We start from the raw sequence: 71,887 nt of genomic DNA, 5'->3' as shown, positions 1-71,887 counted from the left end.
CCTTCTTGTCCTCACTCTTGATAACAAGTTCATCTATCCTGTTGCTGAGAAATCCCATCACGGAGATTAGAACCTATGTCTTTTGGGTTTCAACTTAGACTGAAGATCAGCAGTCAGGAATCTGTGAGAGCCAAGCAGGAAATGATGGGGAACTACGACTCTCAAGACCAGCCTTTTAGCAACCCACCTCCTTCAGCTGGGTCCCAAATCCCAAAGGTTCCACAGCCTCCTTAAACAATGGGTGACCAGCTGTTAAAACACATGGCTGCCAGGAGTCATGCAGCCTAGTCTCAAATCAGTGTCTGTCCACTGGATTTTCTGGGGGCCAGGCACCTGTGGGAACAGACTCTCACTTGGCAAGGACCAGTAGAATATGGAGCAGTGGAGGAATTTAAAATGAATGCATCTTGCAGGGCCTTTTCTCTCTCATTATATTGTTGATTCTTTGGGCCGTTTTTAGTTGAATCTGTCAGTCACACACGCAGCAGCTGTAGTTTTCCTGGGAAATTCTGTTCTTTTTCAAATGTTCCCCTAAGATTCAGCAGGGGGTTAGTGCTTCTCAGATCCCGTGTCTGTAATTACTAACTATAGCTCCCAATCTGGGAACTCTTCTGACTCAATAGAGACAATATGAGAAGCAACACTTGGAACATCATTGAATGTCTCGAGAGGAGAGTAAGGCATGGATACACAGAATAGGGAAAAAGCCTCAGAAATACACATAGTGTCAACTGTTGAGAGTAAGTTCCCTAGTCACCAAGCATAGTAACATTGGTAGGTTATGGTTTGCTTCAAGAAGAAAAAAATACAATGCAAAATGTAGGTGGATAGATCCATCTTTTCCACACATAGGGGCTGATATTGGTGGAAGAAGCATAGTGTAGTGATGGAAAAGAGTGCTTGTCCAAGTCTGCCTTTTACAGAGAGAGTGAAAGGTGGGACCCTCTTGTAGGAAAGGGACCTGTATAAAAGCCTACCTTACAGCCATGAAAGAATGGTTCGGATCTATATTGTTGAACCTAAAGCATTACACCTATGTCTATTACGTTTTAACTTTGTAACTGCAAGTAGCCGCATAACTACTGCTGGAGCAGGATGTGTCTGGCTCAATCTTTAGTTAAGCCTGCAAAAATGCTGAACTCTATGTCTAGAAGAAGGTTATGTAGGAGTTATGTATTGGGGAAGCATAAAAGGACCATTGGGAGCTTTCATAACGATTATGGTGTATTCCTTCAAATATGATGTATTTCTTAAAAGTCAAAATTGGAGCCAATAGTAAAGCTGTTCATGTACCCCTGGTAAGAAAAACACCACAACTCTGTTTGAATAGAAATAAAGATGGCCTGGGCTATTTGGGGCCACACGAGTGCAATTCACCTGGTAGCCATAAGCTTCCCTTGTATGGATGCCCCTTCCCTGTCTCTGGACCTGAACCCGCAAGGCTAGACCCCAGGACACGATCCTGTGGGGACATTTCCTATTCAAACCCTGATATGAGGGTTATATGCCTTTAAGGACAGTGGAGTTGAATGATTTCCTGCAGAAGAGTAATGAGAATCTAGGTGCCTTTTAGCCATAAAGACCGTGTAGGAAGGGTCAGCTGTACTTTCGGTAGTTTGCAAATAGACACCTACCTTCTATAGGCAAAAGGAGAGCGGAGGAGAAAATACATTTAAAAGTTGTGAATCTTGAGACTCTTACAAGTGTGAACCACTGTGGTCTGTTACAGTGGGGTCAGTGTTCTGGTTGAAACATGAGGCAGGGGTATGAAAAGATACTTCAGTAGCAGTTCTGAACTCCCCATCCCAAACTCGACCCCCCCCCCTCTATTCAGGAAGACATGCAGAGTATCTTCCTGTAGGAAAACCCCCATCTCCCCTCCCCTGGCAACAGTTGCCCCATTGCCTCTCCTAGCCATCAGACAAAGAACTAAGATGAAATCACAGCAGCATGCTAGGACTGATGCTGGAGGTTATTGGGAGCAGACTCTCAAGAATTTCCCAGTTCCCATGTCTAGTGTAGAGGAATGCTGAGAAACTGAACTACAAGGATGTGGGACCAAGGCACTAAACAGGAAAAGTGAAAATGTAAAGACATACTTAGGGTCACTTTCTCTTAGCACTTTGGTATTACCTCCAAAAGTCAGGTAAAAGGCATTGTTATATGGCTTTCCAAATGTATTCGTTATCATAGCACATTGTAAAAGATAATGAAAACAGTTGGGAAATACAATGAGAAACAGCTTAAATTCCTTGGAGTGAACAACATTCATTTCTAGTTTTGTACCAGGGCTATGTGAGCTCGCCCACCCTCTGTCTTAATACAGTCAAAAGAGATCTGAGCCATCTGGACATCACACAGAATGTCACATCAGACCATTACATCAATAAAAAAAAGGCATGGCTGGAATGCTAGAAACCTTGATTGGAAACATTTGTCCCAGAGGACATGTGAAAACCCTACAGAGATTTCAAGACGGGCCACTTCAAAGACCTTGACTGAAAACATGTGTCCCATAGGGCATGCAGAAAACCCTACAAAGATTTCAAGATGGGCTACTTCAGTAACACTTCTAAGAATCGCATGGGAGTGGACATGAAGTAGAAACATGTTTGCTTTCCATGAAGAAAGAGGCACCAAACAATCACTTCAGTTGATATTAGTAGTCTTCAGCAGCGGGTTTGAGGGGTGTGGGAGTGGGTAACTATAGTGGCAGAAATGGGAACCAGATACAGGCCCACAAGCAGAAATATTCACCATAACCAATCTACTACTTCCAGCAACCAAAACCAGCATAGGGCACTTGATATGGCATTGTTTCCTAAGAAAACCGGTTGGCCACTTGGTGACAAGTTAATGACATTAGGCTCTACTCATTGTGTAGGGACCACAGGTTCCTTCTCACAGAAGCAAAGTCCTATTTCCATTATGCGTTTCCCTAGTTCCCATTCACAGAGCCTCTAACATCAATAACATCAGAATCTGTTGGCTTATGAAATACCTGGTCCTTGGGTAAAAAATTCTACATAATATAACCTGCACACAGGAGATTTGCATCAGAGCACAGCAGGGGCAGGGTGGGTCCATGCATTGACATCCACGGGCCATATCACACACTGTACCACCCAGAGACAGACAGCCTGACAGAGCACTATGGTGACCTATTGAATACACAGCTGAATCACTGGCTGAGAGGTAAAAGTCTGTAAAAATGAACTACCATTTTTCAGGATACAGAAAAAGTAGATAATAAATGTGTGTAGGAATCATGGGATAGCAGTATGAATGGAGCCAATTACCGTCATTTTCAGTGACCTGGTTTAAAAAAAATAATTTTGCTTCCTGTCTCAAACTATGAACTCTTCAAGGTAAAAAATCCATTTCCCCAGCCTGATAGGAAGACACATGCCAGGGGATAGCGGAAGAGTCCATTGAATTATGAATGCCACCTAGACATTTTAGACTGGTTGTATCCAGGATCAGCAGGTGAGAAGAGGGATCACTGTAATTGCCAGAACAATTAACTCTGATCAGTAGAAGTTAAGGCTGTGTTGGGCGATTTTTTATTGCACTCTGACATACCCAAGGCTGCCAATAAAGTTTACTTTGAATAAGAGGGCAGAGCTAGCTTCACAGAAGTCTGTCAGCTATTCTAGCGCTGTAGGTCAAAGATGGATACACGCATGTTGCAGAGAAACCTTGGGTGACTGTCCAGGCAGCCAAATGTCTCTGTCATTTCTATACTTTTAGAAGTTATCTGCTTCTTACTTACTGTTTACTCAGGTAATATTATATCCTTCTCAGGTCTCTGATGGGGTTAAAGACTAGATATAGTTACAGTTTTCCTTGTTACAAAATTCAGAAAAAACATACAAAAAGAGGTATAAAGTGTATAAGGTTGAGAGACATAAAAGCTTAAATTGTTTATCTAAGAAAATGTTTTGAGGTCTGAAAAGATAGTTTTGACAGCTTGATATTGGCATAAAAAACATGGATCAATGCAGTCGAATTGAAGACTGACATTAATCCACACACCTATGAACACCTGATTTTTTTTTTGACAAAGAAGTCAAAATGGAACAATGGGGAAAAGCATCTTCAACAAATGATGCTGGCACAACTGGATGTCAACATGTAGAAGAATGAAAATAGATCCATATATATCTCCATGCACAAAACTCAAGTCCAAATTGATAAAAGACCTCAACATAAACCCAGATACACTGAACCTGGTAGATGAGAAAGTGGAAAGTAGCTTTGAATTCATTGGCACAGGAGACCACTTCCTAAACATAACCCCAGTAGCACAGACACTGAGATCAATAATTAATAAATGGGACCTCCTGAAACTGAAAAGCTTCTATAAGGCAAAGGACACAGTCAATAAAACAAAGCAGCAGCCTACAGAATAGAAAAATATCTTAATCAACCCTACATCTGACAGAGGGCTGATCTCCAATATACATAAAGAACTCAAGAAACTACACATCAAAATACCAAATAATCCAATTTAAAATGGAGGTACACGATCTAAACAGAAAATTCACAACAGAAGAATCTCAAATGACCAAAAGACATTTAAGGAATTGCTCAACATCCTTAGACATCAGGGAATGCAAATCAAAATGACTCTGAGAACTGAAGAACAGTTAAAGACAATGTGGTACATTTACACAATGGAGTATTATTCAACTGTAAAAAACAATAACATCATGAAATTTGCAGGCAAATGGATGCGACTAGAAAAAAATTATACTGAGGTAACCCAAACTCAGAAAGACAAACATGATATGTACTCACTCATAAGTGGATATTAGATGTAAACCAAAGGATAACCAGACTACAGTCCATAGCTCCAGAGAAGCTAGATAACAAGGAGGACCCTAAGAGAGACACATGGATTGTCCTAGGAAGGGGAAATAGATGAGATCTACTGGATAAACTAGGAGTGGGGTGTGTAGGGAAGGGGATGGGAGATGAGAATATAAGGGAACAGGATGGGTGAATTGGGGGAGGAATGGAAGGAGAGAGTAATGAAAGAGATATCTTGATAGAGGGGGCCATTATGGGGTTAGAGAGAAACATGGTGATAGGGAAATTTCCAGGAATCCACAAAGATAACCAGAGCTAAGACTCCTAGCAATAATGGAGAGGGTGCTTGAACTGGTCTTCTCCTCTAATCAGATTGGTGACAACCCTAATTGTCATCATAGAACCTTCATCCGGTAACTGAGAGAAGCGGATGCAGAGATCCACAGCCTACCACTGGATCGGGCTCTGAGAGTCCAGTAGAAGAGAAGGAGGAGAGATTAGATGAGCAATGGGGGTCAAGATCATGACAGGGAAACTCACAGACAGCTGACCTGAGATTATTGGACATCACAGACTCTGAACCAACAATGGGGAGCCTGCATGGAATCAAACTAGGCCCTCTGCATGTGGGTGACAGTTGTGTGGCTTGGTCTATTTGTGGGGCCCCTGGCAGTGGGACAAGGATCTATCCCTGGTGCATGGGCTGACATTTTGGAGTCTATTCCTATGGTGGGATGCCTTGTTCAGTCTTGATACTGAGAGGAGGAGGTTGGTCCTGTTTCAACTTGATGTGCCAGGCTTCGTTGACTCCCCAAGGAAGGCCTCACCCTTTCTGGGGAGTGGATGAGGGTGGAGTGGGAGGAAGTTGAGGGCAGGAGAAGGGGAGGGTGGGGGAACTATGGTTGTATGTAGAATGAATAAAATATTTAAAAAAAAGATAGTTCGGAGTTAGTAATACAAGTTAGGATAGAAAGTGAATTAGGTAAAAACTTTGGACTCGCCAAGATAGGGTAGATAGTGAAGTATTTTCTCTGAATTTGCCAACTACAAATGGACTGGACATTATGAATGTAATTCTTACTTGATAATTGTTCTTACTGTGTATAACTTTACTGTATTAGAGTTAAAACCTTCCCTTTTATTTAGACAAAGAGAGGAAAATGTGGGCTATTTTGATTGCACTCTGACATATTTGACTCTGCCAATAAATCTTTACTTTGAATCAGAGGGAAGAGTTAGCTACTAGCTAATTCAAATTAGCCATTGAGGTTTTAGAGGACCAAGGACACATAGAAAGATACAGAAACTAGTAGTGTGGGACTTAGAAAGACTTTCTGCCTTGTTGGATTAAGGAAGGAGAGAGAGAGAGAGAGAGAAAGAGAGAGAGAGAGAGAGAGAGAGAGAGAGAGAGAGAGAGAGAGAGAGAGAGAGAGAGAGAGAGAGAATGAGAGAGGAGGCCACTGGTTACTTCTCTGCTGCTTCTCTGATCATTCAGTTTCTTACCCTGATACCTGACTCCAGAATTTTTATTGATAAATAATAATTAGATAAATGTCTTGAGGCTGTTTCTATGCAAGAGAGACAAGAAGGAGCAGATGAAGAGCCCAGGAGTTCCACTTATATGCCTTGCAGGGTTCTTTAGCATCCATTATAACTGTACACATGCCTCTTTATTGTACATAAAGCCTGAGAAAAGGGTGATTACAAACAACACTGATGACTACGCAAGGCTACCGTCAGCATCTTGTCAGTAGAGAGGCTGAGATGAGTGCCAATGGGAAGTGGGAAGCAAGTCCTTGAGCCCGTATTGCAGTCCCTAGGAGATGACAGTTTGTCCCACGGATCTTTTTCTTCTAACTTTTCTCAGAGAGGGCAGTTATAGGGACATTGGAAGATCTGCCTTCCCAGCCTACAGAGATAGATTACATGAAAGCTAAATTCACATCACCAAAGGAATGGACTGTTCTAAGATTTTCTCAAGGAAAAGCCTATGATGAGAGGTGCCATGACTTCAGAAGCCATCACAATATGGATGCTACAGCTAAGTTCTTCATGGCTCCTAACAGCAATAACTGAGTGCAGCACACTAGAGCCTGGATGTCCCTACCCTAAGGGCCTTCTTTCTCAGTAAACCTCTACTCTGGGCCTCCTTCCCTGTTGCCTAGCCAATGCTTTCCTTTCTTAGAGCTTCTTTTCTTTGAAGGCCACACCATCTCCTTCTGTCTCTCCCTGCATGGCTATTGGGTCTAAATATTTCCTCCACAGAGCCCATTCTACTACCGTTCCTATATCACAGGTTTTTCTCATAAATCTCTTGGCCCTTTAATACTAACTCAGCATCTGCAGAATAAGACAGAATGACTAATTTTTTTCTTCTATTATAAAAAGAAGTGGTAAGTGGAGTAAGCAGGGTTAGGTCATTGTTCTAAGGTCCAAATTAAATTTTCTATCATTTTAAAAGGTAAAAATTATGAAAATTGGAAAATTATTTGTTGGCGCTGGATAGATGTCTTGCCTTCAGAGTTAAGAGCACTTGCTTTTCTTCCAGAGGACCTGAGTTATTAAGTTGGGCAGCTCACAACTGCCTGTAACTCCAGCTCACAGTGACCAGGAGCCTTATTCTGGACTCCTAGACCTTCCACACATAGGTGGCCTGTAACTCTAGCTCCCAGGGATCAGGAGCCTTATTCTGGACTACTAGACCTTCCACACATAGGTGGCATCCACACACAGAATCACACATAGATAAACATCTTTAAAAAGGAAAAACAGTATTTGTTATTCTTTGAAACCACCCTTCTTCTTTGCTCACTTAATAAATACATACTTAGTCATCGTGTCTTTATTGCTTATAGATTAAGAAATCCTAAGATAAAACGAATCAGTGCTTTGTAAAAGAAATAGCTTTCACTGAACACAAAAGCAAAAGTTAAAAGTGTATGCTACAAACTTCTGCATTGTCTCCACTCAGGTCAAGAAGACCTCCACTCCAAGCATGTCACATACACACACACACACACACACACACACACACACACACACACACACACACACAAAATGACAAGATTAACTTCTTGTTTACTGGACGACAAGCAGAACATAATGAATAATTAGTGTTTAGACTGTAGTAGCTCATGTTTTAATAAATTTATGGTATGGAAAAACAAAGCTTTTTACTCAAAATAAGTTTTTTTAAGGAAAATACAACAATGATGGCTCCATTTCCATGACTTTACCATCCTAATAGATTCTGAAAATAAGACAATCTTTTCTAAATTTTCATTTATTTATGCTGTACACCAACATACCCTTTATCCCTGCTTTTACAACTGGGAAACAAAAAACCCAAATTAGTTTTTTTTTAAAAAAGCACGATAATTAGAATTCTAAAGAACTTAGGCGAAGGGAGGTATGTGGGAGGTCACACCTGCCACATCTTATTCTTATGGGGAGGAAAGGAGAGAAAATTGTACAAAGCCATGCTGGATTGGAAAAGAAAAAGAGAAGCATTTCCCAAGCAGGTTTTGGAGTATACAGTTCAAACTTAGATTTTTCAGTGTCTTGTGGCGTTTAACCATTATAGGAGACCTCAGTCAATGAAACACAGTGTGATGTGACCAAGATATTCTACTTAGAGAAACAAGTGTATTACACATTTAATTCTTATCTTTGTTGACTGCAATAAAAGAGAAGGCCTGGACATTGTGAGGTTTAATTAGAAAATCAAATCAACAATTTGAAGCTCATTCTTTAAACAAGGGGCTATTGATTAGCTTCACATTAGAGCAACCTGGGGAGCTTCCACAGTCTCTCCACCTAGGTCCACTCAAAATCAATTAAATGAGAATTATTTACATTTTTACCTCTACAGGTGATCCTGGTGTGCTTCCAACACTGATATAGATTTCTTTGGATATTAAAGTTATTTTAAGCTTCAAACTATATTCATGTAAGCTACAAATTAAATACCTGCAGCCCCACAGAAAACCAAATGATCATTAATTTTGTCAAAGAATTTCAAAAAATTACATTTAAAGAATTATAACTAATGTTATATCTAATGGTTAGCTTTCCAGTCCCAGAAGTGGCCATGGAGCCTATTTTAAGCCCTGATATAGAAGAGCATCCTTGTTAAGTCTTTTCCTTCTGGGATGAGAACTGAGCCTTATTGGGGTTGTGGGGGGAGGAGGGTATCCCTTCTCCTATTCCCCTGGCCCAGGATTCTGCTATACTTCCTGAACAGAAGAGGACATCTGGCCATTAGAGAGCAGCAGGCATTAAATAAATAAAGGCTAACTATGTTGTCCATCACCACACAGAAGTGGTCCCATATAGGCGGAATTTTTCTGTGTCCTGGCAGTCGCTCCCAATAACCACACAGAGACTTATTATTAATTATAAATTATTGGGTGATAGCTTAGGCTTGTCTCCAACCAGCTCTTACAACTTAAATTAACACATTACTATTAATCTACGTGCTGCCCTGAAGCTTGTTTAACTCATCTATGAATTCCCCATGATGCTTCTTTCACTTCTGGCTCAAGACTCCTCAGATTCTGCCCTTCTTCTTCCCAGCATTCTCTCTGCCCTGAAAATCCACAGCATCTCATTTCCTGTTGAATTAAAAGCAAAACCGCTTCTCCAAAGTAATGTATTTTTTATTTTTTTTTAAAGTTAAGATAGGGGCGCAGACGCAAGCGGTGGAGACCGGCGCGCCACGCCGAGAGCAGATCGCCCCACTACAATTAAATCAAGTAGGTTTTTTGGGGCCTGGCCTGGAGTGTGGTAGGCCTTTTATTGGCGAGGTCCACTGGTGAACGGGGAGCCTGGTCCTGTCCCTGAAAACCCTCCTGAGTGGGGAGAGTGCTCTTGGCCCATGGCGGGACACAGGAAATGGAGCGGGAGCATTCCTCAACCCCCTTGACACCCCCCCCCCCCCCCCCCCCCCCCCCCCCCCCCCCCCCCGCCCCCGGTCTGCGAGGGCTGGTCCCCTCTGCTGGGGCTGCTCCTCCTCTGCTGCGACCTCTCTCTCCCTGGCCCATCCCAGCTTGCGCCCAGGGGCCTCCTTCACTCTCCCTCCCTTCTGCAGGGCTGCGGGATTGCCCAGTTTAGCCTGTTCGGATGCTGGGTCGGGAGCTCAGAGCAGAGGGCAGCGGGAGCTTCTCTGTTTTGGTGGCTGGCCTGCAGAGAGGTAGGCCTTTTGTTGGCGAGGTCCCTGGCAAACAGGTAGCCTGGTCCTGTTCCTGAAGACCCTTCTGAGTGGTGAAAGGGATCTTGGCCCAAGGCAGGAGCCAGGAAACGGAGAGAGGGCATTTTGTAAGCAGAGCCCCTGGCCAGCAGGGAAACCTGATCCGGTTTTAAAAGACCCATTAAATAGCATTGATAGGAGGAGATGGGCAGGCACCAAGGCAAGAATTCACCCAACAATCTGAAAAACAACATGAAAACACCAGAACCCAATGATCTTACAACAGAAGGACTTGAACACCCTAACACAGAAGAAGTGGAAAAATTGACTTTATGAAAGCAATAGAGTCCCTTAAACAAGATGTAAAAAACGCCCTTATAGAAATGGATGAGAAGTATAACAAAAAGTTTGAAGAAATGAGTAAATATGTACACGATACCCTGGGAAACCAAGAAAAAACGATCAAACAGGTAATGGAAACAATTCAAGAATTGAAAACTGAAATGAAAGCAAGGAAGAAAACACAAACTGAGGACCAGCTGGATATGGTAAATCTAGGTCAACGAGCAGAGTCTACAGAAACAAGCATAATCAATAGAATACAAGAGATAGAAGAAAGTATCTCAGATTCTGAGGACACCATAGAGAAAATAAACACACTGATCAAAGAAAACAGCAAAGCCAACAAATTCTCATCACAAAACATTCAGGAAATATGGGACATAATAAAAAGACCAAACCTAAGAATAATAGGAATAGAAGAAGGAGAAGAGTCACAGCTCAAAGGCCCAGAAAATATTTTTAACAAAATTGTGGAAGAAAACTTTCCCAACATAAAGAAAGATATTCCTTTGAATGTTCAAGAAGCATACAGAACACTAAACAGACTGGATCAAAAAAAAATCCCCTCGCCATATAATAATCAAAACACAAAATATACAGGTTAAAGAAAGAATATTAAGAGCTGCAAAGGAAAAAGGCCAAGTAACTTATAAAGGTAAACCTAACAGACTTACACCTGACTTCTCTATGGAAATCATAAAAGCCAGAAGGTCCTGGAGAGAGGTACTGCAGAAACTAAGAGACCATGGATGCAAACCCAAACTACTATACCCAGCCAAGCTATTGTTCACAATCAATGGAGAAAACAAGACATTCCAGGATAAGAACAAATTTAAACAATACGTAGCCACAAATCCAGCCCTACAGAAAGTAAAAGAAGGAAAATCACAACCCAAAGAATCCAACATTGCCAACACTGCCTACAATAACTCAGGCAACTAGCGACCCTTCACCAGCACAACTCAAAGAAGGGAGACACACAAACTCTACTACCAAAAACAATAAGAATAACCGGAGTAAACAACCACTGGTCATTAATATCACTTAATATTAATGGTCTCAATTCACCTATAAAAGGGCACAGGCTAAGAGATTGGATATGAAAACATGATCCAACATTCTGCTGTTTGCAATAAACACATCTCAACCACAAAGACAGGCATCTACTCAGAGTAAAAGGTTGGGAAAAGGTGTTTCAAGCAAATGGTCCCAAGAGAAAAGCAGGTGTGGCCATACTAATTTCTAACAAAACTGACTTCAAACTAAAATAAATCAGAAGAGAACAAGATGGACACTTTATACACATAACAGGAACAATTCATCAGGATGAAGTCTAAATCCTGAATATCTATGCCCCTAATATAAAAGCACCCACTTATGTAAAAGAAATATTACTAGAACTCAAGACAAACCACACACACTAGTAGTAGGAGACTTCAACACACCTCTCTCTCCAATGGACAGGTCAATCAGACAGAAACCTAATAGAGAATTAAGAGAATTATTGGAGGTAATGAAGCAAATGGACTTAACAGACATCTATAGAACACTCTACCCAAATAGGAAAGAATATACCTTCTTCTCTGCAGCTTATGGAACCTTCTCGAAAATTGACCACATACTCGGAAACAAAGGAAACCTCCACAGATACAAAAAAATATCAGTGTCCACCTGTGTCTTATCTGATCACCACGGATTAAAGTTAGAAGGCAACAAAAATGCTACCCCCAGAAAGCCGACAAACTCATGGAAACTGAACAGTCAACTACTGAACCACACCTGGGTCAAGGAAGAAATTAAGAAAGAAATTAAAGTCTTCCTTGAATTTAATGAAAATAAAGAGACAACATACTCAAACCTATGGGACACGATGAAAGCAGTGCTAAGAGGAAAGTTCATAGCACTAAGTGCCCACTTAAAACAGAGAAAGCATACATCGGAGACTTAACAGCACACCTGAAAGCTCTAGAAAAAAAAAAGAAGCAGACGCACCCAGGAGGAGTAGAAGACTGGAAATAATCAAACTGAGGGCGGAAATCAACAAAATAGAAACACAGAAAACAATCCAAAGAATCAATGAAACAAAAAGTTGGTTCTTGGAGAATATCAACAAGATTGACAAACCCCTATCCAAACTAATTAAACGACAGAGAGAGAATACGCAAATAAATAAGATCAGAAATGAAAAGGGGGATATAACCACAGACACAGAGGAAATTCAGAGAATCATTAGATCTTACTATAAAAGCCTGTATGCCATAAAACGGGAAAATGCAAAAAAAAATGGACATTTTTTTAGATAAGTCCATATACCAAAGCTAAACCAAGACCAGGTGAATGATCTAAATAGACCTGTTAGTCGCGAAGAACTAGAAACTGTTATCAAAAATCTCCCTTACAAAAAAAGCCCAGGACCAGATGGTTTCAATGCAGAATTCTACCAGAATTTCCAAGAAGAGCTAATACCTATACTCCTTAATGTATTTCGCAATATAGAAACAGAAGAGTCATTGTCAAATTTCTTTTATGAAGCTAGTTACTCTGATACCAAAACCACACAAAGACCCAACCAAGAAAGAGAATTACAGGCCTATCTCACTCATGAACATCGGCACAAAAATTCTCAATAAAATACTGGCAAACCGAATCCAAGAACACACTAGAAAAATTATCCATTATGATCAAATAGGCTTCATCCCAGAGATGCAGGGCTGGTTCAACATACGCAAATCTATCAATGTAATCCACCATATAAATAAACTGAAAGAAAAAAAACCATATGATCATTTCATTAGATGCTGAAAAAGCATTCGACAAAATTCAACACCCCTTTATGATAAAGGTCTTGGAGAGATTAGGGATACAAGGGTCATACCTAAATATAATAAAAGCTATTTACAGCAAGCCGACAGCTAACATTAAATTAAACGGAGAAAAACTCAAAGCTATCCCACTAAAATCAGGAACGCGACAAGGATGTCCACTCTCTCCATACCTCTTCAATATAGTGCTTGAAGTTCTAGCAATAGCAATAAGACAACATAAGGGGATCAAGAGGATTAGTATTGGAAAGGAAGAAGTTAAGCTTTCGTTATTTGCCGATGATATGATAGTATACATAAGCTACCCCAAAAACTCTACCAAAGAACTCCTACAGCTGATAAACACCTTTAGTAATGTGGCAGGATACAAGATCAACTCCAAAAAATCAGTTGCCTTTCCTATACACTAAAGATAAGGAAGCAGAGAGGGAAATCAGAGAAGCATCACCTTTCACGATAGCCACAAATAGCATAAAATATCTTGGGGTGACTCTGACCAAGGAAGTGAAAAATCTATACGACAAGAACTTTAAGTCTTTGAAGAAAGAAATTGAAGAGGATACCAGAAAATGGAAGGATCTCCCTTGCTCTTGCATTGGGAGGATCAACATAGTAAAAATGGCAATTCTACCAAAGGCAATTTATAGATTCAATGCAATCCCCATCAAGGTCCCATCAAAATTCTTCACAGATCTTGAGAGGACAATAATCAACTTTATACGGAAAAACAAAAAACCCAGGATAGCCAAAACAATCTTATACAATAAAGGATTGTCTGGAGGCATTACCATCCCTAACTTCAAACTCTATTACAGAGCTACAGTATTGAAAACAGCTTGGTATTGGAATAAAAACAGAGAAGTCGACCAATGGAATCGAATAGAAGACCCTGACTTTAACCCACAAACCTATGAACACCTGATTTTCGATAAAGGAGCTAAAAGTATACAATGGATAAAAGAGAGCATCTTCAACAAATTGTGCTGGCAAAACTGGATGTCAATCTGTAGAAGAATGAAAATAGATCCATATCTATCCATGCACAAAACTCAAGTCCAAATGGATTAAAGACCTCAATATCAGTCCGAACACACTGAACCTGATCGAAGAGAAAGTGGGAAGTACTCTACAGCACATGGGCACAGGAGACCACTTCCTACGTATAATCCCAGCAGCACAGACACTAAGGGCATCATTGAATAAATGGGACCTCCTGAGACTGAGAAGCTTCTGTAAAGCAAAGGACACTGTCACCAAGACAAAAAGGCAATCCACTGACTGGGAGAAGATCTTCACCAACCCTGCAACTGACAAAGGTCTGATCTCCAAAATATATAAAGAAATCAAGAAACTAGACCGTAAAAGGCTAAACAACCCAATTATAAAATGGGGCACTGAGCTGAACAGAGAATTCTCAACAGAAGAACTTCAAATGGCCAAAAGACACTTAAGGTCATGCTCAACTTCCTTAGCGATCAGGGAAATGCAAATCAAGACAACTTTAAGATACCATCTTACACCTGTCAGAATGGCTAAAATAAAAAACACCAATGATAGCCTTTGCTGGAGAGGTTATGGAGAAAGGGGTACACTCATCCATTGCTGGTAGGAATGCAAACTTGTGCAATCACTTTGGAAATCAGTGTGGCAGTTTCTCAGGAAATTTGGGATCAATCTACCCCTGGACCCAGCAATACCACTCTTGGAAATATACCCAAGAGATGCCCTATCATACAACAAAAGTATATGCTCAACTATGTTCATATCAGCATTTTTTTGTAATAGCCAGAAATTGGAAACAACCTAGATGCCCTTCAATGGAAGAATGGATGAAGAAAGTATGGAATATATATATATTAGAGTACTACTCAGCAGTAAAAAAACAATGACTTCTTGAATTTTGCATGCAAATGGACAGAAATAGAAAACACTATCCTGAGTGAGGTAAGCCAGACCCAAAAAGAGGAACATGGGATGTATTCACTCATATTTGGTTTCTAGCCATAAATAAAGGACATTGAGTCTATAATTAGTGATCCTAGAGAAGCTAAATAAGAAGGTGAACCCAAAGAAAAACATATAGGCATCCTCCTGAATATTATCCTTCACCAGGCGATGAAAGAAGACAGAGACAGAGCACCGGACATAAATCTCAAGGTCCAAATCAGGAGCAGAAGGAGAGAGAGCACAAGCAAGGAACTCAGGACCGCGAGGGGTACACCCACACACTGAGACAATGGGGATGTTCTATTGGGAACTCACCAAGGCCAGCTGGTCTGGGTCTGAAAAAGCCTGGGATAAAACCGGACTCGCTGAACATTGCGGACAATGAGGACTACTGAGAACTCAAGAACAATGGCAATGGGTTTTTGATCCTACTGCACATACTGGCTTTGTGGGAGCCTAGGCAGTTTGGATGCTCACCTTACTAGACCTGGATGGAGGTGGGTGGTCCTTGGACTTCCCACAGGGCAGGGAACCCTGATTGCTCTTTGGGCTGTCAAGGGAGGGGGACTTGGTTGGGGGAGGGGGAGGGAAATGGGAGGCGGTGGCGGGGAGGAGGCAGAAATCTTTAATAAATAAATTAATTAATTATTTAAAAAAATAAAGTTAAGATAGCCCTAAAGGATCTAACTTGGTTTAATTTAGTGAACTAGTTCACAATCCCAAGTTTTTCAGACTTGTCATTTGCCCACCAGCATTCAAAACATTTCAAACCAACACAATAAGACAGGATCCAGGCTCTGTATTTCCCATCTTACATTTCTTTTAATATTACTTTTACTCTCTCTTTAAAGACTATTGTTATTTTTAAACTATTTAGTTCTTACTATGACGCCTATACCCATTTTCTTTTCTTTCTTACAACTACACCATTGTTAAATACATTGGTATCCTATTTAGAGCTTTTTCCTATCTGAATCTGACTTTACTGCATATCTTTATCCTTTTCTGACCACGTGAGCCTTTAAACTGCTAAAAAGTGTGGCTAGAGCCAGGCGGTAGTGGCGCACGCCTTTAATCCCAGCACTCGGAAGGCAGAAGCAGGTGGATCTCTATGAGTTCGAGGCCAGCCTGGTCTAAAAGAGCTAGTTCCAGGATAGGCTTCAAGGCTACAGAGAAACCCTGTCTGGAAAAAATAATCCACTACATGCCTTGGTCTGTGAGAGACGATGAGCTCTATGCCCTACAGGCCTCTTTGAGAGTTGCATTGATTAACCAGGAATTGCATTCAATCTCCAGGTTCTGGGATGCCAGTTTCCTTGCTAAGGAAAGCATTCTTACTTAGTTTTCTGGAGTTTTGTTGTTTTAGCTTTCTCATGCCCTATGTGGAAATTCAGGCCCCACATTGGAAGACCATTTGTAGGAATTTGTTTCTTTTTCTGTCCTGTCATACAATTCCCAGACTTAATATTAATTATAAATTAATAATTTATAATTATAATTTATAATTATAAATGCTCAGCCAATAGCTTAGACTTATCACCAGCCAGCTCTTACAACTTAAATTAACCTATTCATTAATCTATTAAACTATGTGATGCCCTGAGGCTCATTTACCTCATCTATGAACTTGCTACATTGTTTCTTCTGTCTGGTTTGTGACTCCCCATGACTCTGTCCTCCTCCCCACTGTTCTCTCTGTACCCCAACATAACAGAAGGATTATTCCATAGCAGACTAGGATACCAGTGCTCTGAACTCTAATGGCTATAGTAATGACCTACATTTGGGACAGAAACTCATCTAACCACATGTAACAGGAGGAGCAGGCTGCTTGTCATCCCGACCTCCCGGCTAGCTTACACCTGAAATAATCACAGGAAAACTGTATTCATTTAAACATTGCCTGGCCCATTAGTTCTAACTTCTTATTGGCTAATTCTTACATCTTAATTTAATCCATTTCTATAAATCTGTGTGTCACCATGTGACTGTGGCTTACCGGAAAGATTCTAACCAGCATCTGTCAGGCGGGAGGTCCATGGCATCTGCCACTCTGCCCTTCTTCCCAGCATTCAGTTCTGTCTATTCCGCCTACCTAAGTTCTGTCCTAGCAACCAGGCCAAGGGAGTTTCTTTATTCATTATCCAATGACAGCAACACACAAACAGAAGGAACTCCTACACCAACCACATATGAAACTTTTATAATCTTTTATAGCATCAAAGATGTCTATAAATATGAAGATCTACATTGAAATTGTTAGATGAAGAATAGATAGTTACTGGGTGAGAAACAAAATCAGAGAATGTAATTCTTTTGTATTATTCTGTAAAAATGAAAAACTTTCTTACTCCAAACAAACAAAACTCCTATATTAATCCACATTGGCAGCTTAAGAGAGTTGATTTAAAATGCATCACTACTCATAATTGGGCTTTGGTATATAACAAGTTTTTATTCTCCTTGAGGAACAGGCAAAGGAGTTAAGTGTGTACGTGTAAGCAGTTTCTTAGATGTGTCATCCAAAAGGTGGGGTGCTTGTCTCAGGAATTGAAGACAGATGTTCCCAGACTGTCTGGTGGAATGTGTCCTGTAACTCCTTTTCTGTCACAGCTTTCTGAGCATCCAGATCCTCACTGCAGTGTCTGCTCAGGAGACAGTGCCGACCAGGCTCCTGCAGGCCTTGAGTTCTTGTTTTTCTCCTTTATTCAACATTTATCAAAAAACTAATGGAAGCTGGTTGTGGTGGCATACACCTTTAAAACAGCATTCAGGAGGAAGCAGAGGCAGGTGTATCTCTGTGAGTTCTAGGCCATCCTGGTCTGCAAAGTGAGTTCTAGGATGGCAAGGGCTGTTACACTCTGTCTCACCCCCCCAAAAGAAAGTAATAATAAACAGAGTCTAGTTAATTAAAGCAGTTCAGAGGCAGCTACATTGGATTTGGAATTCAGCTATTGGAACCGAAACCAGTGTATTCCCTTTCTTCACTAAATGACAAAAGGTCACCTTCAAAATTACTTTTTCTTTTTAAAGTTAGCATAAAAAGCAATTGTTTTCATTGTGAAATTTTATACATAAGTTTGTGTATATATAGCTTTTATTTACCTTTCAATGTTTTCTGCATAGCACCTCTCCTCTTTCTTGTTGTGAAAAAATCTTTTTGTACACTGTGAATATGTATCACTTCGATTGGTTTAATAAAAAGGCGAATGGCCAACAGCTAGGCAGGATTTTCAGGGCAGAGGGAATGCTGGGAAGAAAAAGGTGGAGTCACAAGGAGATGCAGGGATGCAGAGCAAGCAGCATGGGCTTTACAAAATAAAGGTAGCGGAGCCATGTAAAAGAATGTAGATTAGCTGGGCGGTGGTGGCGCACGCCTTTAATCCCAGCACTTGGGAGGCAGAGGCAGGCGGATCTCTGTGAGTTCGAGACCAGCCTGGTCTACAGAGCTAGTTCCAGGACAGGCTCCAAAGCCACAGAGAAACCCTGTCTCGAAAAACCAAAAAAAAAAAAAAAAAAGAATGTAGATTAAAAGATACGGGTTAATTTAAGTTATAAGAACTAGTTAGAAACAAGCCTAAGATACTGACCAAGATTTCATAATTAATAAAACTCCACGTCATTTGGGAGCTAGCTGGTGGGACAGAAAAATCCGCCTTCTGGTTGCCTTCCTCTCAAATATTACTCTGCTTTCCTGTCACAAGTCTCCCATCATTTCCTTTCGTTCCCATCTCCCTTCAAAGCCCTGCACGCCCCAGTCTCCGTTCTACTCTCATGCCCTGCACACACTTGGAGGTGGATGAACTTGTCACAACAAAGGCAGACAAGTATTTGTGAAATCTGTGTGCTGAGCAGTGGGATGGGGACCTGAGATGTAAGTATGGATTCTAGCCCAGAGAACTGCCTTAGCTTATGTATTGTGCTTCTCAAGCTGAATGTCTCAAAGGGCAAGTTACTGAGTGAGTTGGAATGTCAGGAATTCTTAAGGTCAGTGTCTTAGTCACCATTGTATTGCTGTGAAAAGATACCATGACCATGATAACTTATAAAGGAAAGCATTTAATTGGGGGCTTGCTTACAAAATGAGTAACAAAAAAGGAGATGGAAAAGTTAGTTGTAATTCAGAAAGCAAGCAGGCTGAGTGAGGGTTGGTGAGCAACTGTCTTGGGGGAGAAACTTCTGGGATATTCATAAGTGCAAGTTTTTGCCTCCCATCTTAACATGCCTTTAGGTTGATCATATTTTGTGACATTTCCGGAACAGATAGCTTTCTGAGGTGCATTCCCTGCCCAGAAGTTTGACAGGCCCATTTGGATTAACTGTGGAGGGGCTAATACATTTTCCTAATTTTATCTTTGCATCAGTTTAGAATATGTCTCCACCCAGTACCAGAGTTATGCCTCAGGTCCCTGAGTCAGAAAATCTTCAACTCAACATTTTTGTTAATTAAAGTAAAAAAAATTAATAAATTAGCCACACTTTACCAGGACATTTATTGCCTTTCCTCGATGGGCCACAATAAAGCCCTGCTACTCCATCCCTTTCATGTAGCATTTAAGAAATTTTCATAAGCCTCTTTTAACAGTATAATACGGTATTTTAAATATTGAGGGGCCGTTGTGATTCATCCTTCCTCCTTTTTGCAGGTTAATTCTAAGAAGGATCAACTATGGTGTATTCCACCTTCTTAAAATAGCTGTGTTATTAGAGACACAGGAGGCAGGGTCCACAGGGGATTATGGTCTCCAAGCTTGTTTTTGAGCTATCAAACAAAAGGACAAGCGTTCTTACAACAAACAAAGATGCAGAAGAAAGGAAAGCAGAGGCCCGAACCAGGTAACTATAAGCCAAGGATAGCCCGGGCCACCAGATGCTGCAGATACATGGGACGTTCGTTCATTCCTTAGGGCTCCAAAGGGGGTCCCGCCCGACCAACGCCTGTATTTCAAAGCCGTTAGGCAATACGGTTCTCTTGTTCAGCATGATCAAATCTGTTCGGTTTTCTTTTAACGTGTATGAGTTTTTGCCTCCATGTCCAAGTATACCAAGTGCGTGCGGTGTCACAGGAGGCCAGAAGGGGTCGTGAGATCCCTTGGAACCGAATTTACAGAGACCCGCCATGCAGGTGCTGGGACTCGAACCCAGGTCCTCTCCAAGAGGAGAAAATACTGAGTCTCTCTTCAGCCTCACGATTTTTGCTTTCTCGGTAGAATTGAACAATAGCATAAATACATATCCTAAGGGGGAAAAAAAGAAAGTGTGGGAGAAAGGCTCGCCGTTTGAAACTCCAAACCCCTACGGAAAGCTTTGCACGATCACTTAGGTTGACTGCCGAGGGACTGACTAGTTTGCCCAGAGATTCAGAGAGTGGGGAATACGGGAAAGATGGGGGTTGTTAACAGGATCACACCAGAACCGACTCCGGGAGAGCTTTCATCCCTCAGGAGGAAAAAGAGACGCAGACCTACACACTCCAACACACGAGCTACGCCAACCTATCCCGGGCGGCAGAGTTAACGGGGCGACCCTCGCGAGAGCCTGAGGCTTTCCCAGAATCCGCAGGCTCAAACGTCACTTTCCCGCGCCAAGGACTTGTCTTCCCCCGGACGGATCCCTTCAAGGGCCAAACCTCGCGCAGTCCGGCACAGGAGGTGTGGCGAGGGTGGACCAATAGAAACTACGAATTTCGTGTTTTCTCTTACGTTCCGTCCATTGACCCCAAGCACCGAGGCGGAAGAACACAGTCAGAGGACCCGGGGCGGGGCAAAACGCGGAAGCGGAAGCAGCGGAAACTGGCTGACTGCGAGCTTCTGCCCCACGTGTACGGTGAGTGCTGCGGGATGAGTGTTGCAGGCGGTGCGGTGCAAGCTCCCGCCAGCCGCTCTGGAGCGGCGAGAGTTTGCGGGGTCGCGGGCGAGTTCAAATCCGCCACCACGGCGGCGTCCCCGCTGGTTTTTATGGCTCGGATTTGGGGTATTGGCGGGAGCCTGGCGAGGGCAGGGGTTAAACCCTCTCAGTTACGTTGTTTAGCGCAGAACTAGGAAAACGAGCTTCGCTTTCAAACCCCGGCCGCTGCGGGTCACGGTCACCCTGCCCGTCCTGTGACAGACATTGTCCATAGGAGTAGTGCAGGAAAAACCGAAGAAGTGATCCATAAACTGAGACCTAAAGCATGATGAGAGACAAGAGTGTTTTAAGCTAGGGCTATGGGGTAAGTCCCGGAGGTCCGAGTTAGAAGTCCCGCGGACAGGATAAAGGGAAGGGTAGAAGTTTGGAAGTCATGGTGTCGTTTCTGTATTCTCGTGTAATGGGAAGCATTGTTCTTTGTGTTCATAAGCATATACAGTGTTGAAAGGTTCTTAGAAAAAGGCGAGGGGGAGGCTCGTGACAGGCCTTGATTCTCTTAAAAACAAAAAGATACTTAATTTGCAAGTTCGGTAAGGAGATTTTTGTTGGTTTGTATTGAATATTGGTAGTGGAGATAAAGGTATTTAAGGGAATATCAAGATGATTAACACACAAAGAAGTAAATATCAGGGCAATGCTTGGGCTTTCTCTTTGAGCAGTAAAATATATGATGGCCCATTGGCTACGGTGAGAATGGGCAGGGAGAGAAAGAGATGCGCTGCCGTAGAGGTGGTTTGCAGTGGGAATGCAGAGAATTGTGTTTTAAGTGTAAGGTGCCAGTTATGTGCAAAATCAACCAGTGTCCGGGTACACAGGGCTGTAGGTCTAGGAAGGAAAAACCTAATCTGTTTGTCTTTGCATTTGGGTTAGCTAACAATTAATTTGATAGTGAAGAAACTTGGTAAATACTGTTCTGAGTGATCAAGATTGATTAACTTCAGGAGAAAATCGTGACTGCTACATTTCCTATGGTGCTGTGAGAACACAAACACTCCAAGCATAACCTCAGTCTAATGATGAAAATCTTTTTTTTTTGTTTGTTTTGTTTTGTTTTACAAGACAAGGTTTTTCTGTAGCTTTGGAGCTTGTCTTGGAACTTGCTCTGTAGACCAGGCTGGCCTTGAACATGGCCAGTTCCCATTGAGTGCTGGGATTGAAGGCATGCACCATCTCTGTCTGGCCTAATAATAAAAATCTTAAAGGGGACATAACCTGCAAAATACAGAGGAGGCATGATGGCTTGCTTAACTGTATGTTGGAATAGGAAGAGGACATGGATAGGAAAATTGATACCCAAATAAACCTTGTTATACTAGTGTTAATTTTTTTAGTTTCATTACAATGTCATATGTTAACAAGAGGAGATGCTGGATAAATGACCTAAAGGCTCCCTATCTTTTTAACTCTTCTGTAAGACACATTGTTTTAAAATAAAATATGCAGACTTAGTATGTAAATAAAGGTATAGTTAGACACCTACATGTAAGGGCCAGTGGCACAGTTGGTTAGAATGTGGTACCTGCATGAAACCTGCATGCAGAAATGCAAGTGTTTTATCTTGCAGAGTGATAAAGTGACTATGATTTAAAATGCCCATAGGATACTGAGTGGCTCCAGTACTGAATTTAGATATACATCACTATACCCTTTTATGGGGTTCTGGGCATTGAACCAAGGACAGTGTTCCAGTGGGTAGTTCATAGTAGCAAATTAAGAACTTGGAAGTTCCAGGACAGGCTCCAAAGCTACAGAGAAACCCTGTCTCGAAAAACCAAAAAAAAAAAAAAAAAAACAAACACAAAACTTGGAAAATCTTTTCTTACTTGCTGACTATTACTGTTTAATTTACTATTCCTCAAATATTTAACCTTGAACCCTGTTTTTTTTTTCTTCCCAGGACAGTCTAGTGTCCTGAGGAATTAATCATGTTTTGTTTTGATTTTTGAAACAGTATCTTACTGTGTATCCCAGATTGGCCTCCAGTTTATGTTGCCATGGTGGCATTGAACTCACAGTGATCCTTCTGCCTCAGTCTCTTCAAGCTAAAATCGTAGGTGTGTGTGTGTGTGTGTGTGTGTGTGTGTGTGAACATATCTAGCAGGAAATTAATTCGTGAATGGAAGTGTCTAATCTGGAAACACTGTCTAGGAATTCCTGCAGTTGACCCTTATGGTCATTTAGAAGTGGGCGAGCATGTAACTTTTCAGAATGTAGACATGAGCCTGGTGGCGTTTGCCTTTGTATCCACATATGCTCTGCTTGCACAGCTTGTCAGTTGGTGAGGGCTCTTATTTTACATATGCTCAATGAAGGCCACTGAACCCAACAGGTGACAACATTGGGCATGTCCCTCCCAATAAATACTAAATAGTTCCGTGACTTGGAGGTCAGCCAGTCATCCAGCTGCCTGTAAAACAGTTGTCCAGTAGCCTTTGTTTTAGCTTTATTGGATTTTCTCTCATTAAGTTTCAATATGTGCTAAATACACCTTCTTGCTGATTCTTGACCTTGTAAGGTAGATGCCCAAGAAATCAAATGATGATTCATCAGCAAGCCCTCCCATTAAAAGCTTCAGACAGTAGTGTTTATCCTTAAAGTGATCTATAGCCAGTGCTGATGCTTCGGTGTTGCCTCCATGTGTGTCACACACTAGCCAGGGTGTGTACATGTCCTGAGTTCTTGTGTTGGTGTCTTTTCTGCCCTCTCTTTTATTGTCGTAGAATACGTGTGTACTTGGTGGACTTGAGAACCCCCAGGCTATGCTGGATGGTTTATACTGTCTGACCTCAAGGACTATATGCTGCACTGACTGTTTCATGACTGTTGTTGGTTTTGGTTTTCCAGACTTGCTATGATGGAAGTCAAAGAGAAGAAAAAATTCACGGGACAGAGGCCAAAGACAGCACAGGGAAAGAATAGATTTCATAAAAACAGTGGTAAGAGAGCTTGCCTACGTGTGCTGATTACCTTGAAGATGTGATTTGGGGGGGGCAAGGTTTGTAGCTGGTGCCGTCCTCTTCATGGGCTGGGATTGCAGTAAACATGGAAGAAGGAAGTCACCGCTACCGTCCACAAGATAACCTATTTCTTGTGGAACTTCAGCTTTTAAGAAATTGTCGGAATGATTGAGGCATGTTCTATTTGTAAGAGATCCTCCGTGTCAGCAGTGTATGTGGCCTCTCATTTGCTGTGCATGCATTTTACTGCTTGAGGAGCTGGGGCTGGGAGTCCACTCAGCTTTTGCCTTCTGAATTCCAAACGGTAATGTCTCTGTTACTCCATCAGGGGTCAGTGTTGCAGAGTAGAAGAATCCAGGCACATAGAGATAACTGTGTGCTAGGCAGTCTTCCGCTTTCCCTTGTAATGGTCTTAAGGCATATCTATTGTTATTGTCATCCTATTTGTTAGATGTGTATAAGCTTTTAGACTAAAAATTTTAGCCAAATACTTTTATTATAGACTTTAATTTTTTTTTCAAAATTAGACATTTCCAGAAGTACATTTTAGTTCATTTCTATGATATGCTTTCTTAATTTCAGTAACTGTTCATTTTGTTCTTATCTGAACTCTTATTGATCATTGAGATTTTAATACAGATATTGATAATAGGGCTAATAAGACAAAATGGAAAGGTACATAATATTTTGTCTAGCATATGCTTAAAACTGCAGAAATATGCCATGCTAACCATAGTGTTTATTTCTAGAAGGTAAATTATAGCTTATTATTAATTCCTCTACTTTCCAGTGTTTATATGACTAACCTATATAGGTTGGTTTTGTTTTGTTTTGTTTTGGGTAGGGGTTTGAGACACGGTTTCTCTGTGTAGCCCTGGCTGTCCTGGAACTCACTCTGTAGACCAGACTGGCCTCGAACTAACAGAGATTTGCCTGCCTTTGCCTCCTGAGTGCTGGGATTAAAGGTGTGAGTTACCACTCCCCTGCTTAGCCTATTCAGTTTTCTGATCAGAAGAGTTTTCTCTTAATTTTGGTTTGACTATTTAAATACCAATTTATTCAAAAGGGTTGATGTATATTTGAGAGTAAGGCTGTGGAAAAGCCTGTGGTTCTCTGCAGCATACAGTTGAATGGAGCTTTAGGCTCATAATCAGTGAACTAATATGAACCTATTGTCATCACTAGATTCCAGTTCTTCAAAGACCATCCCGAGGAAAGCTGGTAAGGAAGGCGGGCCTAAAGTCACGTCTAAGAACTTTGAGAAAGGCGCCACCAAACCTGGCAAAAAGGGTGTGAAACAGTTCAAGAACAAGCCACAGGGGGGCAAAGGACCAAAGGACAAATTCCAGAAGCCAAATAAATTCAACAAGAAGAGGAAATTCCAGCCAGATGGTAAAAGTGATGGTAAGTCTAGCTCTTAGAGTCTTCGCAGAAGCCTTCCCGGGCCAGTGGGTAGCTGGACCTCGGTGCCCAGGTCCTCTGCTGTGTCAGAGGCTGCCTGTCCTTGTTCCTAGAAAGCAACGTTTTGGAGTGGAAGGAAGGAGGTATGGGGGGGGGCGCTGAAGTACACAACAGCATGTTTCCTGAAATCTCTCATTCTGATGCTGGTGAGCTGGCTCAGCAGTTAGGAGCACCTGTTCTTGCAGAGTACCCGAGTTCGATTCCTAGCACCTTTAGGCGCCTCACAACCCTCCGTAACTCCAGTTCAAGGTGTTGAGTGTCCTCTTCTGACCTCAGGCACCGAGCATACTTGTGGGACACGCACATGCATACAAGCAAAACACGAGTAAAATGAATCCAAAATGTTTTGAACTTTCTCGTGCTTAGAAATCTTTCTTTCTTTCGCCAGGTAATTGGGTAATTAACCTGAATTGTGTCTTTTTCAGGGAACTGAAAACATTCTTTTCTGAATGCCAAGCTGAGTTTCCTTGTTCGCTCATCAGACACTTACCTTTTTTTCTTTTTCTTTTTTTTTTTTTTTAAGACACTGCCTCACTGTGTAGCTCTGGGTGGCCTGGAACTCACCTTGTAGACCAGGCTGGCTTTGAACTCACAGATCCGCCTGCATGCACTGTCATGTCCAGCTAACTTTCATTCATTGTGTTGGGGGATAGATAGTTTTAAAGTCAGTGAGCTAGTCGTAGAAGCTGGCCTTGAGGCACAGTTCTCCAGCTCAGGTGTCACGCATGCTGAATTAAGAGCTCTGTAGACTCGGCTCTCACAGGGCCCAGACCAGGCTAATGATCGACTCGTCTGATGGTTCCCATGCAGTAGTTGTGGATGTGCGGTATCACCTGGTGGATTCCGCCATTTCATTCCTTCAGGACAAATTGCTCCCTGATGAGAATTGTTCCTGGGGTTTCTCTTTGTCATTGACATGAGCTGCCATTCTCTCTCTCACAATATCCACGGACTCACTCCTCACCAGCATATGTCTGTTTGTACATCATGGCCCTGTGGTGCCTTGTCCCTTATTGGTTTCCAGTGAATAGCTCCTTCATACTGACCTACACATCCCATCCTGTCCCGATGTGTTTTCTCCGTTTATTTCCCTACTACAGTGTGTATTCTTACAGTGCCCCCTGACTGTCCGCCGAGATTACTGCCTGGCACATTTTCTATCTAACCTTCCCGTCTGCTCCTTAGTCTTCAGTTTCCTTAAGGTTACTTGCTGTAGGAGGGACAGCATGCTTGAGGTCAGGAAAGGAATGGGAATTTTGTTGTTTCTCAGTGTCTCCAAGACCTTTCCCCATTGCAGTCCCTGCTCTGTTTTGTCTGGGTTTTTTTTCCCTCTTCGTGTTTTTAGTTTTTTCTTCCTTTCCCCAGGCCCAATATTTGTTCCAGGTTTCTCTTTTCCCTCCTTTTGTAGCTTGTCTGGTAGTTTTAATGGGGAATGAAGAGACTAATAATGTTAAATATAGATTCTTGCATTTTAAAGATTAAAACAGAAGGAAAGTGGCAAGAAGAAAATAGTTGGTATTTATACCTCTGTTTCTGTGTGACTCAGTTTACTTTCTTACTGTTTTTTTTTGCAATGAGTGAATTTTATAATCATAGATAGGGAAATATATAGAAATAACTAAATTCCAAAAAATTTGGGGGGAGATATTCATATAAATAATACTCTAGTGAAATATTCATTTCATCTATCTTGTTGGTTTTGTTACTGTTTAATTGATAACATAATTAAATATCAAAGATGCAGAAATAGGTAGATACTCAATGTTTCTGTCATCAATCTGTAGAAGCTTGCTATGTATTGTCATGAGTGAAAGGCACCTGTAGCTTGTCCCTGGATTTGTATCTTATTTCTAGCCCCAGGTGGTCTTGGGTGAATGATTTAATGTGTGGTCCCTAGCATGGAGGGGGTGATCAAAGACTTACCTACCTCACACTCTAAGAATTAAACAGTGCGAAACAGCTCTCAGAAGAGTGGCTTTTTACTTTCGATTCTATTTTATTTTTGATGTCTGTATTGAAGTGCTTGTGTAGAAGGAGCAGCGGGCTGCATTCCCGCCTGGCTCCCGGCCGCCTGGCTAGTTTATGCCTCGAAATAACAACACACAAACTGTATTCTTTTAAACACTGCTTGGCCCATTAGCTCTAGCCTCTTCTTGACTAACTCTCATATTTTGCTTAACCCATTTCTAATAATCTGTGTAGCACCACGAGGTGGTGTCTTACCGGGAAAGATTCAGCATGTCTGACCTGGCAGCTGGCTTCATCTCGCCTGACCTCACTTCCCTTCTTCCCAGCATTCTATTCCGCCTACTCCACCCACCTATGTTCTGACCTATCAGGCCAAGCAGTTTTTTTTATTAATTAACCAATGAAAGCAACAGATAGAATATGGCCTTCTTACATCATGCGTGTGCTCTACCACTGAGCCTCACTTCCAGCTTATATCTTCACCTTGTAGAACAGTGGTGACCGCTCTCTGTACTAAATTCATATTTGTATAGTATTCGGAATGTTAAATGCTTTGAATCTAATTCTAGAATCAGCAGCCAAGAAACCCAAATGGGATGACTTCAAAAAGAAGAAGAAGGAGCTGAAGCAGAGCAGGCAGCTCAGTGATAAGACCAACTATGACATCGTGGTTCGAGCGAAGCACATCTGGGAGAGCTTGAGAAGGTACTGGCGCCTGACAGTGCTGCTATTAGTCTGGCCAAGACTGGGGAAACACTAAGGTTTGCCCTGTAAGCAGGCAGGCGTCCTACACATCAGACAGCACCTGTTTTTTTTAATGCATGCTCAGCCCCTGTCCCGGCAGCAGTGTGGGTGTCTGCTGAGTACAGTAATGTGTGCAATCATTAGGATAGTGTCAGATAGCTTTATGGAAATGACGGGAGTCAAATGGATTTGATAGCTATCCTGAAAGATTTCTCAGAAAATGAAGGACAATCTCTTATCAGCTAGGTTTTGAGATGTTTGCTATCTTGGATTGTTTTATTATTTTTCTTTGCTTCTGAGGTTCTGGCTCTTAAGATTTAGATTGATGCATTAAATTATACCTTGTGAGATGAGTTTCTGCCTGTGAGAAAATTACTTTTGTTTGGCTGCTCCAGAATAATTTTAATGTCAGAGAAACCACCCTGAACTGGTGAACATGTATTGCATGCGATTTGGTTTTCGTGTTTCAAGTAGCTTCGGCTGCGCTTCCTCTGCAGGAAGGACTGTGACAAGGGAAAGAGAGTGAAGCTGATGAGTGACTTGCAGAAGCTGATCCAAGGGAAAATCAAAACTGTGAGTATGCCGTGCTTGCGGTTCCAACTCTTAAAGAAATCCCGGGTTCTCGGCTCTCGGGGAAGCATGTCCTGTGTATTTGGTTATGGGTACCAGCGCAACAGCACTTCAGGACTGGTCTGCCCCACATCTGTGCCTGGCAGCCTTAAAGGCCATGAAAGCACAGTCTGTGTAGTCCTTGTGAGTGGACTTTGAATTAGGACTGGAATTTCAAAGGCGATAGACTTTTCTGTCTCTTGCATTTGTTTCAGCTATGAAATGTGATAGGAAGTGAAGCCGGACAGTACTTCACTACAAAATTAACTTATCTCTGTCTCAAGCAGGCAAGTGCAGTTTAAGCTGAAAAAAGTGTATGTTGTAAGAAATAGTGTAACTAGTAGAAACAAGCTGGTTCAGACAGTCTGAGTCTAGAAAGTCCCAACTGTTTGCCTACAGATTGCCTTTGCACACGACTCAACACGTGTGATCCAGTGCTTCATCCAGTATGGGAATGAAGAGCAGAGGAAGCAGGCTTTTGAAGAATTGCAAGGTATTGTTATATTTTTATAGTTTTTGATAAAGTTGTAAGGCTGAAGGATATTCTGGAGAGTAGTTTCATATTTTCTGCAAGACTGTTTTCGTTGCTCTGTTTCTTTGCCTGGGCCAAGTAGAGTGAGCTGTATTCCAGAATCATGTGTGTGTTTATTTCTTTCCTTTTTTTTTTTTTTCTGGAGAACTGAAGTGAATAAGCCAGGTCATTGGGATGTTTTGTTTTCTCCACCAGGTGACTTGGTTGAACTAAGTAAAGCCAAATATTCCAGGAATATCGTCAAGAAATTTCTCATGTATGGGTAAGTTGGTATAAAGTGTAATTTTTCCCTTGGCTTTTGGTTTTGTGGATTCATTGTTACCCAAATGCTACCTTAAAATCTCTGGTCTTTGTGATCGCCTCCAGACACTTGTGGTCTTTCTAGAGCACCACACCTTAAAATAATAACTGAAACCAACTAAGATCATGGTGCTGCCTTCTCCCATTGTTGAGGTCCTGTTTCATATATTTAAGTTAAAGAACAAAGCATTGGGATAATTAACTTTGATTACTAGTATTCGGGGTAGGAAGTTGAGAGGGACAGGTGAGCAGACTCTGCGGTAGGTCATTGTGTCAGCACGTGTCAAGGATGATTATAATGACATGCTGTTGGTACCTAGCTAGACCAGCCTTTCTGGTGTGAGATGTACCAGATGTGATAGCAGCAAAAAAAATAAGTGACATACAATTGATAACATTTTTTTCCTAACCATTCCTGGCTATTATTAACTTTTCAAATGCTTTAGAATAATTTTTTTTTTTTTTTAAGAAAATAGTTTATTTCTGTTTCCTCCTTGACTGTCCTTTCCTAACTTTCCTTGTGGGCTAGTTTAAGGAACGACCAGGGCACCTACTGTGTGCTGGTCACCATTCTTGATGCATCTTAGTCCGTCCAGTTCTCACAGCAGCTGCGCTCCTATTTTGTGAATGAAGAAGCTGAAGCCCAGAGAAGTTGTAAGACCATAGGCTTGGGGCTGTAGCTTAGTGATAGAGCATTTATTTGCCTTGCATGCATGAAGTCCTCAGTTCAATCCTCAGTGCTGCCCATAATAAATTAAGAAAAAAATCTGCTTGGCTCGTTGAGCTGGTTAGCTGAGCCAGGCTTTCTCACCAAGGATTACAGCCTACTTGTCTTCTAAGCCTTAAAAATTTGCTCACTACCAGCCTCCCCACATAGGAGAACTCCCCTCTAACACCAATACTGATGAGTTGGCCTTTGGAGAAGTAAGCGTGGCTGTATTGTTACCCAGCCTTCTCCTCTCACTTTTTCTGTGTTCCTATTGACTTTAGGAGTAAACCTCAGATAGCAGAGATAATCAGAAGTTTTAAAGGTCACGTGAGGAAGATGCTGCGGCACTCGGAGGCATCGGCCATCGTGGAGTATGCGTACAATGACAAGGCCATTTTGGAACAGAGGAACATGCTGACAGAAGAGCTGTATGGGAACACGTTTCAGCTTTACAAGGTGCCCTTTCTACAAGTTCTTACCCTGTGTGTTTATTTTTCTGTGTGGTCATTAAGTTTCAATGTCCTGTATATAAGATGTGTTTTTACCAAGCTAGTCCTTCAGGAGTGTATTTGTACTTTTGTTCTCTTGGATTATGTCCTTGCAGTAGGGAACAAGTGGTCACTCGGTGCTTTCTCCCTCAGAACGCTGTCTTTAGATCGGTCTGTTTTTATTGCTTCCAGCTGTGTACGCGATGCTTCAGCGGTCTCTTCCTGCAGTCAGTGAGATCAAAGACTGCTGTAGTGAGCGAGTGGTACCGCTGCTCCATAGCCAGCTCTGGCCGAGGGGCACTGCGCCTCCTCTTGTGACTGTCTCGAGTTTCTTTCCGGTTTTGCCTTGCCTTTGTCTGGATTGGATCTGGAGAGGGAGGGTTCTAGGAACCTGAAATACAGAAGTTGTTTCTGGGACCAACCAGTGATGGGACTAGTACTGCTGGAGGACCTATTTCAAACCTTGGGACATGGCTGGGTGGTGGTGGCGTACGCCTTTAATCCCAGCGTTTTGGAGGCAGAGGCAGGTGGATCTCTGTGAGTTCGAGGCCAGCCTGTTTTACAAAGCAAGTTTTAGGACAGCCAGGGCTACACAGAGAAACCCTCTATTGAAAAACCAAAGGGGGAAGAAATGAAAAGTATATGTCTGTACTGGACATGTATAGATTATGTTCCTTATTGTTCTGTAAACAACATAGTATAATAACTATTTGTCGAGCATTTGTGTTTTGTTATGTCATGTAAGTAGCCTTGAGATGGTTTAAAAATATGCCGAAGGATCGTATGGATCATATATAAATACTTTGTTGTTTTATGGGGAGTCTTAAGTGTCAGCAGGTTTTATATCCATGGCTAGAGCTGACCCTCTGCAGGGATGCTCACACACTGGCAGATGTGCAGGCAGGGAATCAGATCACGAGGAGTTACTCTGTGGGCATTCGCTCTAGAAATGGAAAACATCACAAAATTACTTTAAACTTGTTTTAACATGGCTCGAGTTCTTGCTTGTCTGGAAGTGATGGCATCGGGAGACATTTGGTTATTGTTCTGTTTCAGTCGGCCGATCACCCAACCCTGGACAAGGTGCTGGAGGTGCAGCCGGGAAAGCTGGAGCTTATTATGGATGAGATGAAGCAGATTCTGACTCCTATGGCCCAAAAGTAAGACGGGTTTTTATTACAGATTGAAATAGGTCTTTGAAGGAGCCACATTTTACAGAATCCTTGCCAGAAAGGAGACATTTTCCTCCACACTGTTAGTAATCTAGCATAAATAAGAGTATAAAACATTTTGTTTGAAACTATTCTTGATGCAGGTGGATGTGGCTCTTCTTAATGTTGTATCTTATTGGCTAACTTTATGGTGGCTTATCAACATTTTTAAAGTGATAAAACCTTTGTTTTTTTCAAAATGTTGACTGAGCCTTTGTATGTTAAATAGTTTACACTGTTGGTTGTTTAAACTGCACTATAGACAAGTTTGTACTTGCTGTCACCACGTCTTTGGTACCTTACAAAATGGTTGGGAGCAAAGCAAAGCTTCTGGGACCAGGCAGGATGACTGTGACTCCTGATAACATGTCCCCTTACCCCCTAATCCTGCGTGTACGTGGACAACTTCACCTCTCTGGGCCTGGTTTCCAGACCTGTGGAACTGAAGTGATAATACCACATTATTTGTAAGGTTTTTATGAAGATGAAATAGGTTAAAATATTTGCAAAGCCCTTAGAGGAGTGCTTTGTTCATCAAGGCGTTCGTTTGCATGTTTTATGTGAACTTCCATGTTCTTGATCTTGACATCAGCCAGCACTGCACTCCTGAACTTACCACACATCGTATTGGGGTGTAGATGATTAGGGGTTGTCGCTGCTGCTGGCACTGCTGTCGTTCATTCAAATCGTACTGCTGCTGAAATTATTTATGATTCTGAGACATTTTGGAGAATGATTGACAGAAAATACCCACGAGTAATGGGTCTACCTGTGAATTTTTAATGAGGTATCCAGTACTGGGGGCGGGGCTACACTGCCGCTGTCCTTGTTCTGATGAGGTAGAACCTGCTGGGACCAGTGCATCATCTTGTTATAGAGCCTGGAAATTCATATGCTGCTCTCAGTTGTGATGACACTAAACCACACTAAACATCTTAGCATTGTTGAAAGATAAATGTGATTTATGGCAGATTATATTTAGTAAAATCATTTCACTTGTTTAGATGATCTTAAGTTACCTGTCTTTGTGTTGCTGTGTCGCTAGATCTGACTGTCTTCCCTTCCGTTTGCAGGGAAGCTGTGATTAAACACTCACTGGTTCATAAAGTATTCTTGGACTTTTTTACCTTTGCACCCCCAAAACTTCGATCGGTAAGTCCTGGTTTCTGTCTTTGAATCAGTGCAAAGCCGGCGTGGTGGCACACACTTGAGATTTGGCGCTTTTGTACACACAGTTCCTTTCTCCCTTAGAAACCCCCTAAATAATGCACTGAACAGATTTGCTAAATCTCTTTATTTCCAGCCTTCCCCTCCCCCAGGATAGGAATAGAATTGACCCTAGTTTTATTAATGGCCCTCAATTTTTACATTTTAGTTACAATCCAGGGAGTGTCCTCTAGCTAATCTAATCTAAAAGGCAGCCTACATTGGAGGATTCCTCAGTGTTCCAGTAATTTAAATTAAAAAAAAAAATGCCCGCTTTAAAAGGTTAAGGGAGGATACTTAGTGTGAAACTAAATGGCCCATGAAAGCCTGGACCTTACCTGATGGAAGGCAGTGGACCAGTGAAGGTAATTGCACTGCCCTTGGAGTCAGCAGTGGGAATACAGATGAGAACTCGTGCTTTACTTCCCGATTAGCTCTTCTCGTCTCATCTAGCTGTGCCCTGTTGTCCATTGGTTCTCATTTTCTAATCACGAGAGCTGACGAAGATAACACATCTTATATCTTTTAACATATATGCCTAGTGCACATTCTTGGGGATTTTGAAGCCCTCCGATTAGCATGTAGAATAATTTCTCTGCAGCCTACCCACCCTCCAGCCCCCCAACCTTGTGGCCAGAAGAGCGGCATTTGCTCTCCTAGGATCTTCATGCTTTCCTACGGAGCCCAGGATTTTGGAGTTTTTGTGCTAAGAGTGTTTTGATGACAGTGGAACACAGCATTCAGTCATAGCAAACATCTGGAGTGGACATAAAGTGACAAGACCTTCTCTGGAGATCTTGGAAACACGATTGGAACCTGTGTTACCTCCCACACCAGTTACCTTCCAGCCCAATAGCTTTTATTAATTCTTTGAGATTTTCATGTGTATATATCATGTGTTTTGATCTTATTAATCCTCATTCCTCCCAGATCCACGCCCCCAATTCCTTGCCATCTTTTTTTTTTTAATAACACACATACATTCACAGTTTGGGGGCCATCTCCTGACCATACTATCCTGACCATACTCTTAAACATTGTCTCCCTCCCCTATAAGCCATCAGCTGTCAATAGCTCTTCGGCTCAGGGTGCCTGGCTTGAATGTTGACTGGCAGTAGCTGCTGCTGTGGGTTCATGAATGTAGTGGTCTGTCCAGTCCAGTGCGGAGACTGTTTGCCTTGTGTCTCCTAGAATCTTCCTCCTCACCCTTCCACAATATCCCCTTAACCTTGAGGAAAGGAGCTATGGTTTACATACCCCGTTTACAGTAGAGCACTTTCGGAGAAATTCTGAAGTTCAGATATGTGCCCCAAAATCTGGTCTTGAGATTAATCCTGGGAGCGGGCGGTACCTTAGGGTGAAGTGCAGCCCTTTTTCTTTCCAGACTTTGGATAAGTTTTCCCAGTAGAAAATTTTAATTCAGAAGCCCTGTAGTGATTGGGTTCCAGAGCTCATTTATATCCTGGGTGCTCAGACTTTGGAAATAAGAAATGGTGTTTTTCCCCTTTACGTTTTACAAAAAAAAATCTTTGAGTAAAGGTTAAACGTTAGCACAGAGATTTCATTGAGAAATATTATTTAAGTGTTTGGTGCACAAGTCATCTGACTTGTAGAGGTGATCCGGTCCTGTGGTAACCTAAACCCCAGACACTTGGGTCAGAATGAGTTTTGATTGTGTTTGTTATGCTCACATGTGGGAGAGCATGTTCTTTTCCCAGCTGTTCTGTTAAACACTGCCTTAGAACCACAACTCTGGCTGCTGTTTCTGTATTCATTGAAATATATCGCACATCACCTGTGAGTACTTTACAACTAGATGTAAGAGGAAATTGGTTATGTTGTTTATTAGAAATTACTATGAGCTGCATTTGCTGCTTTTCTTGGAAAAGAATGTGTCTAGAAAGAGGCTGGCTGTAGGATTGAAACCTGAAGTGTTCACTGCCTGGGGTTCCTCTTCATTCTCTAGGAATTAATTGAAGCCATCCGGGAAGCAGTGGTATACCTGGCCCACACACACGATGGCGCCAGAGTGGCCATGTACTGCTTGTGGCACGGTACACCCAAGGTAAGTCAGAGCCAGGCCGTACCTGCACTCTGGACTTGATCTTCAAGCCTTGAGTCAGTCGGCTTTAGTCTTACTTTGTTCAACTTTGGTTCCCAGTTGTACAGAAGTGTCATCTTCTGGGAACTGTATCTTAGGGCCTCCCGGGGCTTCACTGAAAGCTAAGGAAGAAATCCTCCAGTTAGGTGACACATTTATACTCAACCTCGGCTTACACGGGTCTGGGGACCCATGTTCTCTTCTTTCACTTTTCATTTAATGGTCATATTGAGAATGGGAGGAAGGCAGAGATAATTAATAATTAACTGCACCATATGTGTGTCCTGTGTGGTTTAAATACTCTGAGGAAAAGGTGAACATCCATCTAGATCATAGAATTTTGCATATTTCATCTGTTAAATGTTAGTTGTGTTTTATCTACTTACATTTACTTACTGCAAATGTAAGTATTGCACAAACATATATTAATATAGCTGTATGTTAGATTCTTGAAGGCATATCAGACATTGGAAGAATTTCATGGTTCCATATTTGTGCCAAAATGGGTGGGCATAAACTGAAAATTATATAATTCTTTATAGGTGTTTTGGTTTAACCCGTACCATTTTCCATTCTGCTTTGTAAACTGGTTTTTTCACTAACAAAGAGATGATGCTGATGAAGATGTAAATAATAATAATATGTAAATATTAACTTTGCAGTCAGCTTAATCTACAATTAAAAGTTGATTGAGGCACTTTTTCCTTTTTAAGGACAGAAAAGTGATTGTGAAAACAATGAAGACCTACGTGGAAAAAGTGGCTAACGTAAGTACGACAGAATAACGTCCATGAAGTCTAGCAGTGCCTATTGGGGAAAGCGGAAAACTACAGGAAATTGTTTACATTTGTTTATCGCATCTTTTCTACCCATTTTTTAGGTTAATTTGAACAAAATGGAGTTCATCCTATAGTTCTCTCTCTACGTATGAATTGTTTGTATATATGTGTGTCTTGCTAGAGATCAAAGAGAGGAGTTCATATGTTCTAGGCGGTACCCTGCCTGTCTGTGCACTACACCCCAGGCCCTGTTTGGTGGTGGTCTATAAAGACTGATCGTTTGTACCTGTTTTATACCTGTCTCAGCCTTGTTCACTAAGTACAGGATTACTGCTGCCTGTTTAAGCCTTAGATATCTAATTAAATAATGTCAGGTTGTAGTTCAGAAACTTAAGACTAGTTTTTGCCACCACCAAAACCGTAATAAATTAAAAATGGTCCGTTTTCTTGGTATAAATTTATGGTGTGGTCATGAAAAAGTTGAGCTATTAAATATTTTAGCTTCTTGGAATCTGTTGAAGGATTAGCATTAGATACCAGAGGTTTTGTTGGTGGTGGTTGTTTTGTTTTGTTTCTTTTCTAAACTAGGATGTTTGTATCTGGGCAGCAGCGCAGTGGATAAAGCCTGGCTCTGCACACGCACACACAGGCAGTCTCACCCACATACGTGTGCATTGCCATCCACACCGAGATGCAAATAATAGAAATCTTTGTGTGTTGAAATGTCGAATGACTTTTCCATGCTAGCAATGCAAAGTAATGCTAAACCTAGGTTATATGTGGTAGTGAATGTGATTTTGATTATATAATTCAGTAAATTTATCAATTACTGGTGAGTTGAAACTACTCTCTGTTCAACCTTTTTCTTTAAAAAAAAAATCCAATGAGATCAACTAGATTTGTCAAATTCTTACTTCAGACCAAGGATAGATGCTGTGTGGACCAGGTGGTTTTCTGTGGCTGGGAATGATGGGAAGAGTTAGTATCTAACTGGTAGGCCACTGACTTCTGGGAAGGGAAATGTGGTTTTTTTCCAGCTTGTGATGTACAAGAATGTTTTATTCACAGTTAAGTTTGTGTGACATTTAATTGAAATACTTAAATTTGGAATTGAGTAAAAATGGGTTGTTAATAGAAAGTTCTATCTAAACTGTGTTAGTAAGGTATTTTCTAAATAATAAATTAGATTTTTTTATTTTAAATTTTGATTACATGAGGTAATTGGCCAATTCATTTTTTGAGATCCTTTCCGAGTTTGGCATTGTGGTGGTAACAGAACCTAGCAATCTGACATCTGTAATTTAAGAATTACCTCTGAGAGAGAAGGTAAACAAGCAGAACTTGATAGATTTGAACTGTCATTTAGAATTCCAGATGTTACTGTTCAGTTTTGAGGTTTTTATACTTCTATTTTACTATTCTAGTCTTTAAAATTTTATCTAGACTTCTTTCAGTCCTGGCATTAGGTCTGTCTCAGTGCCTTGAACAGAATTATTGTGGAGTGTTTATGGTAGTCTTAAATGTCAGTCAGATCAAGGTGGTGTATGCTGGTTTCTGGGTTTCGGCTCCAGAGAGAAGCATTGTTCAGTGTCTAGAATGATTGTGGGATTGCCTGTTGCTCCCCTGTGTAATTAATATGAGCTGATTGCCGACTTCTGTAGAGATGACCATTGCTCTTTGTTCAGTGTGACGGTGCCTTTAAAAGATGGTACCTCAGCGTCTGCATTTTAAATTGAGTTGTGGGCCAACTTCTGTATTCATACAGAAATGCCTTGCTGGCGGTTTGTTATGCTGTGCCTGCCTGACAGTGGAAACAAGGAGTTTTTGATGTGTTCTATCGCATCGCTGTACCATGATTCACTTAGCCAGTCCTTTCTGTTGGAATCTTGAATTGTTTTTAGAGTCCTTAAATTATGAATATATATATGTATATCTGTTACTATATGTATGTCTGTGCATGTATGTATGTGGAAGCATGTCTAGGGTAAATCCCTAGAGCTAAAATTGCTGAATGAGAACATACATGCATACATGCATGTTCCCAATTGCTTTCCAAAGAAGAAAACCACTTTACGTTCTAACCAGCGTGAAGATGCCTGCTTTCCCCCAAAAGTTCAACTCAAAGAGGTGATTGTAGACAGTGTGTTTGTGAGTGCCCCTTTCTACTCTTACAAGCAGTGATTTTTATCTACTTCTTGGGGCCATTATGGTGTATATAGTTGGTATACTTTTTATTGTGTGTGGATTTAGGGAAGTTTCTTTTTTTGTTTGTTTCTTTGTTTTGAAACTTGTGGATTTTTGCTGTTTGTTTAAGAAGAAACCAACCATGTAGCCTCTAGAACTCAAGTGTGTAGGTTGGGATGTTCTCGAACATACAGAAGTCTTCTGGTCTCCCTCTAATAAATACCTAAAGGTGTCATAAGTTATAGGGATGTACCACAGTACCTAGCTCTTATCTAATTTTTTTTTTTTTTTTTTTTTTTTTTTTTGGATTTTTCGAGACAGGGTTTCTCCTTAGCTTTTGGTTCCTGTCCTGGAACTAGCTCTTGTAGACCAGGCTGGCCTTGAACTCACAGAGATCCACCTGCCTCTGCCTCCCCAGTGCTGGGATTAAAGGTGTGTGCCACCACCTCCCGGCTTCCAATTTTTGTATATGGTTTGGGGTTTTGTTTTGTTTTCACTATTTGGTTTTAAATATCTATAGCTATTTTCTTTCTCTTTTTTCTTTTCTTTTTCTTTCTTTCTTGCTTTCTTTCTTTCTTTCTTTTTTTTTTTTTTTTTGAGACAGGGTTTCTCTGGTTTTGGAGCCTGTCCTGGAACTAGCTCTTGTAGACCAGGCTGGCCTCAAACTCACAGAGATCTGCCTGCCTCTGCCTCCCAAGTGCTGGGATTAAAGGCGTGTGCCACCACTGCCCGACTAATTTTTTTTTTTTTTTTTTGGTATTTTGTGACAAGGTTTCTCTGTAGCTTTGGTGCCTGCTCTATAGCTATTTTCAAAGAAATTCAACAATGTACAATAAAAGCAATTGAATAAAATAAAATAATTTTTAGTCCTTTGACCCAGGGGTGACTATGTTTTGCCTTCTAGAATTTTCTGTGTATGACAGAAAATTTATAAAAATGTATATATTCATAGTTTTATGAATGTATGTATATATTTTATGATGTATATTTATGTATGTGTATATAAATCTTCCTATGATTAGCCATTTCTTTTTTTCTTTTGGTTATTTGAATAGTTTCTGCATCTTCCTCCCCCAATTAACCTTTCATTTAATTGTCTCATTTAAAATTTTGAAGTGGCCATTCATTAATTGGATGTTTGCTTAGGTTTTGTCCTGTTTGACCAGTATGTTTTTCTGTTTCTTTTCTTTTTTGCTAAATCAACCTTATCTCAATAATTAGGTGGTTCTTTTGAGTGGTTTTGACTCACCTTGTTTGCATAAGGTTGGACAGACTATTGTGTAGGCTCTGTGGGTAGAGTATGTAAGAGGAAAATTTTGTTTTTTATCACTATGTCATGATAGCATAGACCAGGCTGCACACAAATTCAGAGATCTGTATGCCCCTGAGATGCTGGGATTAAAAGCATATGCTGTCATACCTGGCTTTCTAGGTTTGCTGTTACTTTATCTTGTTTTTGTTTTTGTATTTAGTTGTTTAGTTTCTGTGTTGGAGATGGGTGCTGGGCACATATGTGGAGGTCAGAGGACAACTTTGGAAAGTCTGATCTCTTCTTCCACCATTCAGGTTCTGGGGCTTGAACTCGGGTCATCAGGCTTGGCAGCAAGCGCCTTTACCTACAAGAGCCGGTTCCCCAGTCCACCATACAAATGTTTTTAACCCTTTCTGTCTCCCCATTCTTACAGGGCCAGTACTCGCATTTGGTTTTACTGGCAGCATTTGATTGTATCGATGATACTAAGCTTGTGAAGCAGATAATCATATCAGTAAGTAATTGGGATGGGCTGGGGTTGGTCACATCGGCCAGTGGCCAGTGCTGGAGTTTAATTTCACATGTTATGTAAACTCTTTGACTTGTGCTTTTTGTCCATGTTTACTGTGACTTTCGTAGCCTTAGTTGTGTCTTATTTTACAGACTTGCTCTGTTCCTGTATGAATCCCAACCTTGTAACTGGATAGTAATTGTTTTAAAGACCAAAATGGCCATGGTTAAAACATGACTTGACATTTCTACCTGACTTTGGATTAAGGTTGCCTTGAATTTTTTTTTTTTTAAGCAAAGCAGTGCTTGGATATGATTGGTAATTATTTGGTGATTGCCTTGTTTAGTGATTCTACAATTTAATACACTTGCTGTGGGCAAGCAGCCTCTGCACAGCTGTCCAGTTCATCTGTCCCTGTGTGCTTGGCTAAGCTGCTAGTGGAGAAGAGAACACCTAAAACCCATTCACCTGTGCTTGTGACACCCTTAACAAAAGCTTCTGTTAAAATTGGTGTCCTAACTGCCTTCTTACCTCTTAGCGATTGCTCAGGTCTAATACAGTGACCATAAGGTGGTAATGCTTGAGTAAACGTCTTCATCCCTGCCCCTGACTTCAGAACTCTAGGCAGAGCTGCCCCAAAGTAGACATGGTGGTGGCAACTGGGTGTCTCCTTCTCTCTCTGACTCTCCTGCTCTTGTTCTGATTCTCTGAGCCTGCCTTCTGTGTAGTATGCACAAGTTTTGGCTGGACAAGGGAGAGATTGCCAAACTAGGGACAAGAAATCGCAATATTGGTAGCAATGACCAAAATTGGAAATGTTTTTAAAACTGATTAGTTTTGCAAGCACATATTGTTCACCAGGAAGTCCCATGCACCCTTGTGTTTGCACGTGGAGTCTTGGAGAAATTGTCCTGACAAGTGAGACTCCTACAGGGTCCGTGGAGCAAAGCCTGTGGTCAGGTGGGGGTGCTGTGGCCTCTCTAGTCTGACAGGGTGAGGGTAGCTCATTGTTTACTGAGTTTATCCCTAATAGAAGGGGGGAGGGGGGAAGCTTCCTAGACGGCAGCTGGAAAGCCCAGTTGCGGGTTTCTCATGCCCTCGCTGCCACTTTCCAGCTCCATTCTTGACTCTTCTTGAAGTGGTGGTGACTTTTGGGGGAATGGGATTGTGGGAAGAAACAAGTTGGCAAGACTTTGTGTCACAGACTGAATATTTTGACATGTTCCTTGTGACTTTAGGACCCTTTTGACTCCAATCACTAGTGATTGTTTTTCATTCCTGTGACAGAGATGTGAGGCCGTAGAATCGGCTATGAATAAAGCTGTTCTGTGAAAATGGAAACTGGCTGGCCTGTTGAAAGTTTGCTTTGTGTAATATTTCACAAAAACGAAAATGTGCCTTGCTGCTCCAAATGCATTTCAAGGGAAACAAGTGCCCCTCAGGACTTGCCAGATTTATCTGCTGGGTTAGTCTTTTCCAACCATTTATCTCTCTTCAAGTTGCTGTTGAAGCCATTTTCGTTTCTTGCACTTATCTGTTTGAGGTCCACAGCTGTGGAACCCACATTCCTGAAGGCGAACTGGAGGCAGCTCTCATGGACGCGCCTCTCGCTGACAAATGCTCCACCTTTCTGTGTATCATTAAACCCCGGAGTTAGTGATAAAGTTGTGACATGTTCATTGCTCTTGTATTTTCCCACCCATCCACCACAGGATTCAGTTGCGGTGCTTTTTAAAAATTACCAGGAAAGTTGAGCATTGCCAAGCACTCCACTTAGGGTATCCGTGCTTCCCAGAATGTCAAGTTGGAATCTCAACCTGGTCAGCTGTACCTTTCTTTGACCTTTCAAAATAAACTCAAGCTGTCGCCCACCTGCTTTCCTCCCCAGAATGAACATACTTCCAAAGGAAACGATTCCATTTATTCTCATGTGCTTTGGCTGGTTTCATAGCAGCTTTGCTAAGAAAGGGATGGGTACCTGGTCATTTGCTGTTTGGGAATGAAGAAGTATTGATACATATTTTAAATGCCATATCTTTAATAAATAATTTAAGTTACTAAGAATAATATGCCAACTACTTAGTCTTCTATCATTTGACACAAATATGTGATGGCTCACACCTATAATCCCACCACTTGAGAGGCCAACAAACCTGGAGGATGGGCCAGCCTGGCTCAATAGTGAGATTTATTTATTCATTTATTTATTGTGAAGAGCTAGATGGTAATTACTTTAGGTTTTATGGGCCATATATGGTTTGTCTTGTTTATACTTTTAAAGAATGCTTTGCAGTGTAAAATGGGAAGGAAAAGAAAAAACATTCTTAGCTTGATGGGTGTGTAGAACTTGAACATAGACAGGATTTGCCCTATAGAGCATAATTTTCCCACCTTTGTGTGTTGCGTTTATTTTCAGTGACTAGTAGGAAGTAGTCTGCTAGTGAATGTACTGAAGTCTGTAGTTTTTATATTCATGGTGGTGATTAGTATTTCTTATACTCTTAAAAACTAGAGGGTGAAGGCAGGAGAATAGGAAGTTCAAGGTTACCCTTGGTTACAAAGCAACTTGAGGTCAGCTTGGGGTACATAAGACTCTATCACAAAAACAGAATGCAAACCCTTTCTGGAGGAGGGGCGTGTAGTTGATGTCAGAGCACCTCGAAAGCACATGAGAGACTTGACTCAGTCCCTAGCACCGCAAACCAGAAGCGAACGAACAGTGACAAAAACAGGAACACCCCAGAAATTGTTTTTCCTTTTTATTGGCTTTTGCTATTCCATAGAATTCTTATCACATATATGGGTATTCTGGTTTCATTTCTGTAGCTGTGAAACTTTAAAAACAAAACAACAACCTTGGGGAAGAAGGTTTTATTTGGTTTACAATTGACCCTCCTAATGGAGAAGTCAGGTCAGGCATTAAATATCGCATACACAGTCATGGACAGACAGAGAAAACACATGGATTCTTGCTTGTTGGCTGGAGTTTTCTTTATACTGGTCAGTACCCCTTCGTAGGGAATAGAGCTTCCCACAGTGAACTGGGATTTCCTGCATCAGTTACTAGGCAAGATGATTCACCCACAGTCAGGCTGAGAGGTCAACCTGTTCCTGATAATTCCTCAGTGAGACTCTTCTCAGATGATCCTAGGTTGTACCAAACTGATAGTCAACACTAACCAGTAGAGTTCTGTGAGTGACTCTTTCCCACCCAGGCTCTAAGAAAACCCAGTGTGGCTGGGTGTTCTCTTCAGAGTAATTGGTCTTACCAAAGTGTCAGGTTGAAATCATAGGCTGATGATCATTCTTTGTTTCCTATGACCAAATGCCAGGTAGTGCGCCCTGCTCTCTCAGCCACGTCTACCTCTCACTTGACTTTTTCCTTTGGTTGTTTTCATTCATTTTTTTAGCAGTTAGCTGTGATCTGACAGAACTTATAAACTCAGAAATGCCCACAGACCAGATGCTTACATGAGTGAGATAGGCTAGGTGTTCAATAAAGAGGGAGGGAGTCGAGAATGGAGAGAATACATCATGTCCTTAGTGCAGCCAAAAATGTGGCCTCTGGATAAAGTCCTATCTTTACAGTACTTGGCTTCCTAGTGATCTGACCTCCCTCAACTGTCTAGTACTTAAGTCTCTCCTATTATTTTTAACTTTCTATTAATTCTCTTGCTTATTCTACTAGATTTTAGCTCCCTGTGACTAGTTTCATCATTCCCATATATGTCCTATTATAGCAGTGTGTTTACTACAGGCTCAAGGCTCAAGTTTCTGTTGCTTGTTTCTGCCCCTATGGAAAATGTGGACACGTTTCCTGTGTGCACCTTTGTTTTGAACTACTAGCCCTCTTAAGAGTGCCATGGAGCCTGGACATGGGTGGAGCAAATGAACTGAGTGTGTCTATGCATAGATGTTGTGCACAGACTGCGCCATGAAAGTAGTCCTTGGGGGGGGGGGCTGTCAGTGGAGTCCTGTGGTGGCTCTTCATTATGCCATGAGAAAGATGTCAGTTCATGGTACACTGAGGGCATACTAAAGGCTCCCTGTGTTGGAGTCATAAACCATCTCATTATTGAAAGCATGGATAATAATGCTACTTTAAGACTTGTTTACTTTGAGATGCTGAAAAGAACTCCACACCCTATAATGAATTCTGCATTTTTCTGGTGTGATTGAAATTATGGATGCATTTTAGATGGTTAGACCTATTTCTGAAAGCCTTCATGTGTGTGTGGAAATCATGTGTGACCTTGGGTTCAGAGGTGATTCAGAGAGCTGAATGAGGAGCCAGCTGTAGTTCTGGAAGCTAGTTATGAGGGAGATTATTCAGCGCTAAGCGGTGTCCTGTTCCATTTCAGCATGTAGCCAGTGCGAGCGCCTGTCATTGGGTATCAGAAGGATGTGGACTGGTGCAGAAAGCTGAGGGAAGCCTGGGGTTTTATCAACGAACACGAGAGTCTGAGTTGTGCTGTATCCTGAGCCATGGATGACTGACTTAGTTTAGCCCCGTGTACTACTAAAATCACTATTTAGTGATGAATGGTAGTTTGGTTGGTTTGGTTTGGTTTTTAAGGACAGACTAGGGACTGGAGCAGTGGCTTTGCTCCATGGCTAAGAGCACTGGCTACTTTCCCAGAAGATCCAGGTTCAATACCCAGAACCTACATAGCAGCTCAGAACTCTCTGTAACTCTAATCGCAGGGGATCTGATACCCTTTTCTGGCTCCTGTGTGTATGTCATGCATGTTGTACACCGACATGAATGTAGACAAAACACCCGTACACACAATAAAAACATTTTTTTTAATTGTTTAAAAAAAATAACAATCCTGAGTTTATGTCATCTTGGGAGGGTCTCTTCCTTTATGAGGACGGTGTATGCTTCCTTTGGATATGACAGCTTTGCAGTCAAGGTCAGGAGTAGTCAGATCTCTGCTTCTGATCCTGACCTGTAAACATAGCTAGTGGATGACCGCACTCTGCCTCTGCGACACCTGTTTCTCACTATAGTAAACAGCCTTCGTTTGCTATATTAGCAGCCCAGCTGAGCCTGTATCAACTTCCTGCTCCACAGGGCAGCTTCCTCTCTCCTGTCCCAGCAGGGAAGTTCTGAGGCCTGTGCCTCATCAAGGCTCCTGCTACACAGAGTGCTCCTGCAAAGTGACCCTCGTCTGCTCCGATCACAGCAGGTGCTGTCCTTAGTAACAGCAGTCCAGATACTCCTCCTCATGAGTGGAGATAGCTCTTCCAAGCTCTTAAAGTCCTTGGGTTTGATCCGTTAATACGAACAGGTTATTCACTAATGACAGCCACAGTAGATAATTAACTATGTTCTGAATGTAATTCTTCGTGTTTTGATAAGACATGTCAGAATTAACTTCACATTTGCTAGTGAGTGTGCGGAGGGAAATAGCCAAGGTTGTGTTGCTCGTTCCCTTCAAATCCCATCTGAGCTTGGAATGTAAATAGTGCTGCAAGGGTGCTTTTTGTTTTTTAATTATATAGGAAATCATCAGTTCCCTGCCCAGCATAGTAAATGACAAATACGGGAGGAAAGTCCTGTTGTACTTGCTGAGTCCCAGAGATCCCGCCCACACGGTTCCGGAAATCATCGAGCTTCTGCAGAAGGGTGATGGCAATGCACACAGGTAACTGGCAGCTGATAGCTTGGCACCTTGTTCCTTTGCCCGGGTGCTTGATTCTTTGTGAGGGATGTATGCACCAAGAAGTTTTTGTACGTGCATCCCTCTCTTCCTCTATTTCTCTAAAACTTCTTAGTGAATTCCCTGTTATGCATGAGAGTTTGACGGTCTCAGACCATACCTTGAAAGGAAATGGCAGTGTCAGACTGAAGGTCCCCCTGAGCAGACCTGGCACCCAGTAGTGTGATTTTGATTTTTTTTTGTTTTGCTTTACTTTCAAGGCTCCTGGCGTCATGTGTTTTAATGTCTTGAGAGCAGAGTCTGTGAAGTACTCTGAACACGTCCTGTCTTGCATGTTGATTTGTCATTACTTGGTTTAAGACTGCCTGGATTTGGGAGGGTTGTTTGTCTGTAGTGTAGAAAGCAACTTCCTTTATTGAAGTCCTGTTCCTTGCCAGGCAGTGTTGAGATCATGAGAATGGAAAGATGCCCAGTCTGCAGCCTTCACTCCCTCACTGTCCGCATCCTCGGCAGGACAGACAGTTACAGCAGCGGGTAGCCCAGGTTGGGATAAGCTCCTAGAGGGTTGTGATAACAAGATCTCCCATTTCTCTTACCACCTCATTCATCATATTCCGACAGTAAGAAAGACACCGCCATCCGCCGGCGTGAGCTCTTAGAATCCATCTCCCCAGCTTTGCTAAACCACCTGCAAGGACATGCGCAAGAGGTGGTGCTGGACAGGTCTGCGTGTGTGTTGGTGTCTGACATCCTGGGATCTGCTACTGGAGATGTTCAGCCTGCCATGGATGCCATCGCCAGTTTGGCAGCTGTGCAACTGCATCCTGGTGGCAAGGACGGAGAGGTGATGTACAGTTGATTATAGTACAGGCAGCAGAGCCACGGGGCCTGCAGAAGCCGCAGTCATGGACACTACAGAGTGTTAGCAGTAATGCCAGTAGCACATTCAAACAGACCAGAGCGCCATATAGTGCCTGTCCTTCTCAGAAATGCAGTGATTCTATACTGCCTGAAGTCACGTGCTATGCCTCTTAAACATCTGTGACTGGCCCTTTATTACCTTTCCAAAATAGTCCATGCTTGCTGTTGCAGCTGCTTCCTGCAGTGTGAAATGCTGTCCTTTTCTCTATTGCCTGTGCTTCATCAATACAAGGCTAATACATCCCAGGGCCCACAGTTCTCTGTGAAATCTTTCCTGATTTTGACTCATTAAAAACCTGTTCAGCTTGATGCATACCTACAAACCGTAGACTTGAGAGACAGAGGCAGGAGGAATAAGAGCTCAAAGTTATCTGTCCTCTCCTACTTATGGAGACCAGAGCCTGCCTGAGCTGGATGAGACTCTCTAACAATATACTTGCTCATTCTGATCACTCTTGCTTGTATTTTCTTGGACATGGTGTGATTCTGCATTGCATCTTAAGGTCACTGATTACATTAAGTGCTAACTAGCACCCCAAAAGCTTGCCATTTGGAAGACACACTGTTTGAATATTAATTATTTAAGTTAATATTGAAACAAAACCTATGAAGGAAAATTGGGTTCGGTGGGGTTGTGTAAGACCCAGCTTGGAAACAGAAAAGCCAAACTGAACCCTGAAGGGTTAGCAGCTCAGGCAAGAATGGTAGAAAGAGGCATGTGGGCTGTGGGGAGGGAGGGTCCTGCAGCCTGAGGAAGGGAGAGCTACTGAGCCCAAGACTCCCACTTGAAAATAGCAAACAAACAAGAGGAAGGCAGAGGCTGGATCACACAGGGCCTTTGTCCTGTGCTAGCTTGTAAGCGCGCAGAGCTCAGAACTAGCTGGTTCTAGGGAATGACCAGTTTTTGAAGCTTTGACCTCTGCTGTCACTCAGTCTGACAAAAGCCTTTATGTGCTAAATAGAATAACCTTTCATTATGATCCCTGGCATCGCTCAAGGATATAAAGTAAGCTGTTCGAGTTCTCAGCCTTTCATTCATTAATCGAAAAAGCAATAAATCTGTCAGAAATGCTTAAAAAGATACTTCTGCCCTTAGAGTTTGGAATCCATTAGAGAGACAGCATGCACGTCACTTTTATGCATGCCTTTATGTTAGCTGAACGCTAACATCTGCATTTTAGTTCAGTTCCAGGGACTTGAAACTAGTAATCTATCTAGTTCTGATCAGCAGTCCATGGGCTGCAAAAAATGGGTGCCTGTCGTAGCAGCATGAAGTCATCACAATGCAGAGGTGCTGCTGCACTGGGCAGAGTCTGCCTCCCCTGCTCAGCTCTTCTCTGCCATCTTCCCGTGTGCTGTGTCCTACTCATAGCCAACTTCCACAGCCTCAGCATCTCCTCGCAGTGGGGTCTTTTCTTGGCTGGAAGATGGTCTCCAGGCGACTTTCCTGCCCTGTCATTGCTAGAATTGGTTTGAGTCAATCTGCTTCCAGACCAATCTCTGGCAGAGTGACAGGATTCCTGGGTCTGCTTACAGTCATTGAGGATGTGGCCCTTAAGAACACAGCCTTGTCACACCTTTGGTCCCAGCTCTTGGGATCACACACTTTTAATCCCAGTACTAGGGAGGTGGAGACAGGAATGATGGTTGGGTGGAGAGGAAATTAAGTCAGGAGGAGACAGCATCTTGGGCTGAGGGCTTGTAGAGACAGGATACCCCCTTCAGTCTGAGTATTTCATAGAGGTAAGAACTAGAGGCTGGCTGCTCTGCTTCTCTGATCTTTCGGCTTTCACCTCCTGGGGGGAATAAAGAACACAGCCTTTAGAGGAAACAGGCTAGGGGCCGTCAGTTGAGTAAACAGTCCAGCATATTCTCACAGCAGTTACTCTTTCCATCTCTTTTCTTGTAGCCTTGGGTCAAGTCTGGCACTCAGCAATGCTTAATGCCCACATGCATTTGATTCTGAATAAAAAGGATGTATGGTATTGAGTGCCTGGCGTGCTACTGACATGTAGATGGGAAGAGGCAAGCTCAGGCCCCTGGCTTCCTGGAGCAAATCAGACAAATGTGTGATGAAATGTTGCTCTCAATGAGCGCTTATTTTCATACTAAATGAGGGGAGACTGCTGTTACTGTGAGAACAGCTGGTAAGGCCAGCAAGTAAGCTGCAGATGTTTTCGTGGCCTGCTCACTAGGTCATGGTAGTGAATGGTATTTAAACACTATGTAGTGTTCTTCCAGGAGGTGTATTTGTATTTCACATCAGTGTATTGCCGTAGGAAGAGTTGGCAGGTTCACCTGATTTGTAAAGCATTGTGTGGTACTGTTCAAACAGAAACTCAGCTAATCGCTGAACTACCTTGCAGAGGCCGAGATCTCCCACATAGCTGTGCTTGTGGCACCCTGGGAATGTGATGGGTTTTCTGGATAAAGGTTTCTTTAACTGTGAAACTTAACTGCATCCATGTCTATACATGGGGTAGAGATAGGCTCATGGGCCAGAGAGGGATGGCAGCTTTTGAAATAACACGGTTCGGGTTCTCTTGTAGCTGCATGTTGCTGAGCATCCTGCGGGACATCTCGTTCTCAAATGGTTAATAGAGCAAGATAAAAAGAGGAAAGAAAATGGAAGAGAAGGTAGGGTGTGTGGCTTATCTTTGGAATTTCTGCATTTCTGGACTTTATACTGGTCATTTAGGTCCTGGTGGGATTTGCTAAGTGTGTGAAAATCAAGCCTGTGAGTAGGTAATGATTAAATGTCAAGGGCTGGGCTGCAGCGCATTGGTGGACTGCTTTCTAGCCATACTGTTTGAACTGTTACAGCGGCTGAAAGGGGTGGCAGGTCATGAATTTGGTTTTGAGACCACCTGTAATGCTGTGGCTGGCTGGGCCATTCGTGTAGGGCAGCACCATCATAAGGTCATGGCTTGGGACTGTTTTTAGCTCCAGTTTTTAGATAAGATATTCAAGTATAATATGGAGTTGAAGCAACCCTTTCATTATTAAAAACAAAAAAAAAGTCTATGCATAGTTTAAATGAGTTAGACAAGTAGTTAGTGTCCAAAGAATTTCCTAATGATTTTCCATAATAAAAATGCTAGAAGTCCTCAAAGATGGCTGTTGGCTTGGAGTGGTTGTCACGTTCAAGCACAAATGAGTGTGTCTGTCTGTCTGGTTTTGTATTGCTGTGTGACAAACTACCTCAGAGCTTAGTGGGTCTCTGAGCAGTCATGTGGGGTTTGGTGGAGCTTGCCTCTGTCTGCCTTTCAGGGCAAACAGTTGGATGTCGGAGCATAGCACTGTCACCGTAGCTCACTCACAAAATGGTCAGTCTTAGCTTGGAGCCAGCAGCCTCACTTCCTCTTTTTTAATTTTTTGTTTGTAGCACATATGTGTGTGAGTATAGAAATGTGTGTGTCATGGCACGGGTGGTGGTCAGGTGAGGCTATCTGGCCATTGTGCTTCTAGGGATTCTCCTGCTCTACCTCTCATCTCACTGAGGAACATTGAGATTATAGGAGTGAGTATATAATAATAACCTCCTCCGCATTACATAGGTTCTAGGAATTTGAGCTCAGGTTCTCAATGCTTATGCAGTAAGTGCTGTGCCTGCTGATTGGGTCTTAGACTGAGCATCCCAAGGAAGCAATGCACACGTATGCTTATGCCTCATGGTTAATCCTCAAAAGTCAGCCCGTGTTACTTTTACCATGTTCTCTCGGTCTGGACAGTGAGGCTACCTGAATCATTGGAAGACTTAGAGTCCACCCTTAATGGGGGACTGGTAGCATCTAGAAATAAGTGCACACAGTGTAGAACATGTTTCGGTCACCTCACTAGCTGATTGCTGCCCCTGTTTACCGTGAAGAGCTAGGTGGGCTCCATGAGTATCTTTGGCTTCATTATTATGCATGGTACCTACTTGGGATTTTTGCCTTCAACATAGGCCATCTTTTCCTCCATCAGTCTCTAGAACTGACTGAGAGTGAGTTGCACATAGAACACACAGTGAATAAGATGCTTGCCTCAGACTTTAGAGCCAGGACCACAGGCATAATTAATTATTTTTGATATATGGCCATGCAAGCATCATAGAGAGAAATTGTCATGACTAACCCACATGGTCATTCTTTAGCCACTAAACACATTATCGGTTCCTTCCAGTTAAACTTTTCTACATCAGGGGGACCGATTTTGGCCACATGTGAAGTAGCACTGTCAAACATTTACTTCTGAGTAGGTCAAGGTTGAATCATTAAATATTACAAAGAAATGTAGATGTGACCAAATAAGCTTTTTAAAATAATTTGCTTTTTCTTGGGTAATTACTGCCAAAAATTCGCATCAGAATTACAAAAATTGTACTAAATCTGTGCTAGCATTTTAGTGGTTTTAGGTGAGGGTTATTTTTAACTTTTCTGCTGAAACATTTGCAACTTAGGGCATTGAGGTGCGGGTTGGGAGTGTGCATGTCCTCACTGAGTCCCCGTCTATGTTGCAGGCTGTTTTGCAAAGACCCTTGTAGAGCACGTTGGCATGAAGAACCTCAAGTCCTGGGCCAGCATCAACCGAGGTGCTATTATTCTTTCCAGGTCAGTGGGTAGCGCGTGCAGCACACACGCACACTCCTTTACCTTTGCTTCTTGTTCTAGGATTTACTCCCCATAATGTGGGACTGGCCATCACTCATGGTCTAGACAAATACTCAAAAGTTCATGTAGGGGCTGGTGAGACACAGCCATTTGCCACCAAGTTTGGCTACCAGAGTTGCATCTCCGAGACCCACAAGACAGGAGAGGAATACGCCCCGAGTAGTCAGTCCCTGTACACACAGTGTGGCAAGGAGCCTTGTGCGCTCACACACAGACAGTAAACAGACATAACTTAAAACAAATGTAGCTCTTCAGTCCTCAGATTTAACTCATCTTTTGAGTGTCAGAGAGCACAGAATTTTGGCATTTACAGCGTACATAGTTTCATTAGATTTATAGTTTTGACAAAACACACTTACATTTTCTCTTAATGAGTAAGTTATATGCCTTTGGAAACGGTCGCAAAGCTCTTTAAGTCACGCCGAACTATAGTGTTTTTTTCATTGTCTTTAGGGATTCTGGAATTGGTAAAGGGTCTGTGAAATGAGATATGTAAATAGAGACCTTGCTTCGGATTGCTCTCTGGGCAAGGCTATGTTGAGTTTAAATGTCCAGGTCACTGTTAAAAATGCCCGCCTTATAACATCTGTGTGCTGTTTGAATCAGCTGCTGTTTTTCTTCTACTGTGTTGCTGCCCTAGTTTGATTCTCGGTTATTCAACTGGCCAAAAGCAGCTTCAAGGGGAAAGGGTTTATTTCACCTTACAACTCCCGTCCATCACTGAGGAAAGTCAAGGCGAAAGCTCAAGGAGGGACCTGGAGCAGAGACCATGGACAAATGCTGCTTGCCAGTCTGCTCCCAGTGCCTTCTGCTACCTTTCTAACCCAGCCCTCCTGCCTAGTACTGGACACAGTTGCTGGGCCCTCCTCTGTAATTAACAGTTAAGAAAATGCCCCCGTGGCCAGTCTGATGGAGCCAGTTCCTCAACAAGGTTTCTTTTTCCCCCTGGTAACTCTATAGTTTGCATCAAATTGACAGAACTAACCAGCACGTCTGCTAACAATGAGAAAACAGAATCTGCAGTTTGAAGCTTCCACCTTCTTTGTGGAACTGTGCACTATATTGTGTGGTTTGTAAGCAATAGGTTAAAAACTCCAGCATACCATTGGTCTGCTGTACATAGCGAGAATTCATTTTTAGGTCACTCAGGGTCTTCGACTGCATGGGTACTACATGCAGATCAGGCTCTCTGTTTTTAGAGAAGTGAGTTCATATTGCAGTGGATGTTAGAGAGCCAGAGCCCGTTTGCTGTGACAGGAAGTTTTTTGTCTTGCATCCCTTTCCCAGGCGTTCGGAATGTTAACACCTACTGACATGCTTTCATTCTGCTCAATGATGCCATGAAATTAGTGTGTAAAGAGTGCTCATTGGTCAGCACTCCGTGGGTTCATCGCAGACAGAAGAATGATCCAGTGTGCTTCTTGCGGAGCTCTGCCTGGAACTATGTGGAGACACATGCAGTGTCGGACGTTCCAAACAGAGCTTGAACTGTTCTGTGGCTTTAAATGCAACCATCTTAATTTGCTGGATACTTGAATAGCGATTGTTTGCCAAACTCTCTGCCTGTTTGCATTGTAGTTGAAGTGTGTGTTTTCTTTGGGGAATATATAATGCTGGGTTTGTCTGTTCACCACAGTCATTATTGAGTTATGGAAAGAGCATCTTGGTTGGAAAGAGGAAAAAGCTTTGTATGCTGGCTGAGAAATAACTCTGTAGAGTTCTCTAGCACCTAAGAACTTAGGACCTAGTTAGTCTATCTCAGCTCCTGCCTACTGTGTGACTTGGAAAATCATTGAGCTTTGCTGGGTTTTCTTGCTTATAAGACAAAAGTTAATGATAATCTTAAATTTATTAAGAAAGCAAGGCATGTAGATGGATTTCACTGTGTCTGTGTTTAGCTGCTAACTTGTACTGATATTATGTACTATGTGGCCGTTTAGCCAAGGTGTTAACATAAAGACAAGTGACTTTCAGGGCACTTTAGCTGTAGGATGCTGCTTGGTGCTGTTCACACACCTTCCTCTCTGTGGACATAATGGAAGTCACTGGCACTAGGGACTTTTGAAAATGTCAAGTAATCTCTTTCTAGACTCTTTCAGAGGTTGACATTTAAATGTGGTCCTAAAGAACTTGGGCCTGGTGGCCCGCAGTCTGGTGCCTGTAGCCCAGCTTTGTTTAATGGCTCATATTATTGAGTATTTACTAAGTATCAAGCTCTACCTTAAAAAGCAGCCTTCTGGGAACTGGGGGCCTGCCTCAGTGGCTGAGCATGGGCTTAGCCTAAGTGCGGCTCAGTGACTGGATGTGGGCTTGCTGTGAGTATGGCTTAGTGGTGAGTGTAGGCTTAGCATGAGTGCGGCTCAGTCTTGGGTGTGGGATAGGGGGAGTGTGGCTCAGTCTTGGGTGTGGGATAGGGGGAGTGCGGCTCAGTCTTGGGTGTGGGATAGGGGGAGTGTGGCTCAGTCTTGGGTGTGGGATAGGGGGAGTGTGGCTCAGTCTTGGGTGTGGGATTGGGGGAATGTGGCTCAGTCTTGGGTGTGGGATAGGGGGAGTGTGGCTCAGTCTTGGGTGTGGGATAGGGGGAGTGTGGCTCAGTCTTGGGTGTGGGATAGCAGGAGTGCAGCTCAGTCTTGAGTGTGGCCTTAGTGTGAGTGTGTCTTAGTGTGTTGAGTGTGGCCTTAGTGTGAGTGTGTCTTAGTGTGTTGAGTGTGGCCTTAGTGTGAGTGTGTCTTAGTGTGTTGAGTGTGGCCTTAGTGTGAGTGTGTCTTAGTGTGTTGAGTGTGGCCTTAGTGTGAGTGTGTCTTAGTGTGTTGAGTGTGGCCTTAGTGTGAGTGTGTCTTAGTGTGTTGAGTGTGGCCTTAGTGTGAGTGTGGCTTAGCTTGGCACCAGAGTGCAGCCTTGAAATGCACATTGTCAGTGGTGGAATTTGTACCCAGTATGTGCAAGAACCTGGATAAGAAGGTGAGTTGTGTCTCCTGTTCTCCAGACCAGGAGACAGAGTCGTAGACAGTCAGCATGCTCTGGGTTGTGTGGTTAGTAAAGCCCTTCACTTCCACAGCACAGCGTGTGTGTTGTAGGTGTGGAGTTCAGTGACGTGGTCACTAACCCTCGCTTTCTTCCGTGATTTGCCCGCCACATGTGTTCACTGGGGTGAGTTCACAGTGTTCCTTGGCTGTCTCTATGCCTGTGGTGCTGTAGTGTCAACAAGCAAGTAAAGCCTATGGTCTCGCTTTTCAGCAGTTGCCCAGGTAGGACAGTAGCCTGCTCTGAGCCACTATTCTGTCTCTGTGGCAAGATACCCATGACCAAGGCAGCTAATAAAAGAAAAGTTTCTGGGGCAGTGGGGCTTGTTTATAGTTTCAGGAGGTAAGTCGGTGAGCACCATGGCAGTAGAGGGGCAGATGGGACACTGGAGCAGTAGCTGAGCACTTACTTCTGTTCCGGAAGCAGGAGGCAGAGAGATTGAGCAAGTTTGGGTCTGTTGTGTGCTTTTGAAACCCCAAAGGTCACACATCCTGATCCTTCCCAAACAGTTCCACCAACTGGGATCCAAACTTTGAAATATATGAGCCTGTGGGGTCCATTCTCATTCAAACCACCACACCTGCCAAACCATTTAAGGCAGCTGTAAGGAAGTGAATGGCGGCTTGTCTCGGTGACTCCACCCACAAGATTATAAAGCCTTTCCGTAGCTTAAGAATGTAGTCTGTTGGCTCTCATTTATTTGGTGAATTTTAATTTTTTTCAACTCCATTTCTTTGTTAGTTGTTAGGTGTGGGTATCTGCACGTACATACATGCCACAGCACACATGTCCTGGTCAGGGAGCAAATTGCAGGAGTCAGTTCTCTTTCTGCCTTCTGGTTCCAGAGATGGCGCTCAGGTCCTTGGGACTGGTAAGAAGCGGGAGCCTCTACCTGCTGAGTCATCTCACTGGGCTCATCCAATGAATTTTAAAAAATCAGTGTAAAACACTGTGTAGATCGCTGCAGGAGATGACCGAACAATGGCTTGGTTACGCTGTCCATATGGTGGTGTTGCAGGTTCAGCACTTTGATGACATTTAATTTTGTCAAACCTTTTCCTTTGTCTAGCCTTCTTCAGAGCTGTGACCAGGAAGTTGTAAACAAAGTCAAAGCTGGACTCAAAAGCCTGATTCCAACGTTGGAAAAAAACAAAAGCACCAGCAGAGGAGTGGAAACTCTGCTGGAGAAGCTGACCGCATAGGCGTGCTGGGCGAGCAAGCTGGGGCCCGCTTCCATGGAGAAGGGCGGATCCCCATACTCATAACTGGACACTCTGTACATGCATTCTTTGTTAAAGGACCTATTTATATAAAATTGTTTCTGAAAGAGACTTTTTGTTTGATACCAGCTGTGTCATCCGTCAGGCCGAGTACTGCCCAGATCACGTTGTGGCGGTGTGACTTTAGACTGCTGTGATTGATGGGCCTGGGTGTGTGCGGTGTGCTTGAATGGCTTGACTTAGGAGAGGAGCCAGCTGCAGTCTGAGAAGGCTTCCTGGAAAAGGTGGACTTTTGAGGACTTCTTTGACGAAAGAAGGAAGGGCATGAGAAAGCTCCGTGGTTGTGTGTGGCGGGAACAGTAATGTGAACTGCCCTTGGCGGCAGCCTGTGCCTGGGAACAGCTTCTCTGGCTGCTGTGCAAACTGAGTTCAGGCGGGTTACCTTTGAAAGCTGCTCTGGTAAGTTCAGGGGGCCGTGTGCTAAAGGAATTAGACCTTGGATCATTGCTAAGGTCGAGGTCTCTGGGAAAGTCTTACCTCTGGATTTCGGCCTACAGAGTAAATACCTTGTGGTGGGGCATTCTCCCTTGGGGCAGCCCCTAAAATATCATAGGCCTTAGGGTGAGTAAGGGCTAGTGTGCTAGAGTGTAGAGGTCTTGGGGGGGGGGGCGACCAGCTGGCTCTCGGCAGTGAGGCTGGAGAAGGGCTGTAGACCGCTGAGGCTCGTGTAGCGGGCATTACAGTCCAGAGCCTCGTCCTTCCTCCAGATGGTCTGATGGGTAGTTATGTCCCCTGGGGAGCTGGCTGTGCCATACCTGCCCCTACTTCAGGGTCCCAGGACTACTGGTGTGGCATCTGGGACTCTCCTGCTGGGATAGATTAAGGCCTTTCCAAAGGCTTAGCACCTGTTGCAACTGGTTGGATTCTCAGGGCATCTGAGCATGGACTGAGAAGGTAAATGGGGAAAAGACAGTTTGATTTTACTTCTGTCTGATTAATATAGCATTGTTGGATTTGAGTTCTCTATAGAAAGGGCCACTCAGAGAGATGGAGATGCTCCATGTTTCATCCTTAGAAGTAAAAAGATAAGCACATGTGTAATTTTAAAAAGCATTTTTGTGCAGCTTGTAACAAAAACAGCCATCTCCTAAGCCCCAAACTCACACTTCTCGTAATAACTTGCAATCTTAGCTCTGGCAGATTCTAAATATGCTTTCTATTATGTATTTGAATATATACATGTTATATACTTATGACATCATACTGCAGAAAATACACGCTGTCAACTTCCATTCCCCCTCCCTCCTCACCCCAGTGCAGCTGCATCCGATACAAGGGTTCTACATAGAGTGTTGAGTTGGATTATGACATATGGAGCTGCTATTTTATACTCACTGCCATTTTACTTTTCCTGTAATTAGTCACTGTCAGATTTATTTCATTTCCTTGGGTTTTTACATCCCTATTACCAGATACCCTCCCCCAAAACTTCTCACCAGAATCCCTTACACCTCTTCTCTTCTTTTCTCTTCTCTTCTCTTCTCTTGCCTTACCACCTCCCCCACAGCCATTTTCCTCTTCTGTTTGTGTGGTGTGGCTCCCAGAGGTTGCTCTGGTGACAACCCGGGGTGCTCCAACAGTGCCTCCTATGGGTCACAGGTGTGTATTACTCATCCAGCCACATGCATATCTCCTCTGAGTCTCGGGCACAAGAGCCGGGGTAGGCTTAGCACAGAGTCCAGCCGAGTAATCTTGGAAGAAAGGTGAATTTGCTGGGAACAGTTTTTGAGAACCCAGGTCTCCAATCCTGCTGCCTGGCAGCTGTGGTCACAAGGACAAAGGTGTTTGGAGAGTGCTGTCTTGCCACTATAAGACGGATAGCTGACATGCCGAGCATGGCTGAGCGAGAAGTAAAAGGAGTTGAGGACTGTCGTGGTATTGAGCTGCTAAGGGAAATGGGGCTAATTAGCCTTGAACTCCTGATGGCACGGAAAAGCATCCCTCCATTTTCATTTGCATCCATTTGATTGATTGCACATTGGATACCTTTAGAGAAATTCACAGCCCATTGAGCTAGCCTGGCTCAAGATACCATTAGCCTTGCAAACTGCCCAACACTCAAGGTCAGTGAGCAGTCCCATCTGGACGGCCTTCTGGCTTTCTGCACGTCCTGTGGAATTGCATGCCTGTTGCGGGAGGTCCTGTACCTTCATCTCCTGTGGAAAGCCCATTGCTCTTATTCCTTGCTGAACACTCTTAACTGAGTGAGTCCCAGCCTCTAATCGGGTTCCTGTTGACGTCAAAAGAGTGCTGGCAAGTCTGAAGCCTTTTAGACAGTTTAGCTGGGTGTAGAAAACCAACTTCTACAGATTATCTCCAGAGAGTCACTGGAGCATGACTGAATCACACACACACACACACACACACACACACACACACACACACACACACACGTTCTTCCCTCGAGAAAAATGTTAGGACCCAGCAACAGACACATGTAGATTTTTAAGTTAAATCTTGCAGAAGTGTGAGTATATATGTTCAGAATGATGGTTGAGTAGAACACAAGGAAGGCTGGCTTGTCTGAGCAAGCCTGTAATCCCAGCCCTTGAGAGGCTTTGGCAGGGGGATCATGAATTTGAAGCCAGCCTAGGCAAAAATGAGTAAGAAAAGGTAAGAAAACACAATGTCTTAGAGCATCTGTTTGTATGGAGCCAATTGTAGGATTTTTTTTTTTTTTGTACTTTTGGAAGATGTATCTATTTTACCTCCTTTGCCTAAGGCACTTTCTGGTTGATTTAATAAAGAGCTGAATGGCCAATAGTTATGCAGGAGAGGATAGGCGGGACATCTGGGGAGATAGAGGAACTCTGGAAGAATCAGAGGAGGGGGATTCAGCAGCAAGACACCAAGGAAGTCAGACATACAGTGTGGAGGAAAGGTAAGGGGCCACATGGCAGAACAGAGATTAATATAAATGGGTTAATTTAAGTTATAAAAGCTAGTTGGGAATAAGCCTAAGCTAACAGCAAAGCTTTCATAAATAGTAATAAGTCCGTGTCATTGTTTGGGAGTTGGCAGTCCAAAGAAAGTCCAGTTACAGCCAATTACACCGAACTAAGCAATAAGCTCTGCCACTTGGAGCTGGCAGTGTAGTTCTGCAGCAGAGAACTTGCCTAGCATGCAGCAGGCCATGAGTTCTGTTGCCTGCTGCAGCCCAAGAAAGAAAAATCAAAACACGGTCAATGCTTAGGGGTGCTGCTTAGCCAGGGAGATGGGTCATACACACCATGCTCTCCGTCATTGCTTCTAAATTTGAGACACCACCTAAGCGCCCCAAATCCCTTAGCCTCTGTTGCAGAGAACACAGAATCCTAAATGAGTGGATTGTTAACTTGGGCATGACTGTGGGTCTCAGCCCCATGGAGATTGGCTAAACCTGCCTCCTTGTTCCACTGTATGCGATAACCCCACCTTCCTGTTCACCTGTGTGTAATAAGCACGTGGCTTCTCCATCAGAGAGTCCCGTCCACCTGATCCCAGCTTTTCTGTGTGTCTGTCTTGTCTTTCCTTGCCACCCGGGTTAGGTTTCCAGGACCTAGCTGCACAGAGCAAAGCCCTGTTTCTGGAGGAATTCTGTAGTTTTTCCCATGAGTCAGCTCGCCCAGGAGATGCAGCGTGCTATTTGTCTTGTCTGCATCTTACGGGTAGTGTCAAGAGGCTGCTTTGCATTCGCTACCCAGCAAACAGCGCAGTGCACATAACTGTAGCCAATCAGTTCCTTCGAAGGCATCGCTGACGCCTCTACTCAGAGAGCTGTCAAAGAATGGTGCTTTGAACTCTTCCTAAAAAGAAAAATGTCTCACTCATTTATAATATTTTATTCAACTGAAGCATTCTTGTAAGCTGTCGATGGATAGAGCTGCAAAGATGTGGGAATCAAGACATTTTGGCCTGTACTCTGTTCTTAATTATATCTTGGGAAAACAAGGTTGTCTCTTAACTCCTTGCGTGTTGACTGCTTGGGTGGGAGGTGATAGCCGGCTGCTAAGGTCATGAGAATCATCTGACTCTGCTCGTAATGACTACAATTAAGTATAATGAATAATTTATTTTAAATCACTTCCAGATGCTTCAAAACAGACTCTCCTTTTAAATAGAACTTGTCTCGTGCTTAACGTTCATATTCCTAGCCCTGCCCATGCATCTGCCAGTGAATACAGACGTGAGGTTGCTTCATCAGCAGGCGGCGAGGGACTCAAGGCCAGCGTCACAGTAGGACCGTGTTCTCTGGGACTCATTCATCCGCATCACCCGTCCTGCCATTTATATTTCAGTATCTAAGCCAATAAACACGGGTCTACTGAAAACAACAGCCGTCTGGGCACATGTGTTTGTCTGTCTGGCACCATGCCAGCAGTTGAGTTTCATGGTCATCGTGGTGGGAAAGAGAAGGCCCTCCTCAACCTAGGAACGGTGACCACAGGTCCCCAAATTGATTCTTTGGGGGAACAGTGATTGGTTAATGGACCAAGCCCTCGGCTTAATTAATAGCATGCAGTCAGAATCCAGAACACTGGAGTTCTTCAGCTTCTGTGTGCAAAGTAGTGAAAGATGCCCTCTCCTTGGAATCCCGGGCTCCTTGGTCCCTTGGCTGCAGCTGCTGGCACGGGTATTGCCATATTCCATCACTTCCATTCTGCACACCTTAAAATTCTGCCTTGGCTCATCTTCCAGTTTGTGTCTCCACGGGGATGTATTAGTATGATCGATGCTTGTAAGGCACTTATTTTCTTCTGGTGATGATGTAAGATAACTGAGTCCTGGGCTCAAGGTGTGTTCATAAGGCACAGTATTCTGCCATTTCCTGTCTTCTCTGCAGTGGTCTGGTTTGTTTTTCTGTCATAGCCTTTCGGTCCTTGAAATCTTTATTGCTGGACCTTGCTAGGGGTTAGCAGGGTGAGAAGGCATGTCTTCTGGAACATACTTGCACACAGGTCACACCCCTTCGGAAGATGAAAACCAGGTGAAGTGAGAAGCAATGAAGGATATTGTCTGGGAGGGAGCGCCAGCCTGGAACCACTGCTGACTGAAGCCTAGCCTTGCCGTTTGGTTGACTGTCTTTTGCACAACTTCACCTTCGGTGTTCTCACACACACTCCACCCCCCACCCCCACGGCTTTGTGAAGATTAAATGAGTTTGCGTGTGAAGCCCTTAGAATTGGGCCCGACCCCATCCGGAGTCCTTGTCCAGCCAATCAGGGGTCGTTCTCAGGCCTGGCTTCCTACACAACGTGGGATCACTGCCAGTTTGGAAACTACTCAAAAGGCCCTGTGACAACTCTGAAACTTGTGACTTGCAGGTGAAATGAACCCTCTAGCCCTGGGAGGCAGAACCAGACTGCCTTTCTTTCTGCCTCCACTTCCCTGCACCCTGGATTCCCTGGAGCTAGGCACTAACCGCTTCAGCTGTTGTCTAGGGTAAGAACAGCGCAGTGATCCCCTCCAGTCACTTCTGCCTACAGGTTAGGAAGCCTGAGGGAAATCATCTGAGCCCAAATAGAATCCTTTTGAAATGCAAATCACCCTGATAGAAATAGCACCTTGAGCTGTTGCCTGTCACAACACCTTCCTGTGAAGTCTATCAGCTCCCTTAGAAAGGGAGGCTGTTTCCACGAAGAAAGGAAGAGGGTAAAATGAGGTCATTTCTAGGCTCAGGAGTTTAGGTACTGCAGAGAAGTGGGGCCTTCCCTTTGCCTTGAGGTCCTGGCCTCCAGCGGTCAAGTTTGAGATCGTGCCAAGGGGCAAGACAGGCTAACCCCAGTTGGTGGTTTTGTACCAGAAATACCTTTGGATTTCTTTGGAGAATTGGCAACTATAGGGGCCCACCAACTTGCCAGTAGGTGATCTTGAGCCTCAGTTTCTTCACTTACAAAGCACAGCACCTGCGTAAAGCCATCTTAGCATCTGGTGGGCAGTAGAGTTGCTGAATGTAAGCAAGACCCTCCCCCTGCCAGGTCTGTCTTTCAGAAGCTCGCTAGTGCAGTGTGGCCCTGATTCTTACCAGGAATGTGGGCAGAGATTGATCCCCAGAGCCCGCCGGTCTTCTCTGTGAAAAGATAGGAGTGCCTGAAGATCTCAGGATGCTGTGTCAGGCTCAGAGGCTGTGTGTGTAACGGCCCTGGGAACATTAGGTGGTTACATGTTCCTAGACTTGTTTCAGACTTATATTACAGAGTGATAGGTTATAGAATTAAAAGAAAGGTGGGGAAAAGAGGCAAAAACCAAACCTGTACTATCTGACAAAATGATCCAGATTTGATCCATTCCGGCCTGCTAGAACAATGCCTGCCCACAGGGCATCAGTCTTTCTGAGGGAGAGAGACATGGATGTTTGCAAAGTGGAGGTTCATAGGGTGTGTAGAATTGCAAACGCCGGCTATCCAGTAGTCCAGGAATCCCTGAGATGAGTGCACCTCTAGAACTTACCCATGTTCGTCTACATTTGCCACCTTATCCTTGGGCCGTGATTTGTGTGTGTCTGTGTGATTTCAGTCTGCTGTATCCTTTGAACTTACTATACCATCCTGCTTACTTTTTTATTAATAAGTTAAGTAGATCTGCGATTCATTGTATATTTGTGTAAGGATGAAAATGTTGGGTTTTTTTTTTTTGCAGTTACAATGCTGTGGTTTGCTGTTTCTGTGTTCGATGTTTTAGGTGTAATTATTTTTTTTGCAACCTTTCTGTTCAACAAAACCTAGACAGTATCTGGCCCTGGTAAAAGGCAATAAATTATTCCCAAATAGAAAAGTTAGGCTTCCCCCTGCTGCTGTGACATCATCTGCAGTGCGGTGCAGTGCCGTGCAGTATGGATATGCTGTGAGCGCTTTTCTTCTGTGCAGATTGCATTTAAGTTTGCTTTGGAATGAAGGGTTTCAGAGTGACATTTTCAGTTACTGGGTGCCTTAGTTACTGTTCTGTTGATGTGACGAAACACCCGTGACAAGGCAGCCTAGTGAAGAAAGCATTTAATTGGGATTCAGTACAGTTTCAGAGGGTCAGTCCACAATCATCGTGGCAGAAGGCATGGCGTCAGGCAAACAGACATGCATGGAACTGGAGCAGTAGCTGAGAGCTCCCGTAGGACCCACAGTCACTCAGCAGAAATCGGGCAGGAGTGGGCTTGGCATGGGCCTTTGAAACCCCTAAGCCCTCCAGCTCCAGCAAGGCCGCACCTCCTAATCCTCCCTGAACAGTCCATCAGCTGGGATGCAAACATTCAAATCTATGAGCCAGGAGACGCCATTCCTATGCCAAACCACCACACTGGGGAACATTAAAGCTTCTCTCTGGCTTGAAATTTGTTCCTTGAAGCTTTATAATTGAGGGAAGCAGAGGACTTCTCTCATGAGAAGACCTAAGCCAGGGAACTTTGCCCATACATGACTTACAATGGAATTGTTTGAATCAAGAAAAGCACAGAGCATACAGGGAACATTGGTTTCAAGACCAATGTGGGCAATATATATATATATCTCCATCCTGATATTCTATGAAAATGAGAAAGAACTTAAAATACCTCTCTAGAGAAGCACTGTCAAAAAGAAAAAAAAAGGCATGAAGTCCCAGCAAGTGGGGAGGAATAAGTTTGCAGCTCATATTTAAGTCCGTCAGCAATGAAAATGAAAGTTAGAAAAGCAAGTGTCTCCGTGCACTTATATTTCCGTAGCTCTCCCTGGGGCTTTTTGGATGGTTTCTTTTATCCTCTTTTCTCTTTGTTTTGTTTTGGTTTTTGCCCTCTGCGCTCACATATAGTCTAACTCTCTCTGTACTCATATAGTCAACTCTCTGTATATGGAGATTCCGCCTGCTGGGTCCAGGGGGAGTCGCGCAAAGATGGGGACAGACCACCAAAGTCTAATAAACCAGAAGCAAATTTTATTTCAGAAAGCAGAATCCAGGAATAAATAAATAAAATAAAATAAATCTCCATGGGGCACAAAAAGCTTATCAGCTAGCTGAGACCACAGCCAGAGATGTTTTTTTGTGTGTGTTTTGTTTTTTGTTTTTTGTCTTTTTGTTAGGCTGTGGCGGAGGCTGGTTTCTGAACCCATCTTTTTATAGTAGGCACCAAGCATTATGTCTGAACAAAGGAATTTTTACAATCTCAAGGTAAAACTCAGATACAGATTGTCTTACTTTACACTCTCCATTAACAAAGTTTCTCAGTTAAACTAGTGTTTATCTATTTATTGTCTTTCTTGGTACTTCCAGGTGGTGTTTACTGAAGCCCTGCGCTCTCCCCTTTGATGCTGCCAGGGATCACATAGCAGGGATACGGCATAACCCAGAGGTCATATATCTATTTCCTAAAAGTTGACTCAGCTCGTATCTGTAGGCTAGCTCTCAGTTTGCAGAGAGATGCTTTGGCCTTGTAAATAGAGTTAAGGATTGTAAAGCGAAATAACCCACTATTAATAGTTAATCCTCAAGGTGCTGACAGTCTGTCTGTTCTCATTCTCCTAGACTTATTACTTTGTATTTTTTTATTTCTACATTCTTATTTTTGGAATCTATATTTTTATATTCTTACTCTCGGACCCTTCACGCCAACCGAGGATCAAAAGTCATTTGAGACTGCATCATGTATCTCTGGCTAGCCTGTAATTTCTGATCCTCCTGCCTTCACTTCCCAAGTACTAAAGATTATAGGCAGGTACCAACAGACCTGTTTATGTGTTGCTGGGGCACAGACCCAGGGAACATAAGCCAGGTGGTAACTATTTTCAAATAGGAAAAGCAAGCTCTTCTCATGCAGGCCTGGCAAACACTTTACCAACGGAGCTGTATTCCCCAGCCTCAGAAAATAGATTGTTCATTGTTTTCATATAGGACCTGGAGAGATGGCTCAATTAGTAAGGTGCTTGCTGCACAAGCACGAAGGCCTGAGTTCAGATCCCCGGCATCCGTGTAAAAAAAGCTGAGTGTGGCGGCATCTAAATCCCAGTGCTTAGAGAGAGGGGTGAAGACAGGATCAAGGGCTCGTGGGCCAGCCAGTCTTGTCAGAGATGAGCTTCTTCCTGTGCAGCAAGAAGTCCCACCTCAGAAAATAAGGGGGAGCAATTGAGAAAGACACCTGGTAGTGACCTCTGGCCCCCACCACGAATACCTGTGCACAGGCGTGTACACACGCACATACCTGCGCACACTATGTGTGTGCTGAACACGTGTAGACTTTATCTTGTCGTAAACCGTAGAAAAATATTTGCTTAACATTACAATAGCTATGATGTAGATTATATAAATATTTGGTGGGTGAGTTAAAACATAAAGGAGGATATGCTTCAGTGATTGTGGACTTTATCAACATATTCTGAGGGGCCCTAGGGCCTATGGCCACAGCTGTCTAGAGATACATTGTAGTTCATGTTTCTTGGAGTCAGTGTTGCCCACCGGTTTCCTTCTCTGCCTCTTGACTTTTGTGTGCATGCCAGAGGCTTTGCCAGCAATGCAGTGGGAGGTAAGGACCTGTACATGGCAGTGGCCTCCAGTGAGTGATGTGCCTGAGGGAAGGAGTCTCCCTTCTTCCTGGGTTACAATGAGGGAGAGATTTTTCTGACTTTTCCTACACCAGGCGATACCTGGTGTAAGTCTATCTTACTTACCCTTCTAATGCCTCGACTCTGTGACAAGGTGAGAGACAGCTTGATAAAATGGCATTGAAGTCAGGGTGTTGTTACGGTGCAGCGTAAGATCTGAGGGTAGACAAGAGTTCTAGACCTTCTCCCTCAGTACATTCCATACATGTAACTTGGGCTAAACTAGTCACGTTTTCTGGGTCTTTACTCTGTCCCCCAAATAAAGGGGACCTTGAGATACATCACCTGGTTTTCAGACCAGACCCTTGAGCCCTGGCTTCTGCATGGTGCATCAGCAACTGAATGGGGCAGGATCAGGGCAGAGCAGATTGGGGTCAACCAAGTCAGCCCAGTTGTATCTGCTTACTGTGTTCAGATTTGGAGTCAGACTTTCGTAACCGTGCTGTGGTTAGGAAACAGCAAACCAAAGCTAAAGAAGCGCTCAGTAATGTCATCTCCAGTGTTCCTTCCAGATGAAAGGGTTCCCGATTACCTGACTGTGATGACCTTCCCTGTGTCCTTGATGCTATCAGCAGACACTGCTGGTCAAGAAAGCCTTAGGCCGGAGACACATTTTCCACGAAGCCGACTAAGCCCTTCCTGTGGATAGCTCAGAGCCCACGCTACATAGCTGCGTGCTCATGATTTAGCATGTCTTTCCAAAAGGATCCTAATTTGCACAGAACTCTGGGCTCCAGGCTGCCTTGTACTAGCCCTATGCTTCTTACTGTGCAGGCAATTTTACAGACCTGTCTGAAAATGTATTAGAACGTAGCCGTTTAGGGAGTGGGTGGGACTAGCTTCGCAAACTCAGTCGTATTAAGTATTGGCCGAGTCAGTGATGTTCTTGCTAATGAGGCACACTGTAAAGCACCAGGTGGGATTTCCTCTTCGTCTCGTCCACCATCGCAGTGGCGTAGCGTTGAGACTAACAATGCATGCTTGAAGATGACCTTCCAGCTTTCTGTCCATCTCCACTGCTGTCTATTCATGGACACAGATTGTGCTAGTTGGCTTTTGCCAACATGAAACAAAGTCACCCGTAAAAAGGATACCTCAGTTGGTGGGATTGCCTCCATTAGTCTGGCTTATCAGTATGTCCGTGGGACTTATTTTTATTAATTGCTGACTGTCTTAATTAGCGTTACTATTGGCTGTGACGAAACCATGCCCAAAGATAACTTGGGGAAGAAAGGGTTTATTTGGCTTATATATCCCAAATCACAGTCCATTCAGGGAAGGCTAGGGAGAAACTCAAAATGGGTGGGGGGCAGGGGATGAAACCTGGAGGCAGCACCTGATGCAGAGGCCACTGAGGAAGGCTGTTTACTGGCTTGTTCCTTCCTCATGGCTTGCTTGACCTGCTTTCTTTCTTACAGCATCCAAGACTGCTGGCCTAGAGAGTTACCACCCACACAGGTGGAGCCACAACAATTGCTAATTAAGAAAATGCCCTACAGGCCTGCCTGCAGCCCAATGTTATGAAGGCATTTTTCTTTTTCTCAGATGACTCTAGCTTGTGTCAAGTTGACGTAAGTCTGCACACTAACTACTGTGGCAGGGCCTCGATCACTGTGGGCTGTGCCAGCCTTGGTAGATGGACCTGGGTTGTGTAAGAAAAATGGCTAAGTGAGCCAGAAAGCAGTATTCCTACATCATCTCAGTTTGTGTTCCTGCCTCTGTGTTCCTGCTTGACTTCTTGCTCTAACTTCCTTCCACGATGGAGTGTGATATGTGTAAGCCAAATAAACCCTTTCTTCCTTCCTGCGAGTTGGTTTGGGTCAGAGTTTTGTCATAGCAACAAAAAGCAGACTAGGTACTCCTTGACAACCTCTTCAGGCTCCACTTTCCTCATCTATAAAATGAATAACAATTCCCCACAGAACTGTGAGGAAGAACCAAGATGCCATGGCACAATGGATTTAGAATAGTCTGCATGCATAGATTGCGCACATAGGTTTGCTTTCCTTATGGCCGTTGTTGGATGACTGGTTACAACAGAAACAGCTGGTTTACTCTCTCCAAACGACTGAAACAGGTCCTCAATTTTTTTCTTTCTTTTTCGTGGGTGTGTATGTAGTATGTATACGTGGTCTTTCAAGTGTGATACACACATGTGCAGTGGGGAGCATGGCACACACATGTGGGTACATGTGTGTGCAGAATCCTGGGCTTGTTGTCAGGATCATCCTCCATCACTCTTGCAACTTCAGTCATTGAAGTGGCATTTTTTAATAAAACCTAGAGCTCACCTGACTAGCCAGCTTGCTCTGATGATACTGTCTTTGCCTTCTGAGATCAGAATTATAGGAAAGCTAACAGACCCAGATAGCATTTATGTGGGTTCTGGGGATCCAAAGTAGTCAGGCAAATGCTTTAACCACTGGAATATTGGTTATATAGCCACCACAATACCCTACCACACACACACACACACACACACACACCACCACCACCACCACCACCACCACCACCACCACCACCAGCATCACCTTTTTTTTTTTCTTTTTCAGAACCTTGATCTTGAACTGGGTAGTCAGATGTCCCGCTAGCAATCCTTTCCAGCTTTCTTCCCAGCAAAGTGTCTTGTTTTTGCCTTTATTTCAGTTTTATGTTTGGAGTGTGATAAGAGGCTTTGCTCTGCTCTGACACAAAGTCACGTTAAAAGTCGGTCGAGCATTCTCCATTCCATTCCCTTAGGCCCAGCTACTATCACTGGACTCCCACGGCTGTCATGGAGAACCTGTGGACAAGGTTCATTACATGGCGGTGAAACTGGTGAACAGAAGGAAATATTGATTCCTGGAAGCTTTTTTGTTCTGTAAGACTTTTCCTTGGGTTGCTTCCTTCTCAATTTCTTATGGTAATGGTTCTTGAATCCATGGAGGACTCGTTAAAAAGAGTTCTATATCCTACCACAAAGTGTCTGATGGCGCAGATTTGGTTTGAAGTCTGAGCGTTGACACTTCTAACAAGTTCTGAGGTGATGTGGAAGGCACTAGCAAAAGCTGAGACTGTATGTTGGGAAGCAACAGCTCCCTTGCATAAGCCACTGTTGTTTGGGATGCTTTGTTGTTGACATTTTATAGCTCATTCCTCATGTGCTGATAAGTTAAAAAAAATAAAAGCACTGTAAAATGGCTAAAGTGCTCCTCAAAGTGAATCAGAAAGTCAAGGAAAATTGCAAATTAATTTGCTGCCCTCTGCACTATCTATGCATCAAGTGTGCACGGACGGCCACGGCTGTGCTAGGTGTGTATAAAGATGATCAGGACAGGCACATGCTGCCTAGCGGATATTCACAGGAATGCCTGTCAGTCAGACTGGTAGCCAGTGTGCTTATCGCTTTTTTTTTTCTGTGACAAAATACTTGACTATAGCCACTTAAAGAGAGGAAGGTTAATCGTGGCTCAGTTTGATAGGTGAGTCAACCATGGAAGGGAAGACAGGTGGTGAGAACAGCTCTAACTGTGGTGGCCAGAGTGTAACGATGCAGCCAGTCCCTGTGACTCTGCCGTCAGGAAACAGGGGTGCTGCTACTGAGCGGAACTCCACCCCCTTGTATGTGGTCTAGGATCCCAGTTCATGGGATGGTGCTGCCCACATTCAGGGTGAGTCTTCCCAGTTAAACCTATCTAGAAATACACCCACAAACATACCCAGAAGGGAGTCTCCCAGGTGATTCTAAATCCAGTCAAACCGACCATGAAGATTAAGCATCATAGCCAGTGCCTAAACCTGAAAGAGGATAATGAAAAAAAAAAAAAGCCAGTGGCTTCCCCATCCCTCAGTCTGGAAATGGGACAAGTCCTAGAATTTAAGGGGATTACAGAATCCTCTTAATGCAGGAGCAGCCAGTGCCCCCTGCACCTTGAACGCATCTAAATAACCGCCTGTTTATCAGGGATTCTTGGGTAATTGTGTAGGGATCAGATCCAGTACTTGGAATATTAAAATACGTTTGATGGATGTGCTGTGTCTTTCAAGGCTGAAAACCACTGGCTTGGCCCACCGTAGAGGTTATAGGGTTGAACCCAAAGTTTCTGGCTTAGAGTTAGAGGCAGCTCTGCTGTGCTGGGGAGTGTTCTTTAGATGCCCGGATGCTGTTTGGACCTACCCAAGGCCAGGTGCCGGCTAATCCTCCCTCGACAGGCAGTTCTGTGATAACGCATTCCCAGCTCGCTAACAGCTCGCTGCAGCTCATCAGTTTCCCTAACAAGATTTTCCTTGGTGACAGGGAAACAGATCATTTTAATTAGCATTAGGTAATGAATTTAAACGGCATGGCAGTGATTCCAAAATCTCCCTTAACTGTCCTAAATAACATCATGCAGTCAGTGCTCCAGTGGGATTTTTTTTTTTTTTTTTTTGCTGAGAAATATCCATGGCAAAAATACAGTTCTTTAAAGGCTCCTTACATGAGATTATTTTCCCCTGAACATAAAGTCAGGCTAGAACTATGCTATAGGGACTTACATGTCACCTGGTGGCCCTGTTTTTTGGCTGTGTATGCTCATTTGTCTGCCCCTGAGCAGAGAGTGTTTGTTCTCTGTCTCCTGCGGAGCTCCCATCCATTCACAAAGCTCCTTTTCCACCTCTTCTGAGAAATTCCCTGGTGTAGTCCGCTTGCATTCTCAGTCCTCTTCTCTGGGAATCCATTCTCTGCTTCTCTGTGCCAGGGTGATATTTCTGAGAGCGCTGTGCTGAATTTGAATGGATGATGTCTTAGAGTGAGTTTACTACTGTCCTACAAGATCCATGTGTTATCTTTGTGGCCCTGGAGGATCTTGCAAGTAGCTCCTCTACACAACATGGCTGTGAAATCAGTTGTAAATTTTTTTGTTTTTGTTTTTGTTTTTTTTTAATTTTGAGACACAGTCTCTCTACACAGCCCTGACTGTCTGGAACTCACTCTGTAGACCAGGTTGGCCTTAAAATCACAGAGATCCGCCTGCCTCTGCCTCCCGAGTGCTGGGATTAAAGGTGTGTGACACTGTGTCCAGCTTGTTACTATTTTTGATTCACTTTTCTCAAAGAAGGCAAAGAAATATGCTGGCCACCTTGAAGCTGCTAAACCATGAAGATGCCTGTGCTGGCTAGTTTTTATGTCAACTTGACACAGGCTAGAGTCATCTAAGAAGACAGACCTTCAACTGAGAAAATATCTCTGTAAATTCAGGCTGCAGGCAAGCCTGTTTAGGCGTTTTCTTAGTGACCGAAGTGGGAAGATCCAGCCTATTGTGAGTGATGCCACCACTGGGCTGTAGGGATAAGTCCCGCCCCTTAGGGGGCGTGTTCGCCTCGGGCTAATTTCTGCCTATAAATTTGGCGAGCGTGCTCCGAGCTGTCTCTTCTACTTTCCTGGACTCCGTGGGAACGGTGGTTCTGTAAGTCTATTTCTACATTAAAACTATATATATCTTTACAAACTGTCTGCATTCGTTTACGCCGCTACACTGGGCTGGTGATCCTGGGTTCTTTAAGAAAGCAGGCTGAGCAAGCCAGTAAACAGCACTCCATGGCCTCTGCCTCAGCCACCTATCTCCAGATTCTTGCCTTGAGTTCCTTTTACCTCCTTGGATTTGGACATTTGTTTTTGATCCTGGTGTTTCCTCGCAGCACTAGACATCCTGACTAAAACGATGCCCTCTTTTTTTATGGTGTTAATGTCTCAGGCCATGTTCTGATTTAGAAAGAGGGACTCTGAAGACTTGGCATGGTAGTGTATGCCCATGATCCCAACACCTGGGAGGCAGAGGAAAGAGGATTGATGGAACTTTGAGGCTAACCTGGTCAACATAGTGAGTTGCAGGATATATAATAAATATATAAATATAATAAATAATAACATAGCAAGGATATATAATAAAAAACCTTTCCCCAAAAAACAAATATAAAATAGAGGTTCTGCCTTCTCCTCCTAGCTGACCTCGCCTTCGTGTGCACAGACTGGTCATCACTAGACTTAGCTGTTCTGTGATAACACAAGTCAGTAACATGACAGGCACACGTCAACTGATCAGCTTTCTCAGTTAAGTAGAGTAAATGGACTTGAGAATCCTAGTCTTGGAGATTCAGATTAAAATTCTGATATATTGGCATGGTTTGAGGACAGCCTCATTGGCGTTCTCTGAGTGATTTAAAGTCTCACGTGAAGTGCAGTATGAAGAACTGAATACTATAATCTAGGAGTGGTTACATAGAGCACAGCTGTTACATTTCTTAACTTGATATCCTATGAATTCCATCATCATTGACTGAGTTTTAATTCCTTGGTCTTTTTCACTGAATAAGTGCACTTGGCTTTGGTTTCCCAGCATCCATATTCCTTCCCTGTGATAGCATCATGGTTTTTCCTGATCAGCCTCTTCACCACCCTGATTCTCTGTACCCAGAGGGAAAATGTAATGGAAGCTTCTCTTGAAACTGATGAAGAGGATGGATTCTTCCAGGAAGTTGCAATGCTTTTGAGTTACTATTGCATGCAGCCAAAGTAAAGGAAGGCAAAATGGAAGAAACGGGGATGGGGATACTCAAGTCTCTATGGCATCATTTGAACCAACCCAACAATGCTTGATGTCAGATTTAACTTGTCAAAAAATATAATCAGAAAAAAAAGTTTACTTCATGCACCAGGAAAAAAAAATACATAGCACACACACTCCAGGGGCTTTAGACCCACAGGTTGTAAGAAACCTAGAATAGCAGTGAGAGCCTTGCTGATGAAACCAGG

At 43.1% G+C, this 71,887-nt stretch overlaps 1 protein-coding gene across 4 annotated transcripts; it reads left to right on the top strand.

The window, feature by feature from the left end:
• Positions 1–20,858: 20,858 nt before the first annotated feature.
• On the top strand, positions 20,859–55,622 carry Pum3 (pumilio RNA binding family member 3). Of its 4 annotated transcripts, none has more exons than XM_075973774.1 (18): positions 20,859–20,937; positions 23,863–23,954; positions 25,161–25,379; positions 27,974–28,109; positions 28,646–28,721; positions 29,157–29,250; positions 29,485–29,551; positions 30,580–30,754; positions 31,843–31,946; positions 33,071–33,149; positions 35,170–35,268; positions 36,018–36,071; positions 39,953–40,033; positions 45,539–45,681; positions 46,318–46,540; positions 49,167–49,254; positions 51,119–51,209; positions 55,363–55,622. In XM_075973774.1, exons 2-18 carry the CDS (start codon positions 23,870–23,872, stop codon positions 55,493–55,495), a joined length of 1,947 nt encoding a protein of 648 aa, XP_075829889.1. In that variant the 5' UTR covers positions 20,859–20,937; positions 23,863–23,869; the 3' UTR covers positions 55,496–55,622. The 4 variants fall into 4 exon arrangements, 2 of the variants coding, with proteins under 2 accessions (XP_075829889.1, XP_075829888.1); XM_075973773.1 differs by lacking the exon at positions 20,859–20,937 and adding an exon at positions 21,190–21,322; XR_012910679.1 differs by lacking the exon at positions 49,167–49,254.
• The last annotated feature ends 16,265 nt before the right edge of the window (positions 55,623–71,887 follow it).

This window comes from Microtus pennsylvanicus, chromosome 5 (genome assembly GCF_037038515.1).
Source record: "Microtus pennsylvanicus isolate mMicPen1 chromosome 5, mMicPen1.hap1, whole genome shotgun sequence".
Classification (NCBI taxonomy): domain Eukaryota; kingdom Metazoa; phylum Chordata; class Mammalia; order Rodentia; family Cricetidae; genus Microtus; species Microtus pennsylvanicus.
The sequence above is the reverse complement of the archived record's forward strand: the minus strand, read 5'-3'. Positions and strand labels throughout refer to the sequence as shown.

Coding starts and splice junctions, on each gene's coding strand:
- Pum3 (XM_075973773.1), top strand. Junction 23,955..25,160: donor TAGATTTCATAAAAACAGTG/GTAAGAGAGCTT, acceptor TGTCATCACTAG/ATTCCAGTTCTTCAAAGACC. Junction 28,110..28,645: donor ATCTGGGAGAGCTTGAGAAG/GTACTGGCGCCT, acceptor CTTCCTCTGCAG/GAAGGACTGTGACAAGGGAA.